At 41.4% G+C, this 72089-nt stretch overlaps 1 protein-coding gene across 1 annotated transcript; it reads right to left on the bottom strand.

Moving 5' to 3' along the window:
• Positions 1 to 22361: 22361 nt before the first annotated feature.
• LOC148034248 (dolichyl-diphosphooligosaccharide--protein glycosyltransferase subunit 1B-like) lies at positions 22362 to 26320 on the bottom strand. The gene is made up of 10 exons (XM_087679214.1): positions 26098 to 26320; positions 25399 to 25443; positions 24664 to 25298; positions 24433 to 24580; positions 24133 to 24312; positions 23878 to 23946; positions 23664 to 23753; positions 23399 to 23557; positions 23074 to 23298; positions 22362 to 22991 (listed from the first exon to the last, which is right to left on the bottom strand). The coding sequence occupies exons 1-10, from the start codon at positions 26200 to 26202 to the stop codon at positions 22800 to 22802; spliced, it is 1848 nt and encodes a 615-aa protein (XP_087535340.1). The 5' UTR covers positions 26203 to 26320; the 3' UTR covers positions 22362 to 22799.
• Positions 26321 to 72089: the final 45769 nt, after the last annotated feature.

The raw sequence follows: 72089 nt of genomic DNA, 5'->3' as shown, positions 1-72089 counted from the left end.
ACAAGCTTCCTCTATCTCTTCTCCTATTATCTCCCTCTCCTCTCATCTCTCTCTCTCATATTCTAATATGGTGTCTAGTACATATATTCTCTCTTGTAAATTTGTGTCTTGGTTCTCTTGATTCTCTTTGAGAAAAAGGATGTCCTAGCCCATCCTCCCTTTGGCTAGGTGGTGCCCCTCTTTAGTTCTCTTAGTGAGGATTGGAGGTTGGATGGGTAAGAGACAACCCGTTCATCATTTCAGCCCTCAATATGTAAAACTTAGTCGGGGGGATAGGGCCAAGTTAGATGAGAAAAAGATTGAAATGGGCAAGATTCCATTGGGCCGATCAGTCACACCGTAGCATAGTAGTCATAAGTAAAATACATAATTGTAGCAATGGATTATCTCACGAAATGGATTGAAGCTTAGGCCACTAGAAAGAATGAAGCTAGAACCATGGCTAAGTTCCTTTGGGAGCAGGTGATCTCACAATTTGGCTGGCCCATCAAGCTAGTTAGTGACCAAGGCACACACTTTATTAATGAAGTGATTGTCCATTTGCTAGCCACCTTCTTGATCATCCATTGGAAATCCTCACCATATTACCCCCAGGCGAATGGTCAGGCATAGAATCTACGAATAAGATCTCAGTACATGTCCTGACTAAGATAGTCTCCACTTCGTGTAGTGGCTGGGGCAATAGCTATGGGCCTATAGGATAGCTTACAAGATGCTTGCCGGGTAGACACCATTCAAGCTCACTATGGGACCAAAGTAATCCTGATAGTGCAGTTCTCCATTCCGAGCTTGTGAGTGGCAATACAAGAGAGATGGCATGGAAAGGAAGCATGGACAGAACCCCGGCTAGAGTTAGAACACCTATGCAAGAGTTGGTTCAACAAGCATGTAAAACAACGTGACTATGAGCAAGGCAACATATGCTCCTATACTCTGTGAAGGGCCATTAGTAAAAGATGAAGTTCAAGGGATTAGGACGTTTCAAGGTTTGCAACATTAGTCAAATCAACAACGTAGAGCTCAAGACTCTAGAGGGGGGAGAGCATAGGCTTCTTTAATGGCAGTATCTTCAAGAAGTACTGCCCTCCAATGCACCCACTACATGAGCCTCCAATGTGGACCTGCCTGTAAACATAAGAGTCACTGTTATGAGAAAGTATATAGGTGCTTTAGCATACTTGTGCATAGAAATCACTGGCCACAAGACATATACCTTTGATGCACTCATTGACGAGGGGGTTGATTGTAATATCCTGGCACATGATCATTGGACTCTCATTGTCCACAAGACATATACCTTTGATGCACTCATTGACGATGATTGTAATGTCCTGACACATGATCATTGGACTCTCATTGAAACCTACTAATGTTGAGATGACAAGCTCAATAATGTCTACACTTAGCACGTCGGTGGTCATTATGACTCTCACATGGCCACTGACTCATTACTTATTATATTTAGGTTGTTACACCTATTTATAGCTGGCATAGTTATAGCACCAGTCGACTAGTGTAGTCGGTTATGCATTGTTTGACTTAGTAGGCTACTTTCCTTTATGTTGTATCTTATATATACTTTGTGTACATTGTAAAGTGTGTGGAAGAAGAAGAAGAAACCAGCAAGAAAACGTTTTGGCCTCCATCTCTCTTCTTTCTCTTGAGTGAGCTTCTCCTTGTACATTCTGTGCGTGTTCGACGCAGCATCTTGAGCAAGTCTCCCCACCACACGATTCTTGATATGGTATCAGAGCCGTGCCACTGAGAGAGGCTGATTTCCGAAGTGAAGGAGAAGAAGCAAGGTTCGAGCAAGCAAGCCACGGGTAAGAAGCTCTCCCATCCTTCCACTCTTTCTCTTGAATAGTGCCTGTGGAGGCACCGGAAGCAGGGCAGAGCAAAAATCTCAGATTGCAGTGAGATTTGGTGTGCGCGAAGAGTGCTGTGTATTCTACAGATTTACCCTTTAGGGCTTTCCTATAGTTATTTTGGGCATCTGAGGCCGTTTGAGGCCCCGTTTTAGAGCCGCAAGGTTGCAGAAAGCAGTTTCAAGGTACATTGTGATTTCGGCTGTTTTGACCGAAAGTGGGTGCACAGGTTACAGATTGCGAATCTGTAATTCTTGAGGTGTTTATAAGAAGTAAACATAAGGTTTATCTGCAAACAGGTTGCAGATTGCATGTATTATTGAGCAGACAGTGAAAAAGGGTGTCTGGTGTATTGTTGTGCACTACAGGTCGAGGGTTGCAGAAGATTTGCTTGCTGTTTCGTATTAGTTTTGTGATAATGGCAGAGAACAATGAAGCCCCATCATTGAGAAGCTCGACAAGAACAACTACCCTTCATGAAAGTTCCGTGTCACGAACTTCCTTATTGGAAAAGGCCTCTACGAGTTTGTTTCAGGTGAAGAAAAGGAGCCGGAGGTGAGTGATCCTCCAACTACAGAAGAGACAAAGGCACGAAAGGAATGGAATGCAAAAGACAAGAAGGTCATGTATTGGATGTCTACAGTAATTGACAATAATATGCTGGGACGTATTAGAAATGCAAAGAATTCATATGTAGCTTGGACCATACTTAAAAGTATGTTTTCCGTAAATACAAAGGCACGAAAGATTCAACTCAAGCAAGAGTTGAATACATTGAAGAAAGGGAAGGTGTCTATCAATGAGTATGCACTGAAGGTAAGGAGCATTGCAGATGCATTGGCAGCGATTGATGCAATGCCCGATGATGATGATTTGGTGTCCTCTATCTTGGGTGGACTTAACAATGAAAAGGCTAGGAAGTCTTTTGTAACTTCCATATATGTTAGAAAGCCATTTCTAGATTTCGATGAGTTGGTCTCCCTTATGATCACTAAAGAGATCAACAAGCAGAGTGAGAAATCTGAAAGAAGTGGTGAACAGGTCCAAGATTTCTACTCCAGTTCAGAAAGGGGACGTGGCAGGTTCTCTTCAAGAGGCCGTGGTACAGGATGTGGTAATGACAACCAGCAAAACAAATTAAATCAGCAATTTGGCGATATGCAGGTTTCAGGAGGTCGTGGTAACTTTAGAGGTAGGGGGAGCTTTAGAGGAAGAGGTGGATGGTAGAACAGAGGTTCTAACAACTCTGGTATTGTGTGTCACTACTGTGGCAAAACAGGTCATATTGCAGCCCAATGTTATGCTAAGAAAGATGATATTCACAGTGGTAAGTTGCAGCAAGGAAACTATGCATCGTCTTCACGACAGAATGAAGATAAAAATGAACGTCTGTTTGTTATGCAGCATATGCTGAATGCTGTTACAGGAAAGGGAACACATAATGATGTTGGTATGTTGATTCAGGTGCATCCAATCATATGACCAGCCATGCAGAATGGTTTGGAGAGATGCAGGATTTGCAAAATGCAGGTTATGTGCAGATGGGTGATGATTCATGCCACCCAATTTCACACATTGGAAAATTTCTCTTGTCCTTGCATGATGGTAAGACAAAGAGTCTTTCAAATTTATTATATGTGCCATCTATTACAAAGAACTTGGTATCAATTGGTCAGATGGTAGAACAAGGGCTGCAAGTCAAATTTAATGCAAAGGGCTACTTTGTAGAAGACTTCAATGACAAGTGTAGGTTAGTTGCAAAGGGAAGTAGAGTTGGACATATGTTTACCCTGGATGCTAGAATTTCTACTATGAATGCTGCTATGTATGCTAAAGGAAAAGGTGTTGTTGCAGATATTGAAGTTTGGCACAAATGCATTAAACATGCAAATGTACAAAGGCTGAAATCGATGCTGTCCAAAGGGTTGGTTACAGGTTTGCCTACATTTAGAGTTGCAGAATTTCACAAGGCATGCAAAGCATATCAGTTTGGTAAGCAGGCAAGACAACCCTTTTCACATGATAGAGATGTAAGCAGAAATATCCTTGATGTTATGCATACAGACATTTGGAGGCCTACACAAAATGTATCTCTTGGAGGTAGCTCATACTTTGTCACATTCATTGATGATTGTTTTAGAAAGCTGTGGGTATATTTTATGAAGGAAAAGAGTGAAGCGTTTGAGCACTTTAGAACTTTCAAGGCTGCAGTTGAAAGAGAAACATGCTTGAAAGTAAAGTGCTTGAGGTCAGATGGAGGGGGAGAGTACCTCTCGAATGAGTTCAATGATTTTCTGAGGTCTCATGGGATAAACAGACAGTTCACATGCAGGTATACCCCACAGCAAAATGGGGTTGCAAAAAGAAAAAATAGGCATATTGCAGAAGTTGCACGTGCCTTGATGGCTGAAAAGAATACGCCTAAGCATTTTTTGTCTGAGGCTATTCATACTGCTATTTATATTATGAACAGAACTCCCACAGCTACAGTTCACGGTATGACTCCTGAAGAATGCTTTACTGGCAAGAAGCTTGATGTATCGCACTTGAAGGTATTTGGCTGCGTTGCATACGAAAGAAGCTTGATCCAAAGGCAGAAAAATGTGTTTTTATTGGATACTCTTTAGAGTAGAAAGGGTATCATTGTTATAACCCTGTCACATGTAAGTTCAGAGTGAGCAGGGATGTCATCTTTGATGAAATGAGCAGTTGGTATGCATCTAGTGGTGATGCATTGGATGATGATGATGATCATGACACTCATGTGCATGCTGAAAAGCAAGAATCACGGACTCTTAGTGGACCAGAGACATCATCTAGTAGTCCTTGTTCTGGGAGACTAAGGAGTAGCTCTACATCTTCAGGTGCATCTAGTAGCACTACAGCTAAAGACAAAGGAAAGAATAAGGTGTCAGATGGCATTGATGCAGTTCTTGATGGAGACTTCAGTGGCTCAGAGAGCTTGGATAATGAGCTTGGCATTCCTTCAGTGAGGACTCCAAGTGTGCAGAGAGCATGCGTCAATGCAAAGACTCCATTGAGTGATCCAATGGTACAGAGGTCTAGCAAAGTGAGATACCTTGTTAATAGATTTGGTTTTGAATGTTATATAGCTCATCATTATGCTTATATGGTGAAACTAGTTGAGGATGTTGAGCCCACTTGTTTTGAGGATGATGTTGGTCATACTCATTAGGATGCAGCAATAGATGAGGAGATGGCTGCAGTAGAGGCCAATAAGACTTGGAATCTAGTATTATTGCCGAATGGCAAGAAAGCTATTGGATGTAAGTGGGTTTATAAGATTAAGCATAATGCAGATGGTTCTATTAGTAGGTACAAAGCTAGGCTGGTTGCAAAAGGCTATGCCCAGACATATGGCATAGATTATGATGAAACCTTCAGTCCAGTTGCAAGGATGTCAACTGTCAGATGTGTGATTGCTTTGGCAGCAGCCAAAGGTTGGAGGTTGCAGCAAATGGATGTGAAGAATGCCTTCTTGCATGGTGATTTGCAGGAAGAAGTATATATGGATCAGCCCCCAGCAGGTTATGAAGATTTAGAGCATCCCACGTATGTGTGTAGGTTGAAGAAGGCGCTCTATGGGCTCAAGGAAGAATGTAGAGCGTGGTCTGACAAGATCAGAGAGTATCTTGTCAATATTGGCTTTTATGTTTCTGATGCTGATCACTTACTTTATGTGAGAAAGGGAGATTGCCTCATAGCTGGCATTACCTGTGGGCATCAAGAGAGAAGCCATTGGTCCTCCAGGAAACATAAAGGGGACATTCCACATTGCAGCCACATTAATCCAGAGGATTCCTCCTCCAACTCTTTCCATTCTTCCTGCTACACCTCCATCCAAGCCATATTGTCTTTGGGACAGCCATATACCATCATCACATCTGATCACCTCAATGCCAAGGAAGTAGCTTAGCTCACCTAAATCCTTCATCTCAAACTTCTTCTTCAAAAAATCCTTGACTTCAACAATCCCACTATCACTATCACCTGTAATAATCAAGTCATCCACATAGATGACTGGAAATGTTAGAGAAGTATGGGATGAGAGCATGCAAGCATGTTGTTAACACACCATTGGACCAAAACATAACGATGGTTAATGATGGATAGTATGTTGAAAATATTACTATGTTTAGGAAGATGGTTGGTAGCTTGATCTACTTAACCACAACAAGACCATGCTTGAGCTATTCAAAGTGAGTGATAAGCCGATTCATGCAAAGGCCATGCAAGTCACACTTGGATGCAGTAAGAAAAGTGTTGATGTATGTGAAGAAGATAGTGAATTATGGCTTTTTTTATTTAAAAAAATCAAGGCTACATTGTTTGGATACACGGATGCTAACTAGACAAAGAAGTCTTATGAGTAGAAGATCCACAAGTGGTTATGCTTTTTCATTTAGTTCAACCATGGTGAGTTGGAGCAACAAGAAGGATTCCACATTAGCTTTGTCAAGCACTAAAGTTGAATATAATGAAATATCACTCGCAGCTTGTGAGCAAACATAGTTGAGACTAACTCTATGTGACATGGGGTTTGAGATAGATGGTGGAGTTTAGCATGTATTGTGATAACATCAGTAGCATTATACTTGCAAAGAACCCAAACTACCGTGCGAGAACAAGACATATTGAAGTGTACTATCATTTCATTAGTGAGAAAGTCATGGATGGGGAGATAGACTTAGTATATGTCAAAGCCAATGACCAAGTCATTGATATCTTTACCAAAGCATTATGTAAAGATAAGTTTGAGTATTTTAGAAGTGCACTTGGAGTATTATGTTTGCAAGCTCATTCTGAGCTTGAGGGGGGTGTTGAGAAATAAGTCTTAGGTTAAGTTATATACTATGCTTGTAAGAAATAAAGGGAGGCTATATGTAAAGTGTCCTAAAAGTCAAAGTGTATCTATTCACTTTTAGAGATACTCATTATAGTGTGTGCAATGGAGAATAAAGACAAGAGCAGAATGAAGAAGAAGATAGATTGAGCCTCCATATCTTGTGTCATCTCCCTTCCAATGTGCATCTAATTTGAGTCCTTTTAACATCTTCATTGAATATTTTGCAACAGAGTGACGTATATAAACATTCAATTAATAAAGACACAGTGATAGAAAGTAGTGCGCTTGAGATCCTATATGTTATGAAATATATTTATAACAGTATTATTTTCTAGTTATTGTGAATTGTATTTATTTTTTGTAAGATCCATGATTTATCACATAAGTGCACACATGTGATACTAGTGGTGGCATTATGCTTGGTAGATAGACGAAAGGATACTAAGGTGATATTTGTCCCATCCCACCAACCGGTAGCGGGTGGACCTCCCTCCCTCTCCCTCTCCCTCTCCCTCTCTAGCCAGATAAATGTAGATGTAGATGCACACTAATAATAAGATTGCCCTCTCCAACCTCCCCAATATCCTCGCACTGAGCCATCAGCCCAGGCGCCGTCAAAGTTATTGGAGAGTCGTCCTGGTATCCTAGCGATACCCAGGCTCACGATGGTAGCATGCCAATTGACCTCTACCCACCAACCCATGGCTTTTCAATATATATTGCCTTTAGTAATTTTGAGTCCTTTTTTTTTAAGCAGTAATAAAAGCAGCTTCAACCGTCATTGAGGGTTGTGGGGCTTGTTCACTTTTTCACTACATTCTTCATTTTCAAAATGAACAAGTTTAAGTCATAAAGCTTAAGCTATGGCAATTATATAAAGCTTTGTTAAGACGAGCTTGATTAAAAGGCTTTGAGGCCATGTTTTTTCTTTCAAGAGGGGGAGAGAATAAGGCCCTCTCCAATTAAACAAGAGAGCGTGGCTCAAATCGAAGTGAACTGCCTAGTCACTATCTATGAGTCCCAATGGCCACCACCTTCATCATGCCTCTCAGTCAAATCACCTTTGGTTCTATTATTAAGCTCGCCTAATTAAAATATTTCTTACTCGATAGTTCCTTTGTGTGTTGGACCGCTTATTCACTCTAGCCCAAGTTTTAGAGCACCTCCACCGCGTTGTTTTCAACATCTCGACTTACTTTTACAATATACTGCCTAGCTTTTATTCACGGCTATGGCTACTAATGTTCTAATCATTTTTAAACAAAGGTGATTGAAAAGACTAAGCAATCATCATATGTGACTTTTTCCTGTATGAAAAGTTCTCTTTAAGCATTCTAAAGTTAGCATATTGCATGACAATAGTTTCTTTTCTAGAAGTGTGTGTGTTAGATCTACTCCTAGGATAACCTTAGGATCTAGCTCACTTGGACTAAAATCTTTATTTAAACCTCATGGAATGTTTTGTATAAGCTTAGGGTTTAGAAATTATATGGATATATTGTTGTCTTATTTTCTTTTCTTTAGTTAGGATATGTAGTTTGTTGTTGCATTCAATATTCTTCTCTATGTTTATGTTACTTTGAATAGCGTGAGTTTTTCTTACTTAATCTTTATGATGTAACATAAAACAATTTATACAAGAGTACGTGAAGTTGTGTTTGTTTGAGTGATTGACTTTTTGAGTTGTGATCATATCTAAAATCAATCCACATGTCTAGATTACTAAGTGTCTACATGTATAGATAAATATTTAGCTACACCACATATCTATTGAGGTTCTCATAGATGACCTATTGAGAAAGCTCATGGTAAGAACTTTGCTAGTTGTTGTTGTCCCAATAATTGATACTCTATCCATTATTCATGCCAAAATTCTACAAGAGATCACTGTTGAAATTCAATGATTCCTAGTCACTTGAATATCTAGAAATAGTTCGAGACTATATTCCACTTATAGAAGTACTACAATGAAGATAGTTGCATTGTGATTGAAAGGAGGAGACTACAAAACATTGAAAGGCATCCAAAGTTCAAATTAGCTCCAAAATTTATATTTAGATTGAGAATTCCTCCTCATTAGTAAATTCACAATTCTTTTCATATTAGTTTGTTGAAACCCTTTCAGGGAACACCTTCAATTACTCATGTAACTGTTGATGACCCTCCTTTGTTAGAGGAAGATACCCAAATTCTAACACCTTCAATTACTCCTATTGTTGACGACTCTCCTTTGTTAGAGGAAGATACTCAAATTTTAGTTCATGAAGTAATCATTAACCATGATCAAACCACTACTAGAACAAAAAATTAGTACCATAGATATCTAGTTAAGTACAAAAATCATTCTATGGAAGAATCTCAATGGATTCAAAAATCAGCACTAACTCCGACATATGACAATCCAATAAATACGTACCACTCACAATCACATTAAATATCCCACAAGCACAAATTTGCTACAAGAGAAAGTGTTTCATGTAAAATCCATGGAACTTCATAGTGCAAATTCATCGCAAGAGGTAGCACTAGTTGGAACTTTACAGTGTAGATTCGTTGTAGGAGGAGGTAGCACTAGTATATTGTGCAAATTCACCGCAGAAGGCAACGCTTGCATATCTTTGCATATTTTTATTTATCTTATCAACTTAATTTTTTAACCCCTAAGAAATGTTATGGAAATATATTCATCACAATATTATTTTATATGTATTGTGGAATTTATTTATTTTTCGTATGATCCATAAGTAATCACATGAGTGCATACACGTGATGTTGGTCGCATTATGCTTGGCAAATAAACAAAAAGATACTAATGTGTTTTGTGTTGTGGTGAGCAAATAATTAGATTGAGCTATGCATAATTATTATTTTGGAGCGTGTATCTTAATGCATGGAATTTACGTGCTTCATAGTGTAGAATTTATGCACTTCACATCGTGGAATTCACCTATTAGCACAAAGACTTTGCATGTGCACATGCACAATAGATTTATTTCAATGCATTTATTAGAAGACAAAATATTATTTTTGGTTGTAAAGCTATTCAAAATAGGGTGTGTTTGATTTAGTTGCACAAAAGCAAGTCATGTAGAGAGAGAAAAGCAAAAACTCAAAAAGGATGCTCTCAATGCATTTTGAGCACAAAAACCTAATTGAATATTATAAATACATGCATGGGGGGAGATTGTACACAATCTTGTATTGTGTATGCTTTCTTTATTTATGTTCTCTTCTTGCAATTCATGTCTCTTTGCATTTTGACTAATAATTGGGTATTATATGGGAAGGTTCTTAACACAAGATCCTAAGCCCAAGGCTAGTGATGTCCCTACTAACTCAACCCACCAATTACATTAAGATAAGCATCCCAAACCCTAGAATTGTTCAAAGGATGTTGCTCAAACTCACCTCCAAATCAGTGCCACAAAACCTAATCCACCTGTTCATATGAAATATTTGCTACTCTGTCAATCTTTGAGCAGCATGGCTACTCATTTGGCCAAAAAGAAAAAACCTCTCAAGTAGAATGGCTACTCCAATTTGACTCCATATTTACTATATATGCCAAGTTATTTGCAATGATTGATTTAGGCCTTGTTGATAATGACGTGATTCAATTCACTTCCAATCAGCATCCCACTTGGGAATAGATTGAATGCCTCTACCGCAATAGCCTCTTGGTTCAAGCTGACTATGCTACCCACAGAAGCAATTACAATCATGCCGACTTATCCCTTCTTATGCTTCTGTAACCAAAATTAAAGACTAGTTAGTACTTGATGAGCTTAATAAAAATTTAAAAAGTGATTTTCTCATTGACTTGATCTTGCTCGCCATGGTAGTCATTTTATGACGATGGCTAAGCAACGATGTATAGTCAGTACTCATGACAATGACTAAGCAATGATGTACAATCAGTCTATCATCCTTGCTTAGAATTTGGACATTTGATTACTAGTCTTTGTGGATGAGCTACCAAACCAACTAACTTGGATACTTTTGTTGAATTGGAGTCAACCTTCAATTTTACGACTAACGGATTCCCAAAAATAATAAATCATTTACTCTTGTACATAAATAACTTTATTTAACCTTATACATAGCTTAGTCTTTAGCTCAATGTGTTGCACTAACAAGAGCCAAAGCCCCTCCAAATTGTGGAACAATGCTACATCTTATGTGAGGACAAGATCGAAGGTACAAGCTCTAAACTTTTGTTCTAAGGTTTTATGGTAAAACACATCAAAGTTGCCATCTCCTCTTTCTATCTTTTGACTTTGACTTCTCACTGCGTGGTACTCTCAAAGTTTCACCAAGTAAATGCAAGATAGTAGTAGTTGACAAAGTAATGCAATGAAAATTCAAGGTTGGAAGATAGTATCATCGGCAACCATAGAAACTTTTCTTGAATATCCTAAGCTTCAAAACATCAAAGACAACAACAAGATCATCTTGAAGCCTCAATGAAGAGATAGAACTTCGAAGAACCATCATCATGATACCCATATTTCTTTGATGAAGACATACCTTAATTGCAACATTCTTTGGACATCTAATTCTATAGGAGGCACCAGTCGTCTCTACCATCTGCAAGAACACCATCTTTATCAGTACCAATTCTCAGCAGCAACATTCATTTCTCTCCATTAGGACCATTACTTCTTTACAGGTACTTCATCGACCATCCTAGCATTCCACATCTACCTTTGATGTAAGTGCCATGGGATTGACACTCGTCTAGGGCGAGAAAATAATGTTATTGGTATTTGACCAAGCCAAAAGCAAAGAAGATCAAAGCAAAGCCAAAGTGCAAGTACTAGAAATATTTTTTGAAATGGAATTACTTTTTGAAGCTTTAGAGTTTCATTTTTGGCACTTTTATTATTCACAATACTTCATGGAGCTTCCAAATATCATTTTTGGCATATATATCATTCATGGTACTTTATGGACACATAATATCCATGGTTATATTATTTTGTGAGAGTCGAGCTCACTACACTATGAACATTGTAGTAATTTCTATAGTTTAATTTGTCGCACCCACAACTATAATAATTGTGATTTTTGCACACATGGATTTGTAATTGCAATAGTGTAGGCTATGTCTAATTAGATTAAGGTTGAAGCTGTTAGAATATCAAGCTCATTTAGTGTGTGTTGACCGACATGAGCTGGACACAGCTAGTCTAGCCATAGTAGTTAGATACATTAAATAAGTCGGTGCCTTTGGTGTGAATGGTCTTATGACCGTAGGTTGTATCTTTCACTATTGAGTGTGGTATAAATAATAGAGTGTGTGAGAGGAAGCTAGTTGCTTCACTCTATCTGTCATCTATCTGCCTCTTTGAATCTGAACATGGTATCAGAGCCTCATCCATGAGGCTGTGGGAGAATGGGCATGACAACTTGCAGTGCAAAGGAGATGGAAGTAAGGAATCAGGAAAAATCGTGGACTGCCTCCTGAAACCTGTGTTTGAAAATCGTGGACTGCCTCCTGAAATCTGTGTCCTGAAATCGTGGACTGCAACCTGTGTCTGAAAATCGTGGACTGCCTCCTGAATGGACAGCAACCTGTATCTAAAAATCTGCGCCTGCTGATCTGAATGGATAGCAACCTGTATCTGAAAATCTGCGCTTGCTGATCTGAGTGAATAGCAACCTGTCAATCTTCAGTGGGGCACCTGGACAAGGTTCATAGAGCATGTATGCTCACTATTGAAGGTATTTGAAGTGTGCAAGGAGTAAATGCTTGTGTGGGAGCTCTGTTATGAGCTAGAGTGACAGACACAGACCTGTAATCATTTCTGAACTGCTATAAACATGAATGGACAGCATGCATTTAGTCATTACTGACACACAGGAGCCTTGTACTACACTCAGAAAGCATCTTTGGAGCACAAGAATGTGTCAAAGCATGTATACATTGGATCAAATGTCTTGGAGCTGAGATCTCTTGCTCAGAATACTCAGATCTAAAAAATCTGAAAACTGTCATACATAGTTAATGACAGAATACTCAGATCTGAAAATCTGAAAACTGTCATACACAGTCAATGACAGAATACTCAGATCTGAAAATCTGAAAACTGTCATACACAGTCAATGACAGAATACTCAGATCTGAAAATCAATGATAGGCTGAAAACTGTCATACACAGTCAATGACAGAATACTTAGATCTGAAAATCAATGACAAGCTGAAAACTGTCATACACAGTCAATGACAAGTACTGTGCATTACTGAAGCAATACAGGTCATCTTGGGGGTTCCATCATCTATATGAACTGGCCTATACATGCTAATGCATGGAGAATTGAAGCAAGCAATGAGCATCATTGAAAACTGAATTTTGAAGCTGAAGTAAATGCAGTTACACTGTCCTGGCTAATTACAATTTTGGAGCTGCTTGGAGCTTGGTATGCTGAATTCTGGTTGACTGCAACCTGAAACTGAATTTGTTGACACACTCAGTTTTGGACTTGAAATTGCTGCTGGTTACTCACAGTTTACAGTTTTCAGACTGCATGTATGTACCCTGGCAGTGAGGTTACATAAGCTTAAGCTGAAGCAAACACATAGCTTATGTATTGACAGTTATATCTACAGTTGAGACCACTTGTTTGTGGGTTGTTTTGGGGTGTCAGTGGGCTGAAATACTCTGGTTTTTTTACTGCAATTAATTGCAGAAAACTGTCATAAACAGTTCCGGGCTGAAGTTGAACTGTTAAGAAAATCTTGGTTTGCAGGTAGTCAGGCAAGGTCTGCAACATGGCAAATGCTGATAGAACTGATAATGTAACCCAGATTGTGGGAGAAAAGCTTGATAGCAACAACTATGCAATATGGAAGTTCCGCATGGAGAACTTTCTGATAGGCAAAGGATACTGGGACTTAGTGACAGGTGTTGAGGCTGAACCTGAAGTTCCAGATAGGAATCCTACAGCTGATCAAAGACGAGCACATCGAGCTTGGACGGAAAGAGCTCGCAGAGTTTTACATTGGCTGTCATTATGTATATCGGATGCTATGGTGATGCAGATCATGAACTGTAAATCCCCAGCAGATGCATGGAACATATTGGTCAGGTACTATGGCACAACTACAAGTGCCAGGAAGATACAACTGAAGGAAAAATTCAACAACATAGAGAGGAAGAACATATCCATACAGGACTATGTCACGGAGATTAAAACCTTAGCAGATCAGCTCGCATCTGTTGGCTCACAGGTAGAAGATGAGGATATGGTTGCAGTGACCTTAAATGGCTTGGGTCCGGAGTATAAGTCTTTTGACACTTCAGTATCTGTGCGGGCTGAGATGCCTGACTTTAATGAGCTGGTTGCATTATTGATTCATGAAGAGGTGAAGCTTGGCTTAGCTACAGGGTCAAGCAGCTCTAAGAATAAGGATGCAGTTTTTTATTCGAATCAGCGTGGTCGTGGTAGCCGTGGTAGAGGCTATGGATCTGGCAGGGGAGGCCAGCAGAATGCATCCTATAGTAATAGCAATCAGCAATCATCAAATGCAAGAGGTAGTGGCAGCTTTCGAGGTAGGGGGAGATCGAACTCCCGTGGCAGAGGCTCATGGCAGCAGCAGCGTCAGTCAGACAATCCAAATAAGGACAAGGATTGTCACTACTGCGGAAAGTATGGGCATATTGCAAAGGATTGGTGGAAGAAGCAGGGAAATCAGAAGGGCAAGCAGCATGGACATTATGCTACGTCCAGTCAGGCAGATGACTCTGGTGATAGACTGTTTGCCATGCAATATGTCAAAGATAAGGCTGCTCAAAAATCATCTGATGATGTAGTGTGGTACATTGACTCGGGGGCGTCGAATCACATGACCCCTCATGGTGATTGGTTCACGGATATGGTGGCTGAAAAGCATGGCTATGTATGCACAGGTGATGACACGCAACATAGCATTGAGCATAAAGGCAAAGTGCCTCTGGTTGTACATGATGGCAGGAAGAAGAATCTTCATGATGTTTTGCATGTTCCTTCGATTACGAAGAACCTATTGTCTGTGGGTCAAATAACAGAGCAGAACTTGCAGGTTCGCTTCAATAAGCATGGCTGCTTTATTGAAGAGTTTGGCAATGGATGCAAGCTGATCGCGAAAGGCCACAGAAATGGAAGAATGTTCACTCTTGATGCTACACTGCCAGAGCTGAATTCCGCTATGTTTGCTCAGGGTTCTGGCACTATCAGGGACTTAGAGATTTGGCACAAGAGAGTGGGGCATGTCAATTTGCAGAGGCTGCAGACCATGCAGAAGAAGCAGCTGGTAACAGGGCTACCTAGATTCCAATATTCAGATATTGGTCATGTCTGCGAGGCTTGCCAGTTTGGTAAGCAGTCACGATTGCCATTTGTCAGGCATGTAAGACAGAGTACACGACCACTGCAGTTAGTGCACTCTGATGTTTGGGGACCAGCTCATAATGCATCTATGGGCGGTTCCAGATACTATGTATCCTTCATTGATGACTACAGTCGATATACCTGGCTTTACATATTGAAAACAAAAGATGAGGTCTTTGCTGTTTTTCAGAAATTTAAGGCACAGGTTGAGAAGGAATTTGAGTGTTACATCTCTTGCTTGAGATCTGATAGCGGTGGGGAGTATGTCTCCAATGAATTTGCTGATTTTTTGGCTGAAAATGGCATTCGTAGGCAGCTAACCTGCAGCTACACTCCGCAGCAAAACGGAGTAGCTGAAAGGAAGAACAGGGTTCTAATGGAAGCTGCCAGGGCCATGATGAATGAGAAGCATATGCCGCTTTACTATTGGGCAGAGGCTGTTGTGACAGCCGCATATATTCTGAACAGGACTCCCACTGCAGGCATTCATGACATGACACCGTTTGAGAGGCTCTATGGCTATAAGCCGGATGTAAGACACATGAAGGTCTTTGGCTGTCTTGCTTATGTGCACATTCCAGATGAGAAGAGGAAAAAGCTGGATCCCAAAGCGCATAAGAGTGTGTTCATTGGATACTCGCAGGAGAAGAAGGCATACAAATGTTATGATCCCTCTACCAGGGAGACTTTGGTAAGCAGGGATGTCATCTTTGATGAGCTGGGCTCTTGGTATGTCTCACCAGTTGCAGTGCTATCCAATCTGTCTTCCACTCATGTCTCTACAGTTGATATGCAGCAGAGCACTGCTATGACAGGCCCTATCAGTCAGACAGTATCCCCATGGACAGGGAGATTGAGGAGCTCACCGTCCACTGACACGGGTATGTCAGTGAGGGGGAGACATGATGTCTTGGACAGCAAAGGAAAAGAGAAAGTTAGTGAGGATGGTATGATGAGACCTGGCAGAATGACTTCGGGCTATGAGTCTAGTGATACTTTAGACAGCGAACTTGGTATTCCGACTGTCTATACGCCTGGCACGAGGCAGAACAGGTACATTCCACCTCATGAGAGAGGTGAATCGAGTAGTGCATCACAGCCTAGACGATCGCAGAGGGTCAGATACCCTGTTGACAGGTTGACGTACTCTGGTTATTCTGCAAAGCATTATGCATACATGACAAAATTGATGGAGATCAAAGAACCAGGTACTTATGCTGAAGCTGCAAAGGATGAAAACTGGTGCATGGCTATGGACGAAGAGATGAAAGCCTTGGCTGAAAATCAGACTTGGGATTTGGTACCACTGCCTGAAGGGAAAAAGCCTGTTGGCTGCAAATGGGTGTATAAAATCAAATGTAAGTCTGATGGCAGTGTAGAAAGGTACAAAGCAAGGCTGGTCGCTAAAGGATATGCTCAGCAGTATGGCTTGGATTATGATGAAACATTCAGCCCGGTTGCAAAAATGGCAACCATACGAACTGTTATTGCCTTGGCTGCTGCAAAAGGCTGGAAATTGCAGCAGATGGATGTTAAGAATGCATTCCTCAATGGTGATTTAACAGAGGATGTATACATGGTTCAGCCGGAAGGGTATGAGCACCCTGATTTTCAGCATTATGTGTGCAGGCTGAAAAAGGCACTGTATGGGCTGAAGCAGGCTCCGAGAGCCTGGCATGTTAGGATCAGCAGTTACTTGCAGAGTCTTGGATTTGTTGTTGGCAGGGCTGATCACAGCCTGTTTACAAAGAAGACTGACAGTGGCTTGGTAGTGCTGGTCATATATGTTGATGACTTGATAATCACTGGAAATGATGACATGGGAATTCAGCATGCTATGAAGATGCTGAAATCTGAATTTGACATGAAAGATCTGGGAGATCTGAAGTATTTCTTGGGTATTGAGGTCGTACCAGCTGAAAATGGCTTATGGCTGATGCAGAAGCACTATGCCATGGAAATGCTTAAGAAGTATGGCATGGCTGAATGCAAACCACTGGATACACCTCTAGACCAGAATGTAAAGCTAGACATGAACACTGGGGCTGAAGTAGAAGATGTGACTATGTACAGGCAGATGGTCGGCAGTCTAATTTACTTGACCATCACTAGGCCTGACTTGAGCTATGCAGTAGGGCTGATAAGCCAGTTTATGCAAAAGCCGAGAAAGCCGCACTTGGATGCAGTTAGACGCATCATGAGGTATGTTAAGTCCACTGTAGACTATGGGCTGTTCTATGTCAGAGATAAGCCCTTGATACTGATTGGATACACAGATGCAGATTGGGCAGGATGCTCAACTGACAGACGATCTACGAGTGGCTATGCCTTTGGCTTTGGTAGCGGCATGATCAGTTGGAGCAGCAAGAAGCAGCCTACGGTTGCTTTATCTAGTACTGAGGCAGAGTACAGGGGGGCTGCATTGGCAGCATGTGAGATTGCTTGGCTGCTCAAGCTTATGGCTGACTTGGATATTCAGGTTGATGCTCCAGTGAAACTGTTATGTGATAATCTGAGTAGTGTACTCCTGGCCATGAATCCAGTTTACCATGCTAGGACAAAACACATAGAGGTACACTACCACTTTATTCGTGAGATGGTTCTTGTAGGAAAGGTTGATCTTATGCATGTGAGGACTGATGAGCAGGTAGCAGATATCTTTACCAAGTCTCTGGGTAAAGATAAGTTCTGTGGTTTTAGACAGCTACTTGGAGTACATATGCTGTCTTGAGCTTGAGGGGGAGTGTTAGAATATCAAGCTCATTTAGTGTGTGTTGACCGACATGAGCTGGACACAGCTAGTCTAGCCATAGTAGTTAGATACATTAAATAAGTCGGTGCCTTTGGTGTGAATGGTCTTATGACCGTAGGTTGTATCTTTCACTATTGAGTGTGGTATAAATAATAGAGTGTGTGAGAGGAAGCTAGTTGCTTCACTCTATCTGTCATCTATCTGCCTCTTTGAATCTGAACAGAAGCATCATCAAGGAATGACTGGCCTAGATCCCATAAAGTGGGTATGACACCCAAGAGAGGGTACAAACCCTAAAACACAAATGGACAGCCACCTTAGAGAATGGGCCTAACCCTAACCCTAATTTTCCATTCTCTCAACTTGCTTACATTGTTGAGAGTGAAGGAGAGAGAGTGTGAGAGTTGCATTGAGTAAGGGATTGAGGTAAAGTGAAGCTCTACATCTTCTTCTTGCTTTTCTTATTTTTCTTCCCATCCATGGTAAGAGGATTGAGTGTGGAGTTGTGTGTGAGGTTGTGAATTATGAGAGTGTGAGGGATAACACAAGATGAAGCTCTTCTCCATCTTATTCTCTCATCGTCGGTATACTTGGAGGTGGATATGCGAAGGCAACGACATTGAATTATGTTACGTGGGTCATGGAGCCATCATCAAGCTTTCGAACTACAATGGGGGAAGGTAAGTAAGCTTGTGAGTTCACTACACCTCAAAGTTAGCATTGTGTTCTTGCTTTCTGGATTGGAGAGAAGAATACATGTTTAGTTAGAGCAGAGTATTGAGAAGACAAGGTGAGAGATTATTCCCAAAGCCAGTTGTGGCTTCTGAAATAAAAAAAGGCCATTTGACTCTTGTGCATTTATCCCAACAAAGCTTAATCCAAAGGTTAAGAGAGAGGTTTTAATCAAAACAATAGCTTGTAGCTTTCTTTAACAACCAAAACATGGAGAAAAACATATTGAATAGCCTATCTCTTGAGAATGCATCAAAGTAGGTCATTTTTATCCAGAAAAGTGGACCCCACTTTTCTACTTAACCCAACCCCTTCCTAAATATGTAACAATGTTTCCCTATGTTGAAGCAACCCCCATGCTTGCATACATTAATACGGGTATCAAAATATATTGCCGAGTAATCCAAAAATAATTAAACTACCTTGAATCCAACCACTATTGGTTACCCTAACACCTTGAAATTGCACTACAATAGCCCTCAAAGTGAGCCTTAATGGGTCCCTTAATCGAACAACCTATTTGCGTTAAATGGAGATCTTGATGATGGGATTTGTAGCTCTTTCCAATCCGAACAACAAGCATGAATGTTACAATGAAGTTTTGACTCCTTGAACTCAATAAATCTTAACTTCTCACACCCCTTACTCCAAACAAAGCTTCCACATATGCTGCTTTGATACCAATTGACAGGAAGTGATGGTGGGATTCAAAGTCAATGCAATGTGCAATGTGTGTGTGTGTGTGTGTGTGTGTGTGTGTGTGTGTGTGTGTGTGTGTGTGTGTGTGTGTGTGTGTGTGTGTGTGTGTGTGTGTGTGTGTGTGTGTGTGTGTGTGTGTGTGAGCACAACACACCTTTTTGTGGGTATTAAATTACCCTTAGTCTTCATTATCTTCATGTATATATATAACTATATAGTGTGTACTTATACAAGGGGTGCTCACCCTGCACGTAGTGATTGGCCTTGACCCCAATAATGGGGTTAGCCTACACTCCATGTATATTGTCCATACTTCAAGTACATATGCACTAGAGGTGATCAATTTATATTGAGATCTACAACTTTTAATTCTCAATATACTAATCAAAGTGATTTGTCACCCTCCACAGGTCTCACAACACCTTTCAAAAAGTGATCTAGACATCTCAAATGGGGGTTGAATGCAAGGGTTGAATGCGATATGTGTGGAGTGTATGCAATGATAGAGATATGTGGATGTACTAGAGGTGATTCAAATGTTGTATTCATCCACTACCTTAATTGAGAAAGTCCACTAGATGCAGATTTTTAGTCAAGGTGATAGATTGATCACCTTAAGTGGTTTTCCTAGAGTAGTTTTAATGCAACCTAAGCAAGGTGAAGGTCAACTCGAGTAGGGCTAGGTTGTCAATGAGAGTTGAATATGAATCTCCGCCTTTCAAACAAAAGCAAACACTTTTCAAATGCTTGTGAGAAGGCAATCATAATAGTGAGACCGCCTTCATCAAGGTGGCGATCATCTTGAGTGCTCTGCGTTCACATTGATCAAGGTGATCCAATCAAGGTGATGGATCGCCTTGATTGATATGGAACCATTCAAGGTGATGATCACCTTGATCAAGGTGTCAAATTCTAGTCAAGGTAATGGGTTATGATCACCTTTAGTAGTTGGAATGTAATCAATGTGGTGAGATGTCATGGAAAGGACAAGTTCCAATCAAGATGATGACCACCATGAGTGGTTTTGAGTTAGTAGAGGTAGTGAATCACATTGACCAAGGGCATTTGAAGTCAATAAAGGTGACCTAGTCCAAGTGATGATCACCTTGAGTGGAAGTAATGCAATGTAGTCAAAGTGACACCTAGTCTAGATGGATGCAATTAAGGTAAAGGATGATCACCTTGAGAGAAAGAGATGCACTCTAGAGTGATGCCTAGTCTAAATGGATGTAGGCAAAGGATTACCTTGAGTAGAGATAGTATTAGTTTACCTCGAAGAAAATTAGATATTGCCAAGATGGTATGCAATCGAGGTGATGTTCACCTTGATCAAGGTGATAACCTCCTTAATTAGGGTGATGAGTGATGGAGGTGAAAGTCACTCAATGTGATGACCACCTTGAGTGGAGGTGATGGATGATATACCATTAGTTAAAAGTCAAGGTGATGGCTAACTTGAGTGTAATGTGCCAAGTTGAAGGATCACCTTGAGTATATTTACAAAATTAGTAGAGGTGAATTACCTTGATCAAGGTGATCAAATTCAGCACAACAGTGAAGGACCACCTTGAGTGGTTCTATGTCTATTGAAGTAAAGGTGTGGAAAAATACAATGTGCTAACAATCAATGTGATGCAATGGAGGTGATGTATATCACTCAATGTGAAGAGTCAATCAAGGTGATATCACTTGCAATGATGGTTGTTGTTAGCTTATTCATGGTGATTAGATACTTGTCAATACCTCCAAAAGCACCCAAGCAACAGGCAATCACATTGTACCACATGCAAACACAAAGCGTCACCATTTTTCTACCACTTTTCAACTCAAGAAGCACGATAAAATAGTATGGAGAACTACAAAATTGCTCAAGACATATTCATGCTCCTAAGCTTACACTAGATTGAAAATGAGAATTTTTCATGAATTTCATTGTTTTTCGAAAGAGGATAAAAGGAAGAGAGATCCTATTTTAACTTATTGCCTACTCCATGTCCATCTAACTAGTTTTATTCCACTTGGCCTTTCTACTTGAACCATGTGTGTTTTGATAAGAGAGTTTATTTGAAGGACAAGAGGCTTAATCCTTTTGACAAACTCAATCTCTAAATCCGCCACAATGGATCATTCTAAAATAGCCATGTATATTTCAAATTAGCCATGCCTTCTTTAATAGGACAACAAATGGCGCCATCCTTTTGAGCACTCACACACTTCATCTCCTACATATGGTGAGAGTTGAGCAACCACTCGAGAAACGATTCCATCCTCCATCCTAACAATGAAACCAAAACTGCTGGGCTTTCTTCTAACGATGGGATTTATGTGCGGGACTCTTTATTTTTTCAAGAGCTTTTATTCTTTTGCTCTTACAATAAGCATCATAAAAGGTTCCTAAGCATAGACTCGACCTCAATAGAGTGACCTATCATGTAGCAAGGACAATGGGTGTAGAAGCCAAACATTCTGCCTTTGAGCTTCCTTATTTGTCATCTCTACCTTCACCATATAAAACACCATGGTTATATGGCTTCTTGCTTGATATGATTGAGCTCTAAACCATTCTCCATTACATTTAACTATTAACTTAGTAAGAACTTGACCAAATTGTACATTGTCCGACAAAGATCAGTAAAGCTCTTGGTTTAGAGCTTGACCAAATTTACATTTGTTTCTTTGGATTCAGATTTCAAAAAGAGCTCGAATATCTTGGTGTTACGCCCACCAGATAAGAATTTACACAAATTACAGATTTTAACACGTTATACTCTAAATACATAGGCTCTACAGTATACTTCAAAATCCTGTGCACATGCTTTGTCCAATTCCACCTATGCCATGCAGATAACCAGTGACACTCCTAACCAAAGAATAATGCATGCAGTACTGCACAACTAGACCTTTACAGAGTTGGCACCATAAAAATACCAGACCACACTAGGACCTGCAAGCAAAGGCGCCTAATAAAAACCTAAGGTGTGTTTTCATTGGTTCAAATAGCACATTCTTTTGTCCAGCGCAAGCTATGAAATGTGGATAACCAATGATGCTCCTAACCAAATCACGGTCCACATGCTTTTCTCTATAATAATCTGAAATAATTTAGCTCTGATACTGTCACCAAACAAGGTACATCGCTTCCAACAGAGTACTACAGTTTCTGCTCCAAATAATCTTAAAGAATTAAAAGTTTGATCATCCTTCTGCGCAACATGAAGTAAGCATGCCGCATGACTCACAAATTAAGGTGAAATGCCTCTTTCATCATAAGGCAGCTATGTTGAGCTTTCAATCTGCCTGAATACGCCAAAACAGCAGCATAAACTATCTTAAATCCGGAGGTTACTACAAAACCTCAGAAGTTTGCAGAAAAAAGGTTGCATACTTGGCTTTCCCTTGTGATTAAAAGTTGGATGCTAGCAAGCTAGGACTAAATTGCAAAATTAAGTGAAGCTTTCTTTTCTGAAAGTTCTTTCACAAGCCATCACTATAACAAACTTCGTTTCAATGGCAACTAGAGGTCATCGAGACTCTGCAATAAATCATCCACTTCCTGCTTCAGTTGTGAGATTTTCTGTTGGTAAGGGGCAACACGATTGTCAATTTCTTTACTGGACAGTTTTCGTTCATATGACTCCAAAGTGACAGAGTGCTTCTGCAGTAACTTTTCTTGCTTCTCCTTCTCCTTCACAATCAACAACTCCACCTGTGACAACAGTAGTGTTTGAGCAGCATGGCAAGAAGGGTTATATTGACATCCAGGAAAAGGATAAAGTGAAATTTCATACCTTTGGAGAGATGCTCGAAGCACGTGGAGATGACTGCAAATTCTCTGCAATGGCTTTTAAATCCTTAGATGTGTCTTTCAGCACACCATCTGCAGATTTACGAGCTGCCTTACAGCTCTGAATATCTCCTGTTCTTGCCAGGTCTCGCAATGAGGCTTCTAGCTTTTCACTTACATTTACCCGTAGATTCAGCAGGTTTTGCAATTTCTGGACTGCATCCACTAGCTGCAACATTTTTAAATGCTTCTTAGCTCCACCAAACTTTATCTACGGTAAGTTGGAGATGAAGAAGATGCCTAGCAGAACAGAAGTGCAAATATGTTACCTCTTCACGCTGTAAGCGAGCTTGATAGGAAGCAGATGACTTGGAGATGGAAAAATCAAAGCGAACATATGCTATGCAGGCAACAAAGAAAAGGAAAAAGCCTGTGACCAGCATCAACGGCTCAACCAGCATGGCAATACTGTTGAATTTATAGTACACCTGTATGAAGAGGCCCAATGTCTCTTATTTTATATCAGTAAGTGGTGCAACTCCTATAGACATCTTAAGCAGTCAAATTTTTCATTTAAAAAGGTGAGACAAAAACCTCAAAGAACACATTGTGCTCCTGCACCACGTTCTTCTTTGTCAACACCAAGACTGTCCTTCCAATGCTGTCCAGGTAGCTGTACTTCACCTGTCAGATTAGAATGCTTAAACACAGTTCTCCAAATTTCTTCCTTCAGTTGCATGCAAGCACAACTGATACAAAGAGTTACAGGAAATTTCAGCAATTTGAAAGCTTCAAGCAGTAGCATTACCTCTTGCGACTCTTCTACAGTAAAAGGGACTTGAGCAGATGGAACTGTTGACCCTTCAGGCAGCACCACCTACATAAAAGAGAGAATCCATAAAATACTACTCCTGTATACAGGAAAATTGAAGATGAACAGAAACCATAAGCTGCTGATCCATTGCTCATATACATGCATGCAGGTAATGTTTGGTTCAACGGCAACTGGGATATTTCACGCTCTAGCTATGAAATTCACTTTTTAGGCATTCCGTGACTGCACCTTTACAATCATCTTATTGACAACAACATCGTGAAGGGGACACCCAAAAGGAAACTTCAGGTATCTTCTACCATCCGAAGCCTGAAATACGAAATCCTGGAGGGGTACTCCATATCCAATTGTAAAGGTGACGTGCCATCCTCCAAACAAAGGATATCGAGGCTCAAACTCCAGATCTGTCTGTACATGATCCAAAACAAGATTTTTCATTATACAAGACTTTTAGACCTTCGAAGATATACATGTCTAACGCTAATGTTGCAGAAAGCCGAACTTATCAACATTGATGTACAGGCTCACCTTGTCTTTATCAGTGCGCAAATGGGACGTTGAAACATTTCCAATTGCATCCCTGTAATACACAGAATGTGCACCAGGAGGCAGCCTTGCCAACAGCTGGCGCAAAGATGCCACTCCACTCACTTGTGGTCTGGCTTGATAATCAAGCCTTCATGAAAGAAATCATTTTTAAATTAGTATCATCAACCCTTTCCAAGATAAATGCAGGGGAAACACTTGCTGAGCACACACCTTGAGAAACTACCCGTATGACGAGCTCCACCATGCAGCAGGTGGTAATTTTCTGTGACATATATGTTGCCCCAATGGGAGATTTCAATCTCCCGCTCCAACTCCTCCACGACCACAAAGGGCCTGTTGAGCTCATAATGGACCGTTATAGGTTTTGACGAGAATGGAGGAGTGTTCTCATAAGGACCATATCTTAGCTCTCCATTTGCTAATTTTACTGGTTCAACTTTCATGTAAGCTTCGACACGTGGACTTGGGAATTTCAGAAGCAATGTCTGCACTTTGATGGGATAAGGTGACAAAGTGTAAGCACTGTCATGGTAAAGTACAAGCTGTGCATCTGATTGCGAGATTTCTGCTGGAAAAGGTTTCAAAGCATGGGTCAAAACTGTGTACACGTCTACTGTCGCTGATTCACCTGGCTTCAAGTCCTTCTTCAGTAAGATAGAAAATAGGACTGCATCATCTGCCAAAGTATCAGTTTCACTGAGGTTCACCACCAGACTGGTTGGGGCAGCCTTATTCTTGCCTTTTCCTTCAGATGAAGTAGCCCCAATAAATGCTAAACTTTTTGCCAGACCAGAAGGCAGTGCAAACAGCACCTCGGACACAGTTGCTGAGCCTTTGTTCTCAAACTGGATCAAAACAGGTCAAACGATGTTTGTATAAAGCACCTCGCAACAACTCTTGCCAAGAAGATCCAGTAAAACACAAACTCACAAACTCTTCCAGTACCTTCAATGAGGTAATACTTCTGATGTTGTGTGAGGTCAGATCAACCTGCATACAACCACAAGAAGAACCTAACAATCACAATCATGAAACATTGGTGGTACAAAATGAATAGACAACTGGGGGATTATATGTTTCTTTTTGAAAGACAACCGCAAAGAACAGGGGTATGAAACAAAGTTGACGCTACACAATGCAAAATCGCCTTCATGCTATTCAATGCCACACACACCCACACACAACGCTGTAGCATCAAGATTTGGCTACAAACAAGATCCGATGAATTGCCCTTTGCTAAGCTGTCTAAAAATGGAGGCGCCTCGATAACAATGGAGACTTAAGGACAACACAGCAGTGAAACCTCCACCATGTCCAGGACAGAAGCCTTGAATTTAGAAGATCCTGATCCAAATAGTAAGAAGTCCAGTTTTGAAGTTTGCCACACAACTAATGTCCATAGATCCTGCTCCCAACATTCTTGACCGAGCAAAAGAAAAACAATCCCAACAGCCATTTGATGGATTCATTCTTACTTCATAGAGACAACCTTTTCCTGCTCAAAATGTGCCAAAGACAAGCAAAATTTTCGAATTTCCATGAATCGTAGTCATCGACAAGTCAATGAGAGCACGGAATTCATTACTGGCGTTGATCCTTGAAAAAATACAGCACCGCACAGAGAAAGAGAGAGAGAGAGAGAACCTTCCGATCTACTTTAGAAAGAACAAGGCCTGAATCCGCATATGTGGACGAGCAGGAGACGGATAGGATGACGACGAAGAGAGCAAGCAAGTGCAGGTGCTCCATGGCTCTGTGTGTGTGTGTGCGCGCGCGTGTTTGTTTTCTAGTCCTTCCGGAAGGAAAACCCTCCGGCCGTGTCTCTGACTTTGGGCTGGAGCTACTACCAGATTTGCATAGGAACCCACCCTTCTTAGAGACCATTGCATTTTTTGGCCAACCCATGTCATAGTGAAGAATTTAGGCTACTATTTTTCCATTGCACATAAATTAAGAAAATGAGAATTAAAATATTTAAGTACTTAGCTTAAATTAATCGTGACTTTCCGTATTATAATGCTTGACATTGGTGGTCATACCAAACCTCAAGTCGTTAGCATAGTAGCACAACTGTGGCCTCTTGCAGTACATTAACCCTTTAGTCTCATAGCCTTGATTGTGTTACATATCAAATGTCTAGTACTTCCTCTCTCTTCTTGCCGATGTACGTTTATACTTACCCCATGCAAGCAAGAAAGCAAGGTCATACTTCAGATCAATCATGTCGATGGCAACCCCAGTGTTTACATCACAAGGGATCTAATTAGCATAAGGATGGACCACGTCCATCTAGTGTTGGTTCTATACAATGGCTTACCATTTAAATAGCCTAGATCGGCAAGATCTCATTAGCATCATACCAATTAGAGTTGCCTATTTCCACAAACACCATGAAAAAAAAAAAAGCTATTTGCAATTACGAAAGATTCTTTCAAGTTGTTGCATAAGGGGTATGATACAAAGCAAGGCAGTGTGGCGTGCAGTTATCAATTTACGAGCAACATCCATCCTTGGTGGTAATAATGCAATGTGGTTATGGTAGCATCAAATGTATTTCAAGCACTTGTAATATATGGCCTAGGTCCCACGATACTGTTAACCCCAAAGATGAAAAAACCCATAATTTTTTGAAAATAAATTGTTGTAAAATTGAGTTGGATTCAGAGTCAAGCTCCCTCCTATGCAAATTGTATATAATCTCAAGTAGCACCATGTGGTCACAACTTGTATTAATCAATTTTTTGTATCGAGAATAAGGTTTAAGTGCCTTAAATAGGAGACAAGTTCAATCATTCGATTGCAAAAAGGGGTTGGATGCCCAAGGGAATGGAGAAAACCTAGCCTTAGAATTCATGTATAACAGAGATGAAAACTAATAAAATAAGCTATTCATATGTGTGCAAACTTTGCCTTCTTGCTACTCTATTATCTTGAGAGTGAGAGTGAAGGAGAGAAAGTGTGAGAGTATGTGTGTGGAGCGAGGGACATGGCAATGAGAGGCTCCTTGCATCCTTTCCCCTTCTTCTTCGTCCCATCTCTTTGGTGAGTCAAAATAAGAGCAAGAGCATATGAGTTGAGAATATGAGAGGGCAAGGAATGTGATTCATGAAGCTTTCTTCTTCTCTTCATCTGCTTGAGCTTGTCATTGGTATCTCCTCTCATTCATGGGCAACAATGAAAGCAAGATTGAGAGCGAAGAAACGTGCATGTGGATTGAGGATGTGACTTGTCAATGTAATGATTACAACATGGTGAATATTGTTAAGTGTGTTCTCTCATTGTATCTAGTCGTAGTTTCATGTGACACATGGGTAGGCTAGGTGAGAGACAACCATGCACATCGCAGGCCAAAAGCATTGGATAGTTTCATCATGACCAATTCATACCATCTTTATGTTTCACCTTCTACTTGGCTAGCATCCCCTATCAAGCTAGCATCGATCTTTTTTTGCAACCCTCATATGCAGCTTTTCACTAGCCATGTACCTACTAATGGTTTGTTGTGTATCTTTCATGCAAGTCTATTTTTACTTTTTCTTGGGCCAACTGGAGAGAGGCCTTTGTCAGTTTTTGACTGATTTCGAGCAATTGTTTGCGTAGCTTGTCCATCTCTTCCTCCTTGACTTTGAGTGCTACATCCCTCTCTCGAAGCTTGTAGTCTTTTCTTAAAGCCCAAAATCATTTGCCTCAATGAGGTTGGGGTTTTTAAATTCTTCTCTTTGCCTCTTCTATTTCTCCTAGGTGTTGTGTTCTCTTATGTGATATTGGTGGTTGGGTTTGGGGCTTATATATGGATGGCATGATTTCTTGTAGAGGGACACCCACACTAGTGACTATGACATAAGTCAGTGCACTATCATATTTGATTATACTATTGCATACCTCTGTGAGGCTTAACTTTAGTGTTGGGTCCTTCAAGAGAACCTTGTGTGCCTTTCCCAACAATTTTGTCATGTACTCCAACCAAAGGGCATTCACTTGATTGACTATGTTTCTTATTATGATGTCCTCTACTAGTCATTTTGGGACTTTAGCTAGGATGGTGGTAGCCTTGTTGTAGATAAAGTGATAGTGGAATATATGTGCTATGACTTAGAGTTCTTCATTAGTGACGGCCTTCAATAGCACTCCTTCACTGTTTATTACTAAATCATCCCATCTCTGTTCTATGTGAAGTGTTTTCTATATTCTATTGGGTTTACTTATTCCAACATTTATTCCAAGTGTTTCTCCTACCAATTTTGGCCCGAGTGCAAAATTTGCTATCCTCTCTACAAACCAATTATCATACCTTAAGGTGTAGGAAAATCTACTAGATCCAATGTTTGGGTGATATTTTTTAATGAAAGCTAAGTATGTCATGAAGTGAATATTGGTTATAGTGGCTTGGATGTAGTTAGCTAAGCCATATTTGGCTACAAGCTCTCTGGTGGTCTGGTTGTTGAGATAACAAGCTCAACATGTGCAGACATTGATGATGGACCACTTGGTTAGATGGGTCAGCACGTCAATGTTCATTATGATCCTCACATGGCCATTGGCTTATCATTTGTTATATTTGGTTTGTTGCACCTACCTATAGATGGCATAGTTATAGCACCAGTCGACTAGTATAGTCAGTTATGCACTGTTTGACTTAGTAGGCCACTTTCCTTTTGTTGGGGGTAAAGGCGCCTCCACCTAGCCGCTCGTGTATTACTACACTGACAGTCACACCGTCACTTTATTCTTTATTCTTTTAGTGATAGTTTGAATAAAGGAAGGCCCGATCACACATTGTGACTGTTGGAGTTTCCATTTCTTGTCTCTCTCTTTCTTGTTCTTGCTCTCCCGCCATAGCTCTCGAGTGCAAGCTTCAATCCTTCTCACCTTTCAACTGGTATAAGAGCACGTCTTCCCGACTCTTGAGCTTGGCTCGTGGCATTCTCAGCTTCCCATCGACTCCCCACTCGCATTGGGTCTCCTTCCCGGCAGCCATAGCTCATCCTCTTGAGCTCCCATCACTCCCCGGCTTCCCGAGCTTCTTCCCAGCCTATTGACGTACCATCAAGGCATTGGCATTGAGGTATTGCTTCATTATTTCAGAGATTTATCTTAGTCCATAGGTCTAGGTAAACAGGGTTTTCACAGGTTGTGGGCAGCCATAACTCACACCTCTTGGAGCTTCCTTCACCTAGATCTTGATTTCAGCCTATCAAGGCTTGATGAGGCTTGGTGTAGGTCTTCTTTGGCCCCCATTTGTGCTCCCTTTGGGCCTCATTGTTGACACGTGGGACAACAAAACCCCTCGGCCAGCTCAAGTTTTTTTTCGTGCATATTTCAAAATCTGGCCCAAAAATCACTCTTTTTGTCATATCTCGGGCATTCGGAACCCGATTCAGGCAAGGTAAGAGTCTAAGTTGGGATTTTGCACGTTTTGGATGTGATGGTGATGTCAGATTTGCTTGTTTGGGCATGACTACATAACCGGTTTGATGCCTATTGCATCCCGATTGATTGGGGGATTGAAGCTACATGTAATGCTATGATTTTGGCCTGATTGTGGGGCTCGAAATACACAGTTTATAACAGTAAATGCATGTTGAATACTCTTGGACTGAAGCTATCTTTCATGCTTTGACATATGCCTATTGGTTCCGGGTGTATGTCTTGGGTTATGCTATGATGTATTGATCATCAAGGGACGACTTCGAGCTTGTCATTGGATTCGGATGCTTTTGGAGGCTTGAGCTTATTTCAGCCCACACTTATTGACATCGGTCTATGCTTAACAATGGTTAGTGCTTTGACAGTTACATGCTCTTTGGATACATGCTTACCCGATGCCTACGGCTTGATGCATTTGTCTTGGCACAGTGTACCATGTACTTGTTGAGCTTCAGTGCTCTCTGAAGACTTGGCTTGGATTCTCCTTTGTTATTCCAGAATTTTGTATTGGATGTCACTTTGGTTGTTAGAGATATTTATTGGGATGTATGTCTTGCTCATGGATGCTACCTACAATTGCTTTGTAGTCGTCATGCTCTTGGGATGCTATTGAGGCATTGTCTTGGTTACCTGTCTCTGGTACTTTGACTTGGTTTGCTTGAGCTGTTGAGCTCGTTTATCCGCCTTTTGAGCCATTGGGAACATCTTGTATGCTTGACCGACATTGAGCAGGAGGTTTATGCTATTTGAGCATTTTGCAAATACTTGAGACTTTGGGATCTCTTACACTGAAATGTTGCATGGTTCATGCACTAATATCTTGGAGTTGCTTTTGACCTGAGCTTGGGCTTTGCACTCTTGTGAGCATACACCTACTAGTGTCAGGTCTTGCCAGTGTTATGTATACTTTGCCCTATTGTCCAGGGGGTATGCCTACTCACTGACGGATGCTTTGGTGACATGTTTGGGTGTTTGCTCAGGGTCTCGATGACTGTTTGGTGTTGATTTATGCTCGTTTATGGCTGGTCATGTCTTGGTTGTCATTTATTGACTTGGTGTAGTGATTTGGTTAGCAATTGCCTCTCACAGTACCTTGCTGTCATTTATTACAGCAACCATATAGCTCCAGACTGATATGGCTTTTTCATGTTGAAATATTCTGAAATGATGTACTTTCACTAGTACTTGGTGGGCAGCATCTTTGGTTACACTTTTCTTGCCATTTTCTCTCGATTTTGGTGTTTTTTTTGTCATTTTCTACAGTAAACATCAAGCAATTTTGAGCTGTCTACAGTCTTCCAGCCTGCATTATGGCAAGTTCGTCCATTGATCATGCTATTTTCAACATCACTAAGCTTGATGGTATGAATTACTCTTATTGGAAGAGCCAGATTTGGCAGGTGTTGGTACAGAAATCACAGATCAAACCATTGAGGTTGAGTGGGCATCCGCTTGCAACTATGCCAGATGAGGAATGGCTCGAGCTTGATGAGTTATGCAAGTCCACTATTGTATTATCTCTCATAGAACAGGTTCATTACAATGTATTTGAGGAAGAACAGAGTGCATGGCAGTTGTGGGATAAAATCAAGAATCTCTATGACAAGAAAAGTCCAACGAGTCAGATGTATTGACTGAAGCAGCTTATGGATCTGCGCATGAAGGAGAATGTGACCATGTCCGCTCCCTTGAGCCAGTTTCATGCTATACTCAAGAACTTGACTTCGTAGGACATCACTTTTGCAGAGGATGTCACTCCTCTTTTCTTGCTTGGTACTCTTAATGAGTCATGGGATGTATTTCGCACTGCATTATGTGCCTCTACTGCTACCTTGAATTTATCTGATGTTGAGAGTGCTCTTCTGCAGGAAGAGGTTAACCATAAGAATTTGGATGCCTCTCGTGTGTCGCATGCTATGACAATTAGAGGTAGGAATGATGGATATGGAAAGCATAGCAGTGGCTGTGGCTGTGGATGGGATTCTCAGAAATCTCAGTCCAAGTCTTGTGGGAAGTCACGTAGCAAATCCCGTGGCAGGAATGCAGATGTTACTTGTTACCATTGTGGGAAAAAGGGCCATATTAGGCCACAATGCCATGAACTGCGCAATGAAAGGCGCAAAGATAAGGGGAAAGACAAAGTGCAGGATAAGTCTTCTGATCGCAGCATAGTGCTTGCAAAGTCCAGTGTTAAAATTGAAGAGATCAATGTTATGCAGCCTAAGGATGTTGATGATGATTATATCATTGCAGCTTCTTCTAGTGCTTCGCAGATGATAGAGATACACTTTATGTATACATAGTGTTGGCTCTTGGACTTAGGTGCGTCCTTTCATGTGACACCTTGCCGAGAGTGGTTTTATTCATACCTTATTATTTTGGGTTCTGTGCGCTTGGGTGATGATAGCTCTCTTGATATTGTGGGCATTGGTGATGTTAGACTGCAGTTTCCTTCTGGCAATAGTTTTGTTATGCAGGATGTACGTCATATACCTGCTTTGACACACAGTCTCATGTCAGCTGGACAGCTTAATGACACAGGTTATCATGTATCTTTTAGAGACTCTGCATGGAAGTTCACTCATGGCAGACTTGTGATTGCGAGAGGTGTTAAGGCTGGCAGCCTCTATCCCTTGATTGTATCCGCTTCTTCCCTTGATCATGTTTTGTCTGTGGGTTCTATTCCACATGTATCTCTTTGGCATGCCCGTTTGGGCCATATGTCTTTGAAGGGAATGAAAATGCTTTCTGGTTTGCAGTACTTACCGCCCCTTGATTATGCATGTTTTGATTCATGTGAGCATTGTCTTTATGGCAGGTAGACTAGGTCTACACATAAGAAGTTTGGTAGGCCACGCATGAGTGAGCCCTTGGCATTGGTACATTCGGATGTCTGTGGGCCCATGCCTTGTCAGTCTATGGGTGGTGCAAAGTATTTTGTTACTTTCATAGATGATTTTTCACAGAAAGTTTGGGCTTATCCCATTAAGCTGAAATCCGATGTCTTGGCTGTGTTTCAGAGATGGCTTGCATTGGTTGAGAACCAGTCTAGGTATAGGCTAAAATGCCTAAGGACAGATAATGGGGGTGAGTATGTCTCACATGCTTTTGAGCAGTTATGTGATGGTTTGGATGAGCGGATGAATTGAACCATCCAGGAGCGTGTATGCAGTATGCTTAGCCATGCAGGCCTACCGCAGAGCTTTTGGGTTGAGGCAGTTATATGGCTGTGCATTTCATAAATAGATCACCTTCTAGTGGTTTGGATTTCTAGGTTGCAGAGGAGGTATGGACTGGAAAACCTCCCTCTTATGCGCATCTTCGTGTCTTTGGATGTGAGGCATTTTGCCATGTGCCCAGGGATAAGAGAAGTAAGCTGGATCCTAAGAGTGTCAAATGCATTTTCCTTGGTTATGGGGATGCAGGCGAGATGGGTTACCGTCTCTGGGATCCGCAGGCGCAGAAAGTCATCCGCAGTCATGATGTAGTCTTCCATGAAGACAAGATGCATTGGCAGCCTGAGAGAGTTGTTGAGATCCGCAGGTTCATATTTCAGGAGGAGCCGAGAGCTCCCACACAGCCAGTTGGACAGCCTATAGCTGTAGCAGATGCTCATGGTCAGGGTGTTGGACAGGCAACTGGGTAGGCAGCAGTCTACTAGAGACATATGTCCACTTGATAGATTTTAGCCCTCGATGCATTATGTCTTGGTTACAGATACAGGAGAGCCTTTCACTTATGATGAGGCTATGCGCAGGGGTGACAATCACTCCTAGGAGAGGGCTATGCAATCTGAGATAGACTCCTTATATAAGAATGACACTTGGGATTTGGTTTCCTTGCTTACGAGCAAGAAGGCTTTGCCATGCAAGTGGGTGTACAAGCTGAAAAGTACCCCTGGACACCCCAAGCTGGCATACAAGGCTAGATTAGTAGCAAAGGGTTTTAAGCAAGAGCATGGTGTGGACTTTGATGAGTTATTTTCTCCTGTGGTTAAGATGACCACCCTGCGCTTAGTCTTGGCTTTGGTTGCTCAACTTGACTTGGATTTATACCAAATGGATGTCAAGACGGCTTTCTTACATGGGGACTTGCATGATGAGATTTATATGGAGCAGCCTAAGGGCTTTGCAGAACTTGGCATGGAGCATCTAGTGTGCAAATTGAAGAAAAGTCTTTATGGCTTGAAGCAGGCACCTAGGGAGTGGTATCATAAGTTTGATGCCTTTATGCAGTCACAGGGCTACAATAGAAGTGCTATGGATCCATGTCTTTACACGAAGAAAGCCCGTGATGGTTCTTTATTGATTTTGGTACTATATGTGGATGATATGTTGATAGCAAGGAAAACTCATGATGAGCTAGATGCTCTTAAGGCTCAGCTCAAGAAGAGCTTTGAGATGGAAGATCTGGGATAGGCTGCTCACATACTTGGTATGCGCATTAGACGCGACAGGCATCAGGGACTCCTCTACTTGTCACAGAGGGAGTACATTCATAAAGTCCTTGAGTGCTTCCACATGTAGAATGTAAAGCCTATTGGCTGTCCATTGCCTTCTTATGTGAAGGTATCACAGGCTGATTGTCCGCAGACAGATGAGCAGAGGGCCGAGATGGCCAAGATTCCCTATGCATCCGCAGTGGGTAGTCTTATGTATGCCATGATCGCCACTCGTCCAGATATTACCTTTGCAGTTGGTGTTGTGGCACGCTATATAGCTACACCTGGCAAGAAGCATTGGGATTCCGTGAAGGGTATCATGAGGTACCTGAAGGGCATTGCAGATATGTACATATGCTATGGTAGCCAGGATATAGGAGTCGTGGGGTACACCAACTTTGATTATGTAGGACATGCAGATAGTAGGAAGTCCACTTCCGGTTATGTATTCACCTTTGCTAGAGGTACTGTTTCTTGGATGTCCAGGGTGCAGAAATGCACGGCCCTTTCTACTACAGAGACCGAGTATGTTGTAGCCACTGAGGCTTGCAAGGAGGCTATTTGGTTGGGTCATTTGGTTTTGGTATTGATCCTACCCCTACACTGCATTCGGATTCTATGAGTGCTATTCAGTTAGCGAAGAATCTGGTCTTCCATGCGAAGACGAAACACATTGAGCTGAGGTATCACTTCATACGTGGGGTCGTTGAGGACAAGTCTGTTGATCTTGTTAAGATCTTGACTGACCAGAATCCTGCAGATCTGCTCACAAAAAGCCTCTCTATAGAGCGCTTTGCCTTCCTCAGGAGTTTGATGGGCGTGGGATGAGATGACGTCTTTCCTTATCCTGTTGTACATGTGTACATGTTGTACTGTCTTTTTTCTTTTTCCTTTCACTCCTCACTAGGGAAAATTCGCCTTTAAGTGGGAGGTTGTTGGGGATAAAGGCACCTCCGCCTAGCCGCCCGTGTATTACTACACTGACAGTCACCGCCACTGCACACAGCAGGTGGCGGGTGTCCGTCACCGTCACTTTATTCTTTATTCTTTTAGTGATAGTTTGAATAAAGGAAGGCTCGATCACACATTGTGAGTATTGAAGTTCCCATTTCTTGTCTCTCTCTTTCTTGCTCTTGCTCTCTCGCCATAGCTCTCGAGTGCAAGCTTCGATCCTTCTCACCTTTCACCTTTATATTATATATTATCTATACTTTGTGTACATTGTATTGTGGGTGAAAGAAGGAGATAAAGAACTAATAAGAAAATGGTTTGGTCTTCATCTCTCTTCTTGTATTCTTGAGTGAACTTCCTCTTGTGTGTATGGTGTGTATTTGGTGCAACAACTCAAGCAAGTTTATCCACCACGCGATTTCTGACATGGTATCAAAGCAGCACCACTGAGAGAGATTGGTTTTGAAGGCTAAAGTGAAGGAAAGAAGCAAGGATTCAAGCAAGTAAGCAACAAGTAAGAAGCTCTCCCATTCTTCCACTCTTTCTCTTCAATAGTGCCTGTGGAGGCACCAAAAGCAGGGCAAAGTGAAAATCTTAGATTATTGTGAGATTTGGTATGTGAGCAAAGCATTGTATATTTTGCAATGTTCTTTAGGGCTTACCCGTAGCTTTTTTGGCTACTTGAGGCCGTCTCAAGGCCTATTATTAACCCATAAGGTTGTGGACATCAATTTCAGGATGTACTATGATTTTGATTGTGTCAATTGAAAGTGGGTGCATAGGTTACAGATTTTGAATCAATAATTTTTTAGGTGTTTGCCTAGAAGCAAACACAAGTTTTATCTACTAACATGTTGCAGATTATACATACTATTGAGTAGTCAATAAAAAAGACTACTTGGTGTGCTATTGTACACTTGTTGTGAAAGGTTGCAGAAGACTTACTTATTTTATATCAATTTTGTGATAATATTAGAGAACAGTGAAAATCCCATCATTGAGAAGCTGAATAAGAACAAGTACCCATCATGAAGTTTCATGTGACAAACTTCCTTGTTGAAAAAGGCCTATATGAGTTTGTTTCAGGTGAAGAAAATGAGCTAGAGCTAAGTAATCCTATAACTATAGAAGAATTAAAGGCATAGAAAGAATAGAATGCAAAAGACAAAAAGGTAATATATTGGCTATCTACAGGCATTGATAACACTATGCTTGGGCATATTAGAAATGTAGAAACTTCACATGCAACTTGGACAATCTTCGAGAATATATTTTCAGTAAACACAAAGGGACGGAAGATTCAACTCAAGCAAGAGTTGAATACTTTGAAGAAAGGGAAGATGCCTGTAAATGAGTATGTGAGAAGCATTGCAGATGCCTTAGCGACTATTGATGCAATGCCTAATGATGATGATTTGATTTCATCTATTGGGTGGCCTCAATAATGAGAAGGCTCGAAAATTGTTTGTTACTTCTGTGTATGTACGGAAGCCGTTTTCAGTTTTTGATGAATTGGTCTCTCTCATGATTATTGAAGAGATCAACATGCAAGGTGAATCATCTGAAAGAAGTGATGAACAAGTCCAAGCATTTTACTCAAGTTCAGGAAAGGGACATGACAAATCCTCTTCAAGAGTTCATGGTATGGGACGTGCTGGTGATAACCAACAAAATAGGTTAAATTAGCAATTCAATGAAATGCAGGTTTCAAGAGACCATGGAAACTTTAGGGGTTGGGGGAGCTCTAGAGGAAGAGGTGGATGGCAGAATAGAGGTTTTAACAATTCTAGTATTGTTTGTCATTATTGTGGCAAAATAGATCATATTGCAGCCTAGTGTTATGTTAAGAATGATAATATTCATAGTGGCAAATTGTAGCAAGGAAACTATGCATCATCTTTGGGATAGAATGAAGACAAAAATGAGCATCTATTTGTTATGCAATATATGATAAATGCCGTTATAGGAAAGGGGACACATGATGATATATGGTATGTTGATGCATGTGCATCTAATCATATGACTAGCCATGCTCAATGGTTTAGAGAGATGCAAGATTTACAAAATCTAGGTTATGTGTAGACAAGTGATGATTCGTGCCACTTAATTTCACACATTGAAAATTTTACTTTGTCCTTGCATAATGGTCAGACAAAGAGTGTGTTAGACGTATTATATGCACAATCTATCACAAATAATTTAGTGTCTGTTGGCTAGATATGGTAGAGTAAGGGCCATAGTTTAGATTTAATGCAAAAGGTTGTTTTATAAAAGATTCTAATGATAAGTGTAGATTGGTAAAAAAGGAAGCAGAGTTGGCCACATGTTCACTTTAGATGCTAGAATTGCTGCTACGTATGCTAAAGAAAAAGGAGTGGTTACAAATATTGAAATATGGCACAAATTTATTGGACATGCAAATGTGCAAAGGCCGAAATCAATGCAGTCCAAAGGGTTGGTTACAGGCTTGCCTGCTTTTAGAGTTGTAGAATTTTATAAAGTGTGTGAAGCATTTTGCTTTGGTAAATGAGCAAGGCAACCTTTTTGCAAGATAGAGATGTGAGCAAGAATATACTTGATGTTGCACATATAGATGTTTGGGGGCCTACACGAAATATATCTCTTGGTGGTAGCAAATATTTTGCCATGTTTATTGATGATCATTCAAGATAGCTATCGGTGTATTTTATGAAGGGCAAAAGTGATGTGTTTGAGCACTTCAAAACTTTCAAGGGTACTATTGAAACAAAAACATACTTAAAAATTAAGTACTTGAGGTCATATGAAGGGGAAGAGTACCTCTCTAATGAGTTAAGTGACTTTTAAAGGTTTCATGGAATAAAGAGATAGTTTACTTGCAGGTATACTCCACAACAAAATAAGGTTAGAGAAAGGAAAAATATGCATATTGTAAAAGTTTCATAAGTATTGATGGCTGAAAAGAATTTTCCCAAATATTTTTGGCTTGAAGCTATTCATACTATTGTCTATATTATGAACTCCCACAATTGTTCATGGAATGACCCTCGAAGAATGCTTTACAAGCAAGAAACCCGATGTTTCACACTTGAAAGTGTTTGATTGTATTACATATGTTCATGTGCAAGATGAGTTACAAAGAAAGCTTGATCCAAAGATTGAAAAATGAATTTTCATTGAATACTCTTTAGAGCAGAAAGGGTATTGCTATTATAACTCTATCCTAGGTGAGTTTAGGAGCATGGATGTTACTTTTTATGAGATAAGCAATTGATATGGATCTAGGAGTGATGCATTGGATAATGATAATGATCATGATAGTTATGTGTAGGAATAAAGGCAAGAATCACATAACCTTAGTGGACCAAAAACATCATTTGGTATTACATCTACAATTAGTCCTTAGTCTGGGAGACTAAGGAGTAGTCCCACATCTTTAGGTGCATCTACAAGTATTGCAAGCAAATACAAAGGGAAGAAGAATGTGTCAGATGGTAGTAAGGCATGTCCTAGTCATTTGGGGTTTGATGGAGATTCTGATGGTTCAAAGAGTTTGAATAATGAGCTTGGTATTCATTTAGTCATGATACTAGGTGTACAAAGAGCACATGGTAATGTAAAGGCTTCATTGAGTGATCCAGTTATATGTAGGTCTAGCAAGGTTAGATACCCTATTAAAAGATTTGATTTTGAAGGTTATGTAGCTCACCATTATGCTTACATGGTAAAGATGGTTGGGGATGTTGATGCCACTAGTTTTGAGGATGCTATTGGTCATGATCATTGGGATGCAATAATGGATGAGAAGATGGTTGCATTAGAGGCCAATAAGACTTGGGATCTAGTACCATTGCCTAAGGGCAAGAAAGCTATTGGTTGTAAGTGGGTCTACAAAATCAAGCATTATATAGATGGTTATGTTAGCAAGTATAAGATTAGGCTAGTTGCAAAAGACTATGTTCAAACTTATGGCATATATTATGAAGAGATATTCACTCCACTTGCTAGGATAACAATTGTTAGATGTGTGATTGCTTTGGAAATAGCCAAAGTTTGGAGTTTGCAACAAATGGATGTAAAGAATGCCTTCTTGCATGGTGAATTTCAAGAAGAGATGTATGTGGAGTAACTACTAGGTTATGAGGATTTAGAGCATCCCACATATGTGTGTAAGTTAAAGAAGACATTCTATGGGCTGAAGCAAGCACTTAGAGCATGGTCTGACAATATCAAAGAGTATCTTGTCAACATTAGCTTTTATGTTTTTAATGCTAATCACTCACTTTATGTAAGAAAGGGAGATGCAAGTTTGGTCATCATAGTCATCTATGTGGATGGTTTGATTATTAAAGGTAACAGTGACAGTGGGATTGTTGAAGTTAAGGAATTTTTGAAGAAGAAGTTTGAGATGAAGGATTTGGGTGAGTTGAGGTACTTTCTTGGTATTGAGGTGATGATGGCATATGGCTGTCCCAAAGGCAATATGGCTTGGATATGTTATCCAAGTATGGTATGATAGCGTGTAAACCTCTTTTAGTGCCATTGGAGCAAAATGTGAAGTTGAGTGTTGATGTTGGGGATGAGATATAAGACCCTACTATGTTTAAGAAAATAGTAGAAAGTTTGATTTACACGACTATCACAAGGCTAGACTTGAGCTATACTATTGGTCTTATTAGTCAGTTTATGTAGATGCCTAGAAAGCCTCACTTGGATGCAGTTAGACACATATTGAGGTATGTGAAGTCCACTTTGTATTATGGACTTTTTTATGAGGTAGGTAAGGATATACAGATCTTTGGATACACTGATGCAGATTGGGCCGGTAGCATGTCTGACAAAAGATCTACCAATGGATTCGTGTTTTTCCTTGGTAGTGCAACAGTTACATGGAGTAGAAAAAAACAATCTATAGTTGCTTTATTGAGTACATAAGCTGAGTATAGCGATGTTGCTGTGGCAACATGTGACATGGTATGGCTGCAAAAGTTATTGGGTGATTTGGATGTGCATGAAGATGATCCAATTGTCATTTATTGTGACAGCATGAGTAGCATACAGTTAGGTATAGGAACCCAATGTTTTATGCTAGGACAAAACACATCAAGGTGCATTATCACTTTGCGAGAGAGAAGGTACTTGTAAGAGAGATTGACTTGATATATGCCAACACATAGGATTAGATAGTTGACATTTTTGCAAAAACATTGGGTGCAAAGATGCTTCAAAAATTTGAAGCTACTTGGAGTTCAAGAGATGTACTTGAGCTTGAGGGGGAGTGTTGAGACAACAAGCTCAACATGTGTGGATATTGATGATGGACCACATGGTTAAATGGGTCTATATGTCTACACTTAGCACATTGGCGGCCATTATGATCTTCAAATGGCCATTGACTTATCACTTGTTATATTTGGTTTGTTGCAACTACGTACTACAACTAGCATAGTTATAGCATCAGTCAATTAATATAGTCAGCTATGCACTATTTGACTTAGTAGGCAACTTTCCTTTATGTTGTATCTTATCTATACTTTGTGTATTGTGGGTGAAAGAAAAAGAAAATAAAACTAGCATGAAAATGTTTTATCCTCTATCTCTCTTCTTGTGTTCTTGAGTGAACTTCCTCTTGTATATATGGTGTTTGTTTGGCATAGTAGCTCAAGGAGAGCTCAAGCAAGTCCTCCCGCCACACAATTCTTGACACTGGTATGTGTTTACAGAGCCTTTCAAAATTTTCAGAACTCAAATCATAAAAGTTCTACTCCCCACACACTTACTTGCTAATCTATATATCAAATCTACCCTTTATTGTCTGGTGAATACTAGCTTGTTCTGAGAGGGTCTCTAATGAGTGTTGGGTGAGATATGGGTAATACTATAGAGGAATAACAACTAGTTGAGCTACCATCAGCAAAAAAGAGTAATGATCATTAGAATTATCTATCTGTTAAAAATATAATATAACTCACTTGCCATTTCTTTACCTACTTAACATTTTCACCATAAAAAGTGACTGTGGGTAGGTCAAGGTCTCCTCAATGGTCATTTTTCCTTGTAAGGAATAGTTGGAAGATTAGGAGAATAGCGTGAAGCTCTCTCCCCCATGTAGAAAAGAATACAAGCTTCTGAGCTTGTAGACTTGTATGTAATATGTGCAAAATTTGTTAGTTTTTAAAGTTAAAGGTTAGAATCTTATTGATACTTACATCAACGATGGTCTTATTTATCTATAATAGGGGTTTTAGGGACCCACTAGTTGCATAAATTTGGATTATACAAAATCTAAGAAAGAGATAGAGATAGAGAGTACACAAGAGATAAGAGGAGTTTAGAAAATTTCTTTTGCTCCAAACAATTGATACAGAGATGGCTCTGTCCACCTGTGCACTTCCACAGTGAAGCTTAGATGGCGATCTAGACAGAAGATAGGTGAAGAGCTTAAGGCTAGCTGTAACAACTCTGACTGGGTGAAAGATAGATGATCGATGGCTGTGAAGGGGTTTAGCTTTTATAGCCCGTGAAGGCAGTTAGGTCGGCCTGACCGATCTACCATATAAGCCTCCACTAGCCGGCTAGGGAATATTCCCTTTATCATCGGGCCGGGGGCACTGCCCCTGGACCCTCGCCAGGGGGCCACTGGTCCCCCCTAGGATCCCCCAACCAGGGGCCGTAGAAGCGGCCCTTGGACCCCAAAATAGGGGCCTCTTTTAACTCCCTTACCTTGCAACTCGATGCAATGTGCCTAGAGTTGCTACTAGCTTAACTACTTTGTCCAACCCAAAGATTAGACCCACAATGGTCACCTTTTTGCCATCCGATCACATAGACCTCATCTGATATATAAGTCAGGACTCAACCAATGTCCGGGCTCACATTTAGCTTCTCCTCATAATGGGGGCCTTACAACTTTGAGCACCATGGATCATTGGTGTCACCTTATGAGGGTGGGTCATTGAGCATATTTAACACCCCCCCTCAATGTCCACCCATAGGTGAACTATCTCCTCGGCCCAATGCCAAGACGAGTCTCTGAAGATGAACTTGAAGCAGATCCTTTGTAAGTGCTTTGGTGAAGATATCTGCTCCATTCTCCTCTGTTGGATAGTAGACCAATTCCACTATCCCATCCTCCATCAAATCATGCACATAGTGATACTAGATCTCTATATGTTTGGTGCGTGCATGAAACACTGGATTTTTGGCAATGGCCATGCAACTCTAATTGTCACATCTCAACACAGTTGGTTCTTCATCTTGCACTCCCATATGCCATAAGATCCTTCTCAACCATACTGCTTCACATGCAGCAAAACAAGCTGCCTTGTACTCTGCTTCGGTAGAAGACAAAGCCACTATTGGCTGCTTCTTACTAATCCAAGAGAAAATTTATGAACCCAAAGAGAAACAATAACCAAAAACTGACTTCGTGGAATCACTGTCTCCTGCCCAATCTGAGTCACAATTCCCCACAAGAGAAGTTCCGGAACTGTATGTGATACCATAGTCGAGAGTTTCCTTCAAGTATTTGAGCACCCGCATCCCAGCCTTCCAATGACTCTCATGAGGTTTGTTTGAGAACCTGCTCAAAACACCAATATCAAAATTGATATCTGGTCTGGTATTACATGACTAGATCAGACTGCCAACCATCCTCTTGTACCTCCCAATGTCCAGTGCTGATGTATCCTCAATGGATAACTTTGCATTCATCTCCATAGGTGTAGCTATCTCCTTGAACTTGGTCATGCCAAATGCCTTCAAGATCTCCCATGCATACTTCTTCTGAGAGATGAAGATCTTTCCTGGCTCTTGCCAGTCTTCAATTCCCAAACAATAGTGCAACAAGCCCAAGTTTGTCATTTCAGACTCAGAACTCAAAGCCTTTCGAGTTTGGTTGATCATATCTTCATACTCACCTGTAATAAGAAGGTTGCCCACATATATGACAATCACTATAGACTTTTCACTATCCCTGTAAACATACAAGTTAGCATCTGAGGCACATCTTTTGAAGTTTAAGTTTAAAAAGAACTTATCTATCTGCTGGTACCATGCTCTGGGGGCTTGTTTCAACCCATACAATGCCTTCTTTAGCTTACACACTTTGTTCTCAGAATGGGGGGCCTCAAACCCTGGTGGCTGGGCAATGTACACCTCCTCCTTGAGGTCACCATTTAAGAACGATGACTTAACATCCATTTGGTAAACTGGCCACTGCTTGTGGGCGGCAACTACAAGTATTGTGCGAATAGTGGTCATTCTGGCAGTTGGGGCAAATGACTCTTGAAAATCAAACCCTTCAACCTGTGAAAATCCCTGTGCAACTAGTCTAGCTTTGTACTTTTCTAAGGTACCATCAGCCTTGTACTTTACCTTCCATATCCATTTGGTGCCAATAACCTTCCGCTTTGCTGGCCGATCCGCTAGCTCCCAAGTGTCATTCTTCATTATGCTATCATACTCGGCTTGCATAGTTGATTTCCATGCTGGATCTGCAAGTGCTTCTTCTAAGTCTGTTGGCTCCTTTACTTCGCTCATAATCTCAGCCATCAAGGCCATATTGACTATGTGAGCAGAAGCCCTCCTTTGCTCCTCTATTCTCTGAGACCTCCTTGGTTCGTCTACCTTCTCCTCAACAGATGTGGGCATAGGATGATTGTGGTCATAGAGCTGCTTCACCCAACGTGGCAATGGCTTTTCTGGTGGGGTGATGTCAGGTTGGTGAACTTTTTCCTCATCATCTGAAGATGATGCTTCCTCCTCCTTAAGGATAGGGACAGCTCTCGGGACAGGTTCATAGTGGACTACTTCTTCGCTTGATGATAAAGTGGAAGAACTTGCCTTCTTCTCCTCCATTATATGTAGCTGCTCTTTGAACACCACATCACGGCTCGCGATGATCTTCTTTGCCTCTTGGTCATATAATTTGTAAGCCTTTTGCTCATCACTATAACCTAAGAAGATACATTTTCTGCTTTTTGGTTGTAACTTGTTTCTCTTCTCATATGGAATATGTGCATAACATTCACATCCAAAAATTCTGACGTGTGAGATAGATGGTTTCTTACCAGTGTAAGCATCATGAGGTGTTTTTCCCTTGAGAGCCTTTGTGTAGCTCCGATTTAAAATGTAGACTGCAGTATTAACAGCTTCAGCCCAAAAATGGTTAGGCAATCCCTTTCCCTTTAGCATGCATCTTGCCATCTCCACAATGGTGCAATTCTTACATTCCACAACGCCGTTCTACTGAGGTGTGTGAGGCATTGTCAATTGACGCTTGATCCCTTTGCTCTTGCAAAAGTCTTCAAACTCCTTTGAGTTGAACTCACACCACCATCTGTTCTAAATTTCTTCACACTTTTCCATGTTTCATTCTCAACAAGTGTTAGCCATTCTTTAAACTTACCAAAAGCTTGAGCCTTATCACGAAGGAAGTACACCCACATCTTCCTACTGTAGTCGTCAACAATCAACATAAAAGAAGAAGATCCCCCCAAGGCTCGTGTAGGCATCTTTTCGCACAAGTCAACATGCACCAACTCTAGAGAAGCATGTGCTCTATTCTTGCTTTCTTGTGGAAATGCCTTTCTTTGTTGCTTGCCCATCATACAAGCTTCACATGGTTCCTTCAATTCCGTCATTGAAGGTAGGTGAGCAACCATACCTTGCTTGTGCATCTCCCTCAACACTGCAAATCCGATGTGCCCAAACCTTTCATGCCAAAGCTTACTTGTGCCCACTCCAACGGTGGCTGTAAGAGCACTTAGCTCATATAGGTTGTTCCTTCTTTCTCCTTTCCCAACAACTTTGCCATCACTATCAAGAATTTCTGCACCTGTCTTCTTGAACCTCACTTCATAACCAAGATCAGTTATGGCAGCAACTGATAATAGATTTCTCCTAATTTCGGGAATATACAACACATTTGAAACCTTTTTGACATCACCATTTGCAGTAACAAATGAAATAGTACATGTGTCTGTAGTAGGGCATTTTGCATCATTTCCAACCATCACAATGAAGGATTCTTGTAGAGGCTGCATAGAACTGTATAGACCTTTCTTGTTGGTCATGTGATGGGAGGCCCCACTATCCAACACCCATGAGTCAGTGGTACATTCTTCTTGCACCGAGGAGAACACCTCCTTAATGGTCGCCATGAATAACTCCAACTCTGCTTCAGCCGTATTGGCTGTATTTTTCCCTTTACTTTTAAGGGTACCATTCTTTTCATCTGCCTTCTTGACACGAAAATCTGGGATTGCATGTCCTTTCTTCTTGCAATAAAAGCACTCTCCTTGAACCTTCTTGTTACCGCCCTTCTTCTTTTTGTCACCATCATTTTTGGTGGAGGAACCACCTTTGCCTTTTGCATTGGCAGAGAATGCAGCATCTCCATTGTTGCTTCCTTCTTGGGCTTTCAGCCTCAACTCCTCCTTACTAGTCCATTAAACTTTTGTGGACAAATCCGAAGACACCTCCTCGCTAGCTCTTCGCTAGTCTTTTGTATCCCAGCACCAGCCATCTGGTCGCGTAGATTCTTAATCCGAGTGATGAACGCTTTAGCTGTCTCTCCTTCAGCAAACTTCTCCACTACTAGTTGATTCTCCAAGTTTTGAATCCTTGTTTAGTTTTGCATTTCATACTGACTCCTCAGTACATTCCAAGCCTTTGATGCTTTGGTTGTATGCTGAATCAAATTTAGAACACTGTCAGAATAACTTGTAACTAAGGCACACAATGCATATGCATTCCTTCGTTTCCAAGCTCGTAGAAGATTTGCATTCGGAGGAATCATCACACTAGGGGGTAGGCTGTGGTTCTACATCAATCCCTAGCACAGTCTCCAAAAGCTCATAAGAATCAAGGATAGTTGTAATTTTGAACTTCCACAAGGTATAGTTTGTACCATCTAACTTTCCTTCGCCGAAGGTTGGTGGACGAATCCTCAGTGTTTGAATAGCTGGTACAGCAACACTACCTCTTGCATCTCTTCCTGATGTGCTAGAACCACTTCCGGAAGATGACATTGTTCCTCTTTGTTGTTGAAGCCTTTGCCTCTTGCGTACTCTTCGATCCCTAGAGCCCCCTGGGCTATGATACCATGTAAAAATTACATGGTGCAGCGAATAGAATCTGAGAAAGAGATAAAGATAGAGAGTACACAACATATAAGAGGAGAATTAGAAAATTTCTTTTGCTCCAAACAAATGATACAGAGATGGCTCTATCCACCCGTGCGCTTCCATAGTGAAGCTTAGATGGCAATCTAGACAGAAGATAGGTGAAGAGCTTAAGGCTAGTTGGAACAACTCCAACTGGGTGAAAGATAGATGATTGATGGTTGTGAAGGGGTTTAGCTTTTATAGCCTGTGAAGGTGGTTAGGTCGGCCTGACTGACCTACCATATGAGTCTCCACCGACCAGGGAATATTTCGAGGAATATTCCCTTTACTGTCGGGCTGAGGGCACTGCCCCAGCCAGGGGCCACTTCTGTGCCCCCCGGACCCCAAAATAGGGGCCCCTTTCAACTCCCTTACCCCACAACTCGATGCAATGTGCCTCAAAGTTGCTACCAGCTTAACTACTCTGTCCAACCCAAAGATTAGACCCACAATGGTCACCTTTTTGCCATTCGGTCACATAGACCTCATCTGATATACAAGTTAGGACACTCAACCGATGTCCGGGCTCACATTTGGCTTCTCCTCATAATGGGGGTCTTACAACTTTGAGCACCATGGATCATTGGTGGCACCTTATGAGGGTGAGGCATTGAGCATATCTAACATGCCTTTGTGAAAATGTTAGTTATCTGATCCTATGCACTGACATATACCAAGTCAATCTCTCCTGCAAGTACCTTCTCTCTCACAAAGTGGTAGTGCACCTCAATGTCTTTTGTCCTAGCATGGAACATTAGATTCCTAGCTAACTGTATGCTACTCATGTTGTCACAATGAATGACAACTGGACCATCTCCTTGCACTTCCAAATCACCTAATAACTTTTGTAGCCATACCACCTCACATGTTACCATAGCAACACCTCTATACTCAGCCTCCAGACTTGATAAAGCAACTGTAGGTTGCTTTTTGCTGCTCTATGTAACTGCTGCACTACTAAGGGAAAACATGAATCTACTAGTAGATCTTCTGTTTGCCCAATCTGCATCTGTGTATCCAAGGACCTGTACATCCTTACGTGCCTCATAAAAAAGTCCATAATGTAAAGTGGACTTCACATATCTCAATATACGTCTAACTACATCCAAATGAGGCTTTCTAGGCATCTGCATAAACTAACTGACAAGGCCAATAGCATAGCTCAAGTCTGTCCTTGTGATAGTCATGTAAATCAAAATTCCTACTATCCTCCTGAACATAGTAGGGTCTTCTATCTCATCCCCAATGTCGGCACTCAACTTCACATTTTGCTCCAATGGTACTGAAAGAGGCTTACATGCTATCATACCATACTTGGATAACATATCCAAGCCATACTGCCTTTGAGATAGCCATATACCATCATCACATTTGATCACCTCAATACCAAGAAAGTATCTCAGCTCACCCAAATCCTTCATCACAAACTTCTTCTTCAAGAAGTCCTTAACTTCAACAATTCCACTGTCACTGTCACCTGTAATAATCAAGTCATCCACATAAATGACTATGATGACCAAATCTGCATCTCCCCTTCTCACATAAAGTGAGTGATCAACATCAGAAATACAAAATCCAATATTGACAAGATACTCTCCAATCTTGTTAGATCATACTCTAGGTGCTTGCTTCAGCCCATAGAGCGCCTTCTTTAACCTACACACATATGTGGAATGCTCTAAATCCTCGTAACCTGCTGGCTACTCCATTTACACTTCTTCTCGCAATTCACCATGCAAGAAGGCATTTTTAACATCCATTTGCTGCAAACTCCAAGCTTTGGCTACTGCCAAGGCAATCACACATCTAATAGTTGCCATCCTAGCAACTGGATTGAATGTCTCTTCATAATCTATGCCATATGTTTGAGCATAGCCTTTTGCAACAGGCCTAGCCTTATATCTGCTAACTAAACCATCTACATTATGCTTGATTTTGTAAACCCACTTACAGCCAATAGATTTCTTACCCTTAGGTAAGGGTACCAAATCCCAAGTCTTATTGGCTTCTAATGCAGCCATCTCCTCATCCATTGCTGCATCCCAATGAGCATGACCAATAACATCCTCAAAATAAGTGGGCTCAATATCTTCAACTAGTTTTACCATATAAGCATAATGGTGAGTTGCATAACCTTCAAATCCAAATCTTTTAATAGGATATATGACCCTGTTAGATCTGCGTACCACCGGATCACTCAATGGAACCTTTACATTACTATGAGCTCTCTGTACACCTGGTGTCCTGACTAAAGGAATACCAAGCTCATCATCCAAACTCTCCAAACCACTAGAATCTCCATCAAATCCCAAATTATTGGTAGATGCATCATTACCATCCAGCACTTTCTTCTTTCCTTTGTCCTTCCCTGCAACACTTATAGATCCACCCGAGGATGTGGGGCTACTCCTTAGTCTCCCAGACCAAGGGCTCACTGTAGGTATAGTACCAGATGATGTTTCTGGTCCACTAAGACTCCGTGATTCTTATATTTCTTTCTGCACATAGCTGTCTTGATCATTATCATCATCTAATACATCACCATCAGGTGCATACTAGCTGTCCATCTCATCAAAGATAACATCCCTGCTCACTCTGAACTCACATGTGATATGGTTATAACAGCAATACCCTTTCTCCTCTAAAGAGTATCCAATAAAAATACATTTTTTTGCCTTTGGATCAAGTTTTTTCTGTAGCTCATCTGGCACATGAACATATGCAACACATCCAAATACCTTCAAGTGTGATACATCAGGCTTCTTGCTAGTAAAGAATTCTTCAGGAGTTATCCCATGAACTGCAGCTGTGGGAGTTCTGTTCATAATGTAGACAACAGTATGGATAGCCTCAGACCAAAAATGTTTGGACATATTATTTTCAGCCATTAATGCCTTGTGACTTCTGCAATATGCCTATTTTTTCTTTTTGCAACCCCATTTTTCTGTGGGGTATACCTGCAAGTAAATTGCCTCTTTATCCCATGAGTTCTCAAGAAGCCATTAAACTCATTAGAGAGGTACTCTCCCTCTCCATCTGATCTCAAGCACTTCACTTTTAAGCATGTTTCTGTTTCAACAATTGCCTTAAAATATTTGAAGTGCTCAAACACATCACTCTTTTCCTTCATGAACTATACCCATAACTTCCTTCAACAGTCATTAATAAATGTGACAAAGTATTTGTTGCCACCAAGAGATACATTCTATGTAGACCCCCAAACATCTGTATGCACTACATCAAGTATTTTTCTACTCACTTCTCTGTCATGCGAGAAGGGTTGTCTTGCATGCTTACTAAACTTGCACGCTTCACAAACTTTATGCAATTTTGCAACTCTAAAAGAAGGCAACCTTGTAACCAATCCTTTAGACTGCATTAATTTTAGCCTTTGCACATTTGCATGTCCAATACGTTTATGCTATATTTCAATATCTGCAAAACTACTCCTTTTTCTTTAGCATACATAGCAGCATCCGTATAGGAATTCCAACATCTAAAGTGTGGCCAACTCTACTTCCTTTTGCGACCAACCTGCACTTATCATTAAAGTCTTCTATAAAATAACCTTTTGCATTGAATTGGATCTGCACCCCTACTCTACCATTTGGCCAACAGACACTAGATTCTTTGTGATTGATGGTATATGTAATATATCTGTTAGACTCTTTGTCTGGCCATCATACAAGGACAAGGGAACCTTTTCAATGTGTGAAATTGGGTGGCATGAATCATCACCCATCATCACCCGTCTGCACATAACCTAGATTTTGTAAGTCCTGCATCTCTCCAAACCATTCAACATGATTGGTCATATGATTAGATGCACTTGAATCGACATACCATACATCATCATGTGTCCCCTTTCCTGTAACTGCATTTGTCATATGCTGCATAACAAACAAATGCTCATTTTTGTCTTCATTTTGTCGTGAAGATGATGCATAGTTTCCTTGCTGCAATTTACCACTACGAATATCATCCTTCTTAGCATAACAATGGGCTGCAATATGACTTGTTTTGCCACAATAATGGCAAACAATAGTAGAATTTTCAGAACCTCTATTCTGCCATCTATCTCTTCCTCTAGAGCTCCCCTGCCTTTAAAGTTACCTCGGCCTCCTGAAACCTGCATTTCACCAAATTGCTGATTGAACCTATTTTGTTGGTTATCGCCAACATGTCCCATACCACGGCCTCTCAAAGAGGATCTACCACGTCCCCTTCCTAAACTTGAGTAAAATGCTTGAACCTGTTCACCATTTTTTTCAGATGAGTCACCCTGCATATTGATCTCTTCGGTTATCATGAGAGAGATCAGCTCATCAAAATCTAGAAATGGCTTCTGTACGTATACTGAAGTAACAAATGATTTTCATGCCTTCTCATTATTAAGGCCACTCAAAGTGGATGAAACTAAATCATCATCATCAGGCATTGCATCAATTGCTGCTAAAGCATCTGCAATGCTCCTCACCTTCAACACATACTCATTGACATACATTTTCCCTTTCTTCAAGGCATTCAACTCTTGCTTGAGTTGAATCTTTCGTGCCTTTGTATTTACTGAAAACATGTTCTCAAAAATTGTCCAAGCTACATGTGAAGTTTCTGCATTCCTGATATGTCCTAACATCGTATTATCAATGACTGTAGATAACCAGTACATTACCTTTTTGTCTTTCGGATTTCATTCTTTCCATGCTTTTAATTCATCTGCAGTCACAGGGATATCTAGCTCTAGCTCCTTTTCTTCACCTGAAACAAACTCATAAAGCCCCTTTCCAATGAGGAAGTTCGTCACACGGAATGTCCATGAAGGGTAGTTGTTCTTGTTGAGCCAATAATGGTATTTCCACTGTTCTTTGCCATTATCACAAACAAGGATACAACACAGCAAGCTAGTCTTCTGCAATCTTTCACAACATGTGCATAGCAATACACCAAGCAACCTTTTTCACTGATTGCTCAATAGTACATGTAATCTGCAACCTGTTTGCAAATAAACCTTATGTTTGCTTCTTGCAAACACCTTAAAAATTACATATTCAAAATCTGTAACATGTGCACCCACTTTCGGTCAATACAATCGAAATCACAGTGTACCCTGAAACTACTGTCGGCAACCTTGCGGTTCTAAAACGGGGCTTGAAACGGCCTCAGATACCCAAAATAACTACTCTACTCACACACCAAATCTCACAGCAATCTGAGATTTTTGCTCTACCCTGCTTCTGGTGCCTCCACATGCACTATCCAAGAGAGAGAGAGTGGAAGAATGGGAGAGCTTCTAACCGGTTGCTTGCTTGCTCGAACCTTACTTCTTCTCCTTCACTTTATCCTTCAAAATTAGCCTCTCTCAGTGGCGCGGCTCTGATACTATGCCAAGAATCGTGTGGTGGGGGACTTGCTTGAGCTGTTGCGCTAAACACACATTGTATACACAAGAGGAAGTTCACTCAAGAACATAAGAAGAGAGATGGAGGCCAAAATGTTTTCTTGCTGATTTTTTCTTCTTCTTCCACACACTATACAATATACACAAAGTATAGATAAGATACAACATAAAGGAAAGTGGCCTTCTAAGTCAAACAGTGTATAATCGACTACACTAATCGACTGGCATTATATCTTTGCCAGCTGTAGATAGGTGTAACAAACTAAATATAATAAGTGATAAGTCAGTGGCTATGTGAGTATCATAATGACCACCAATGTGCTAAGTGTAGATGTCCGAACTCATCTAGCCAGGCGGTCCATCATCAATGTCTGCATGTGTAGAGCTTGCCATCTCAACAAGAGGCACATGAGTCTACATACTATACATCATTCCTTGATGAACTATCATAAGTCATAATATTCATAAAGTATTACATAACAAATAACTATTCACTTTTGTCATCATTATTTCTATTCTGTTGGATGCATAATTGCCTTGCTACTTTTTTCCATTTCTAATTTCAGCCTTCTTTTTTAAGAAATTTTTAAAAATGTGACATTTCTGACTACAATGCTAGCACTCCCTACTATCACCAAAATCCTGTTGCCTATTAGAATTTGCAACTTGACTCTTTGACTCCCCCTTCCTTGGGACTAGCCTTTATTTTGTTGTGCATAATTACTTTGATCACGATCACCACCTTGGCCTCTGCTGTGACCTCTATCTCTGCTAGTAGAGTAAAATACATGTTCAAACTTGTTCTTGCTTTGAGAAGAAGAAGAATCCAAGCCAAGGTTCTTCTCAAGTGTCGGTATAGAAATCAAGTTTGTAAAATAGATGACCTGAAGCTCTTTTATTCATCTCCAAGTCCATCTAATCACACACGCACAATATCATCATCATCAACTACCATATTGATAGATCCAAGAGATTTCATAATACTCTTGATCTTGAAGGCGTAATCATTAATGGATAGGTTTTCTCTTTTCACTTGGTTCTTGAGCTGTAGCTTTCTAGCCTTTGTGTTTACTTTTGAACAACCCTGCCACATTCATCCATGCAATTGTAGGGGAATCAGATTCCTATAAATAGCCCACCATACTACCTGTGACACTAACAAATAGCCAATACATGACTTCACTTTGTGTCTGCTCCCAATATTTCTTAGCCTTTACCTATTCTGTAATAACATTTTGCACATGAACTTTGGGTGTCATTGCCATGTCTCCTTCAATATAATTCCAAACACCTTTTCTCTTCAAGAAAATTTTCATCCTAAACTCTCATGTAGGATAATTGTTCTTCTCAAACACTGATAGATAGGTTAAAGTTATCCAACATTTTAACAAAACAAATATCTTACAAAAAACTACAATATGCAAGCAAGCTAATACAAGGTGTACCACAACTAAACACCTAGCCTTTTTCACTGATTGCACAACAATAACTGCAATTTGCACTTTGTATATAGATGCCTTCTATGTTGCAAGCCTAACAAACACTTGAAACATTATAGATTCAAAATCTATAAGCTGTGGACTTGTAAATGGCCAATACAGCCAAAATTGTAGTATACTCAAAAACTATTATTGGGACCACTTGCAGGTCCAGAACCAAGGCTGAAATGACCTCAAATGCCAAAAATCACACTGAGAAGGGTCTAAAGGGCTTATATGGAGCATATACATTGTTCTTCTTGCTTAGCAAGTTTCATTGCAATCAGAGACAATCACCATGCCAATATCAAGAGCCTTCTATAGCTATAACCCCATGTAAATCGAGGAAGGTGGAAGAGCTTCTTACCCATTGCTTGCTTGCTTGCTTTCATGCTTCAATGCCTTTACCTTAGACTTTCATCAAGCTCCACATAGCTATGGAATATTTTGATACCATAAAAATAGACAAGAGGGGAGATGTTGCCAAATGGGAAGATAAGATGTTTCAAGAGGGCATTCATAAATAACAAAAACAACACTAGTGCTCTATTTTTTTCATCTCTATTCATGCTAAATCTAAGGAAATGGATCCCAAAACATTTGAGGATACTTCTTATGCTAGTTGATTTTCACATGTGCTACTAAGCAAAGGACATTCAAAGCTTCTCTCTCTATCTCTCTCTCTCTCTCTCTCTCTCTCTCTCTCTCTCTCTCTCTCTCTCTCTCTCTCTCTCTCTCTCTCTCTCTCTCTCTCTCTCTCTCTCTCTCTCTCTCTCTCTCTCTCTCTTAGAGGATCATAGTTTTGAAAAAAATTGTAATAATTGGCAAAGTGAATAGGCCCATTAGTTGCCCTAACATAATTGTTTATCCTAGTTTAGCCTGTAACTCCCTAATTTTAGATACCTATTGATAATGTTTTGCACATTGGTAAGTTGGGAAAACCTCAAAGCTCCAAAACTTTATAGTTAGTCTCTAGATGAAACTTTTTGCATTGTTTCATAGTGAACACACTTCTATCCTCATAGGGAGAATCCTTGATATCCAACCAATGTGCACATTTGAAATTGTGTACATGCCATTTACTCATACAAAAAAATGAGACTACATCTTGAGAAATTTTCACAAACAATTTCAATAAAATAAAATAAAATACAAGCCATACATTTGTATGCTATCAAAAATGCCAAAATTGATGGCCCTATTTTCCCCTAGAAACAATGAAGTCTAGTAAACTTCCTAGCTTGCAAGTGGAACAAGTACCTTTGCCTAGGAAGGATGTAAGTGCAACACATGAAAAATGAGAAAAAGAAAAAAAGAACAATTATATACAAAGAAAACCCTAAGATAACTAGACTAAGGGTGAAGAAGAGGGAGGGTGCATAGCCATCATGTGTAAAAGTTGGTGTTACACTTCAATTAAGCAAATGTATCGAGGTCAAATGGTTGCATAGCCAAGCCTTACAAATAAGTGGTAATGTTTGTGAGCAAATAGGGGCCAACAAGGTGACTAACCAAGTGAAGTTCCTCCTTTGTAAGAATGTTGTTGAATGGATGGTGTTGTAGATTGGATTGCACTTCTAATTCACAAGTGAGAATGATGGCATGGAGTGATAAGTAGGCTCAGTATACTAAAGGGTGTTAATGGCACACTACTACTTAGTAGTGTAGTTATTCTCATCATCCACAAAGGGCAACCCAGTGGTAGTAAGAATATGTATCTAGTCTTGATGATCATCAAGAAAAGGGATGCATTTCATGAGTAGGCCATAGTTTCATGTGGTTTTAGTATCACACTCAAGCAAGGTAGAGATGGCATCTAGGTTGAATGATGAGGTCTTCAATGTGTCCATCTCAATCCTAGCTATGTTCATGCACTTGCCAAAGAATATAAGGTGGTTTTCCCAATCATTGATTGCTCTTGTATTTCTCATCTAGGGTCGACCAAGTAGGATATCATAGTCTACTCTATTCATGACAATGAAGTTCTTTGTTCCATTGGCTAATGAAGTTCATTGAGAATTGGATTCCTTGCAATTTTAATAGGCCAATCCTTTAATGTACTAAATGGATTGACCTTTGTTCCATTGGTCAATGTAACATTGAATTCTACAATTTCCATTGGTGGATTACGCCAAGCCTACAGAACTGCATAGCTAAGAATGCTAACTCTTGCCCCCATGTCAACAATCCCTTTCTAGATTGGGTTTCCTGACGCATCAAATGGGAAGGATTGGGTTATATCTATCCCTTCCCAAAAGGCATTTACTCATAAAATCCCTAACATAGGGTTTAGGGTTAGGTAGGATACATACATGTCATCAATGTCTTGCAAATTTGGTATTTTTGGCTACATTGGTTCATCTATCCACTTTTTTTAATGCTTCCAAAAGCATAAGGCTTGCTTCAATAGTTGTCCTAGTGGCAAGCATATTGAGGTTGAGGTTAATGTGGCAAGTAGCCTCATACTTGGTCTTCCCTTCTCATACCCTTTGAATGACAAATCCATATGGAGAGACATCTTGCATTCATCAGTGCTGGCCCTAACATCTTGATAGATAAATCCATCTCTGTGTTGAAGAGCTAGCACCATTAACATTGGGGGAGGTCCAATGTGCATATCCAAGAATTATCTTGTGTTGGATAAATTATTTCTTAGAATCAAGAAAGAGTTTAGAAATTCCTTTCAATGTGATAAGCAGTATGACAAATACTTATGTATAAGTGGTTTTCTAAGCACTAAGCCTTCAATAATAGGTTTTGCTTGATTTAAGTCATGGTTTTTTATATTGAGTCTTAGGCTCTGCTGATAAGACACATCTCATTGTTTTATTTCATTCTCAATGAGATGAAACTTCAATTTCAAGCATTGAAGGGCTTCCTTCTTTGAATGGTCCAATTATAATTACGCAATCTTTTTGTTTCAATTATATCAAGGTTTATTTTTCTATCCAAGAATGAAAATCTTGATCGAGAAACTTTGCTAAAGAATTTTCTAGCAAAATGGTTCTTGTTTTCCTAAGCCTCGCTAGCTTGATAGGTCAATCACTCCCTCCTAGTTAATCTTATGATATTTAGAATAATACCTAACTATCATCCCTAGTTATCTTATCTTCATTGAGTTCTTTATCACATAAAGATTTCCTTCAAAAAAGAAGGAAGTTCTTTATCACATAAATATTTCCTTCAAAAAAGAAGGAAATTAATTGATTTATGATGAATTTTTTAAATCAATCATTTCCTTATCATAATATAAATATCCAATTGTTTATAAATTCTACCATCATGGGAAGTATTACCCCTATTGGGATTTCCTCCTATGCACCTATGTTGTTCATCCATCTACTTGATTCTCTAGGTGTCCACAAGGTTCTTAGGGCATCAAGTAATTGTGTTCTAAATTGTTCTCTACTTGAGGTATATTTTTGAGAGCTTAGATATTAGTCATATGCCCTTTGCCAGTTTGATTCCTTTTTTGTCTTATATTCATGAGTATTACTATCTAGCTATCTACATCACCAACCTCAAATAACCATTTAATGAATAGGTCTCTGAGAGTGGAGGAGTTTCCCATAGATCTCAAAACCTTATTCCTTCTTCTCACTTTTCATAAGGTTCTTATCCTTGCACAATTTGTCAAAATATTCTAGAAAGCTATAAGGATTATCACTAGATCCATACCTCTTTAGAAATATGGCAATTAGAGGGATTCTCAATCTCTCTTTGTTGGTTGGGTGAATGCCTTTAGGCCACTTAGTAGATTAATTGACAATGAGTTGGCTTGCATGATAGTGGAGTTACTAAGTGACTTATATTACACAAGATTTGGAATTGAATCTTCTAGTGGTCTAATGACTTTGACGGTACCCAAGAGTCATCTTATATTGTCCATTGTTGTCATACACAAGTATCCAATATAGTTCTTCTATAGCTCTCGACTAAGCTAATTCCTTTTATCAAACCTATCCTTATTTCACAACCTATCTTCTTTCAATCTTCTCATAAAAGCTCTATCCCTCAACAAGATGGATAATGGAAAAGCATGTGATACTTTGCTGTTGAATGTGGAGATGTTGAAATGGACAACAAAGGAGACGAGGTTGTTTATGTTGCATGTAATACATCATGCCATTGCATATGGTTTTCCCCAAGAATGGTAGGAGAATTGGATACAACCATTGTATAAGGGAGGAGATTGCAATTTGCTCACAAAGTACCGCACGATTATGGTCAGTTCAGCCATGGCAAACCTATTCAGCACTATCCTGGAAATGCAATTGAGTAAATGGGGAAAAAGTAATAACAAACAAGCTTATGGACAAGTAGGTTTTTGCCCTGGTCATAAAACCATAGACCATTTGGTTACTTTACGTGTGCTTATGGATGAGAGTCGGCTTGAGGGAGCAACCTTATATTGTTGTTTTATGGATTTTAAGAAGGCTTTTGACATCGTACCAAGGGTTGGCTTATGGCAAAGAATGCAAGAATTAGTGTTAACCCCAACACGAAGAAAGCAAAAGGAAATAAAAAAGACGCAGGGCAAAGGTGGAAAAAAGGTAGCCCGACTGAAGAAAGAATAGGAGAAAATGCCAAAAGCGCAAGGGCAACCTTAAAAGTCCAAGGCAAATGCAAAAGGGGAAAGGCGCATTTTAAAATAAAAAGGCGCACCCTGAAATCTTGTAAAAGAGCACCGGGCTCTCACCCGTGCAATTTGTAAATGTAGACGGGCAGTGGAAAGGAATCTAGGAAGATAGAAGGACAATGGGAAAAAGGGCCTAGGCTACAGCCGGCCATGTAAAAAAGAGGAAAAGGGGATGACTGCCCAAAAGGGATTTAGGGTTTTGTATATAAAGTTGAAAAGTGAATGAGAAGCTCATTCTTGTGTGTGGCAAAAGCTTCTTCTTCTTCCTCTCTTGTTTCTTGCCTTCTTGCTTGTGCTTGAGAGAGGGATTGAGAGAGTGTGAGGGAGTGAGGGAGTGAGGGAGTGATTGTGTGAGAGTGAGGGATCTTGGAGAAGAAGCTCTCCATCTTCTCTCTTCATCTTCCCCTCCTCTCTTCTCTTCTCTTGTCTCACGTGTGGCTATGGAGGATGAAGCTTATGGGAGAGGGATTGAGGTTGCTTGAGCTTGCCTCAAGGATCGTGGAGCTACCGGTGTGCAAGGAAGAGGAGGGTACTCAATCGAGCATCAAGGTAGGCTCACTACACCCGTAAAGTAGGCATTGCACATCGGCTATGTGAGAGGTAGCCATGGCTGCTCGGTTCGAAACACTTAAGCAATAAGTGGTCCGTAGGTATCGGGGTGGAGCTTGTAGCTCCCCCTCATTTTGGTTCCGTTGCCGGGACAAATGGAATCGAGCCTTGAGCGCCACGCGCATCAAATAGAGCATAGAAGTAGGGTTTGTAGCCCGAACCGGTGCTCGAGATAGCTAGGAGATTTAGGAGGTTTTAATCCGTGAAACAAGTAAGTGTGTTGGTTTGTTGGAAGCATTAGTGTAGGACTACCATTCTGTATCTCTGTTTTGCATTTTGGCTGCACTAGATTAAGTTAGATTAGGTTAAGAAAAGAGAAAACAGAGGTTTTGGCTGCTGCTAGAAACAGGGAAACAGGGGACCAGATTCAAATTTCTGGGTAAAACGGGGAAAAGGAAACTGGCTTCAAGGTTTTGTAGTGCTAGGAAAGGACCTTAAGAGGCTTGGGAGGCCAGGACAAGCCTCATTTCACTAGTTAGCTTTGTGAGAGAGAGAGAGAGAGCTTCTGGTTACCAGGAAGAGGGAGCGCTATCACGATTCTGGGTGCCATCGATTTGTGCTGCTCCAGGTGAGTCTGGTGCTTCTTAGTAGTGCCCTAATCATATCTGGAAAGTCTCTTGTGATTGTGTGTAGCAGGAATCAAGTGGGATCGAAACGCATCGAAATCGCGCCTGTCGCCAGACGCAGTCGGACCAGGTCTCAGTGGTCCGATTCCTAGAATCGGACCACCCGAGTCCTGGAGTCGGACCGTCCGATTCCAAGAATCGGACATTTCGACTACTAGAGTCGGACTAGCCCTGTCCGATTCTCAGAATCGGACAGTCCGATCGGACGTGCCACGTGGCACTCGAACCGCCCATCATAGTTGGACCGTCTGACTGAGGGAGTCGGACCACGCTGTCCGACTGCGGAAAGCAACAATATAGAGGATTGGACGCTGCCAGAGCTGCTTGGAATTATTGACAACCTCGTGGAGTTGGAAGCAGAAACAATGTCGGGATCAAGAGGCGAACGAGGAGAGGATCAATTAGACTTAGGAGAATTGCCAACCTCAGTCCAGGAACTCGTCCACAACTACGATCAACTCACTAGGACCGTGATCTAGGGCAGACCTGTAGAGGAAGTGGTAGCAAACCTAGAAGAAGAGAGAAGAGCAATCAAGAGAGCGCTAGAAGGCATAATTGCCTACAACCATGAGCAAAGTACTAGAAGGCTACAACAAGACGTAGATATGTACGAGGCTAGACGAGTGCTAGACCTAGCTAGAGCAGCCAAATCTGGACCAAATGTAGAGAGGGAACGGGTAGCAGAGGCTGACATGACATTGAGCGAACTGGTAGCAAAGCAACTCTTGGACAATACGTCCGTTGAACAAACCACTATTGCCCTAGCCACCGCGCTACTATCGGGATTGGGAGTCATGCAAGGGGCTAAAGGGCAGGCTAGAATCACCATCGTAGCAAAACAACTAGCTAGATACAAACCTACCAGTGACCCATACAGCTTCATGGAGCAGTTCGAGCAAGTATGTGAGGCAAATGGTCTTACTGACCCTGCGTAGCGAGCTCAAGCTTTCGGCCTGTGCTTAGGCGATAAGGGGAGGACCTGGTATTCTAGTCTAGATGATGCAGAACGTACGAACTTTGTTCGCCTTAAGGGCATCTTCATCAAGAGGTTTTCAGAGGCAGGGTATTCGGATAACCTCATCGTTAGGTTTATGAATATCAGTCAAAGGGAGAAGGAAGACGTTAGGGATTACGTCACTCAGGTGCGTAGCCTCTACAAGAGAATCCCTGCCAATGAGCGACCTACCGAGAGGGCAGTGTCTACAGTGTTCATGAACGGGATTCGAAGTGAGGAGCTCTACAAGGCTTTGGCCAGTAACTCCACCTTGCAACAAGACGTGCTAGCTAGAGTTTTCAAGGAGGCAATATGCGTAGATGATCAACTCAAGGAACACAGCATGAGGACTACCAACCGAGAGAGTGCAAGCTAGAGGGACCCTGAGAGATCAACTACTTCGAGGGAAAAAGCAACTACTAGTGTGTAGGATAAGGGAAAGAGTGTAGACCACGACCAGGGGATGGCAGAAATGAGAATGGAGATTGCACAGTTGCAAGAGCTGGTAAGGAAGCCTGTGAGATCACATGTACAATGTATATACTGCGGCGGCAATCACCTCCTAGTTGAGTGCCAAGATCCTAGATCTCGGCCGTGCTCAAATTGCGGTAGATTCAGGCATGATGCAGTGCATTGCAAAATGCCGAGAAGATTCCCATACGCGCAGCAGTACAACTCTCCATACCTAGGTAATAGGCCACCCAATTTCTTTGGGAGGGGAGCCCAATTAGCTCTCCCAGCACCGACTAACTCAAGACTTGCCGTATCTAGGCTGGAGATGAACCCAATTGGTATACCCAGACCACCAGGGCCTTTTGTAACCCACCCATCTAGTGATGCTCCTGTTCACTTTGTGGAGGAGCCTAATGAGGAAGAAACATATGTCAACCCGTACATATCCTATGACGAGGAGGGCAACCCAGTCGTGATGGACTATCGGTCGGTGCCGGTGATGGCTTTAGGAAGAGGAAGAGGCAAGGGCTTTGGAGGGCCAAGCCAAGATCCAGTCACATGATGCACTTGCGGCCACCTAGGCCACATTTCATCACGCTGCCCAGAACGAGAACAAGCTAACAAGGACAAAGCGGATCTCCGATGCACAGAGTGTGGAATCACACATCTGTTTCCTGACTGTCCTAGGCGGAAGCCATCAACCAGCTCTGCCAACATGCCATCGGTGCCTTTGGGGCTTTTTGGAGTGGAAACCTTTGACAGTGAGGATACACCCATCCCACTACATGTTATGATGCGAGCTCAAACAAAACAGGCAAGCATCTCTTTGCCAGGGCCAAGTAACCTTGACGCAACCTCAATAGGAAAGAAAAGGCGGAGGAGACGGAAAAAGAGAACTGATGCAAAGGTAACTCTTAAAATCGAGGAAGCGACTACGTTAGTAACGGGAAAGAGAGTCACAGACGCAGAGGCGGAGACCTCAGCTCCTAAGACAACTGAGCTAGGGAGTGCCAAGGTAGGGGAATATCCCCATCCCAAACGGTAGCTCGAGGCTATAGCTAAGGTCAAGGAGTGGGTCAAGGACGCCCAAAAGCACCTCAAGGATGCTGAACCCATATTAGAAGATCCTATTGACGATTTCTCCAGCGTGAGCACACCAGTCTCACCTTCAAAACCACAAGCTGCGAGCATACCTGCACCACTGGGGGCAACTCAACAGCAAGACGAAGGGGAAACTTGCCAGGGCAGATAGAACGCATGGCCTAGAAATGCTAGCCTCAGGGGAAGACATGTTAGAAATCAAGCTCACCATCAGTGTGTCTTCATCTATGACCGGCATCTATGACAGCTAGTGTGTACAGCTGTCTACATGTGACTACATTAAATAAGTCGGGTTAGTAGTCAGTCAGTGACCTGACTAGAGTTAGTCAGTCCAGTCTACATTTGCACTAGGTCACTTTATCTTGTAGTGGGTGTGTGCTTTTTCAGTAGAGTGTGTGGAAATGAAGGAATGAGCTTGAGAGCCTGAAGGCTCATGGATATGGAGTCTTTCCCTTTCTCTCTCTCTACTCTTTGAACATGGTATCAGAGCTTCATCCATGAGGCTGTGGGAGAATGGGCATGACAACTTGCAGTGCAAAGGAGATGGAAGTAAGGAACGAGGAAGAAGCTGGACACTTGCAAATGAAGCCATAGTCAAAGAAGGAATCAGCGTGGATTGCCTTCTGAAAATCGTGGACTGCCTCCTGAAAATCAGCAACCTGTGTCTGAAAATCGTGGACTGCCTCCTGAAAATCAGCAACCTGTGTCTGAAAATCTGCGCCTGCTGATCTGAATGGACAGCAACCTGTATCTAAAAATCTACGCCTGCTGATCTGAGTGGACAGCAACCTGTCAATCTTCAGTGGGGCACCTGGACAAGGTTCATAGAGCATGTATGCTTACTATTGAAGGTATTTGAATGTGCAAGGAGTAAATGCTTGTGTGGGAGCTCTGTTATGAGCTGGAGTGACAGACACAAACCTGTAATCATTTCTGAACTGATGTAAACATGAATGGACAGCATGCATTCAGTCATTACTGACACACAGGAGCCTTGTACTACACTCAGAAGGCATCTTTGGAGCACAAGAATGTGTCAAAGCATGTATACATTGGATCAAATGTCTTGGAGCTGAGATCTCTTGACAGAATACTCAGATCTGAAAATCAATGACAGGCTGAAAACTGTCATACACAGTCAATGACAGAATACTCAGATCTGAAAATCAATGACAGGCTGAAAACTGTCATACACAGTCAATGACAAGTACTGTGCATTATTGAAGCAATAGAGGTCAGCTTGGGGGTTCCATCATCTATATGAACTGGCCTATACATGTTGAATGCATGGAGAATTGAAGCAAGCAATGAGCATCATTGAAAACTGAATTTTGAAGGTGAAGTAAATGCAGTTACATTGTCCTGGTTAATTACAAACAGCTCATGAGGTTTATGCCATTGGTCAATGAAGACAGGTTGTCTATGCCTACTCAGATGCTCATGTATTGAACTTGCCACTACAAAGTAAATGTATGACATGGTCAAAAGACATTTTGGAGCTGCTTGGAGCTTGGTATGCTGAATTTGTTGACACTTGTATGTGCTGGTTATGCACTGTTCTGTGCCCTTATGATCATGTCTTGACTGCCAAATGTACTAGCAGCTAGCTGGGAGATTTTGGAACATGTATGACATGATTACCACTCAGTTTTGGACTTGAAATTGCTGCTGGTTACTCACAGTTTACAATTTTTAGACTGCATGTATGTACCTTGGCAGTGAGGTTACAGAAGCTTAAGCTGAAGCAAACACATAGCTTATGTATTGATAGTTATATCTACAGTTGAGACCACTTGTTTAAGGGTTGTTTTGGGGTGTCAGTGGCCTGAAATACCCTGGTTTTTTTTCTGCAATTTAGTGCAGAAAACTGTCATAAACTGTTGCGGACTGAACTTAGTCAGTCATACTTATTGGACTGTAGGGAGTCAGGCACTTGATAGACAGTCTATTGCATCATGGCTAATGCACATGGGATTGACAATATCACTCAGATAGTTGGATAATAAGAACGTTACATTATGGAAATTCGGAATGAAAAACTTTCTGGTTGGTAGAGGTTATTGGGATTTATGTACAGGAGATGAAGTTGCTCCTGAGTTGCCTGCACACAATCCAACAAATGAACAGAAAAGAGCCTACAGGCTATGGAATGAAAGAGCATGCAAGGTGCTGCATTGGTTTTCCTTATGTATATCTGATGCTATGGTAATTCAAATCACTGGATGTGAGACTCCGAAGGATGCTTGGGACATACTGATGAAAAATTATGGAACCATGACACATGTAAGAAAGATCCAGTTGAAACAGCAGTTCAACAACATGTCAAGGAATGGCAAGAGCATCCAGACGTATACCACGGAGATTAAGACCATAGCTGATCAACTTGCTACTATTGGCTCAAGTGTATTAGAAGATGATATGATTGCTGTTGCTTTGAATGGCTTAGGCAAAGAGTACAAAGCTTTTGACACTTCCATTTCTGTCAGAGAAGAGCCCCCTAGCTGGGAAGAGCTAGTTGCTTTGTTGTTGCATGAGGAAGTCAAACTTGGTTTGAATACAGGTTCTAGTACATCTTAGAGTAGAGACACTATGTTGTACTCTAGCCAGCGTGGCAGAGGATCTAGAGGTCGTGGTTCATTTCGAGGTCGTGGTGACACTCGTAATACTTATGGACAGCAGCAGTAGCAGAGTAATTGGAATGGTGCAAATACACAAGGCCAGCGTGGATCTGGTGGGTTTAGATGCAGGGGGAGATCACCTCAAGGTAGAGGTGGTGGTTCTGGTTCATGGCAGTCGTCTGATCAGTCCAACAGGGACAAGGACTGCCATTATTGTGGCCGGTATGGGCATATTGCAAAGGATTGTTACAAGAAGCAAGGAGATATGAAGGCAAAGGGCAGACAACATGGGCACTTTGCATCTTCCAGTGGTGCTCATGATGAGTCAGTTGATAGACTCTTTGCCATGCAGCATGTGTCGAAGTCTGCGTCAAGGCAGAACAGAGATGACAGGTGGTACATTGACTCTGGAGCGTCAAACCACATGACCCCGCATGGAGAGTGGTTTGATGAGATGGTTGCAGGTACACATGGTCATGTATGTACTGGGGATAACACCCAACATGAGATAAAGCATAAAGGGATTGTTCCTCTTATGATGCCTGTTGGCAAGAAGAAAAGTGTGCATGATGTATTACATGTACCAACCATAACAAAGAATCTATTGTCTGTGGGTCAAATGGCAGAACAGAATCTGCAAGTGAGGTTCAACAAAGATGGGTGTTTCATTGAGGAGTATGGAAATGGCTGCAAGTTAATTGCCAAGGGCAGAAGGGATGGCAGGATGTTTACATTGGATGCGACCATTCCGGGACTCAAGACAGCCATGTTTGCTCATGATGAGAGTGCCATTCGGGATGTAGAGATTTGGCACAAGCGGATTGGACATGTCAATGTACAAAAGCTGAAATCTATGCAGCATAAAGAAGTAGTACTTGGATTACCCAAATTCAAGTATAATGATTTTGGTCATGTATGCCCTGCATGTCAGTTTGGGAAGCAAGCATGGTTTGCTTTCATGAGATATGTAAAAAACAGCACTAGGCCTTTACAGTTGGTGCACTCTGATGTCTGGGGTCCTTCACATAATGCTTCTTTTGGCGGTGCACGGTATTATGTCTCATTTATTGATGATTTCAGTAGGTACACTTGGCTTTATATCTTGAAACATAAGGATGATGTGTTTGATGCATTCAAAGACTTCAAGAAACATGCTGAAAATGAATTGGGTTGTTACATATCATGTTTGAGATCAGATGGAGGAGGTGAATATGTCTCAAACTACTTTGACAGGTATCTTGCTAAACATGGGATCAGAAGACAGCTCACATGCAGTTATACACCGCAGCAAAACGGTGTTGCAGAGAGGAAAAATAGGGTTTTGATGGAGTCAGCTAGAGCTATGCTGAATGAAAAATGTCTGCCAAATGGTTATTGGGCTGAAGCAGTGGTGACTGCTGTATATGTGCTGAATCGAACCCCTACAGCAGGGATTCATGATGTCACTCCGTATGAACGGCTGTATGGTCATAAACCTGATATTTCACACTTGAAGGTATTTAGCAGCATTGCATATGTGCATATACCGGATGAGAAGAGGAAGAAATTGGATCCTAAGGCAGTGAAAAGTGTGTTTATTGGATATGCACAGGAACGGAAAGCTTATAAGTGTTATGTACCTTCTACGCATGAGACACTCATAAGCAGAGATGTGGTATTTGATGAGTTAGCATCTTGGTATGGGAATCCTGTATTGCAGTGCCTACTGATGGCTCACCCAGTATGAGTCATGCTGAAAATACTCCTGCAGAGAGTACTTCCATGACTGGTCAGACAGGTGATGTATCATCTACAGTGAGTCCTTGGACAGGACGATTACGGAGTCGCACTACTGCATCCATTGACACGGATATGTCAGTGAGGGGGAGAACAGATAAGGGAAAAGAAAAGGTTTTTGAAGATGTAACAGGTCCACTCACTGCAGGTTATGATTCATCTAGCAGTGACAGCTTAGATAGTGAATTGGGGATTCCGTCTGTTATGACGTCAGGTGCTAGACAGAGCCGTTATGTGCCGCCTCATGAGAGGCAAGCTCACAGTGAGCCATAGCTCAGGAGATCAGAGAGGGTCAGACGACCTGTTGACATGTATACTTACACTGGATATTCAGCCCGTCATTATGCTTATATGACGAAAGTAACAGGTTTTAGAGAACCAAGTAAGTTTGATGAGGCAGTTTCAGATGAGAATTGGCGTGCTGCTATGGATGAGGAATATTTAGCTTTGGCTGAAAATTGTACATGGGATTTGGTACAGTTGCCTGAGGGCAAAACACCTATTGGATGCAAGTGGGTGTATAAGGTAAAATGTAAATCAGATGGATCATTGGAAAGATATAAGGCCAGGCTGGTTGCAAAAGGGTATGCGTAGCAGTATGGTCTTGATTATGAGGAGACTTTCAGCCCTATAGCAAAGATGGCTACAGTTAGAACTGTGATTGCTTTGGCAGCAGCTAGAGGCTGGAAACTATGGCAGATGGATGTAAAGAATGCATTTCTCAATGGAGAATTACAGAAAGAGGTTTACATGGAATAGCCTGAAGGCTATGTACATCCAGAATTTCCAGCACATGTATGTCGACTGAAAAAGGCATTATATGGGTTGAAACAGGCACCCAAAGCATGGAATGCTTGCATCAGCAGTTATTTACAGCAACATGGTTTCCAATTGGGAGATGCTGATCATAGTCTGTTTGTGAAAAAGACAGATAATGGCTATGTTTTCCTAGTTGTCTATGTTGATGACTTAATCATTACAGGAGATGATGAAAATGGGATTGTTGAAATAAAGACATGTTTACAGACTGAATTTAAGGTCAAGGACCTTGGAGAGTTGAAATATTTTTTGGGAATTGAGGTTGTCTCTACACCTCGAGGCATATGGCTGCTACAGAAGTAGTATGCTCATGACATGTTACAGAAATATGGTATGGCTGATTGCAAGCCTATGGATACGCCTTTGGAGCAGAATGTCAAGCTGCAGATTGATGTTGGGACAGAGATTGAGAATGTTACTATGTACAGACAGATGGTAGGCAGCTTGATCTATCTCACGAACATTAGACCTGGCTTGAGTTATGCTGTGGGGCTGATCAGTCAGTTCATGCAGAAGCCTCGCAAACCACACTTGGATGCAGTCAGAAGAATTCTGAGATATGTAAAGGGTACCACAGATCATGGGCTGTTTTATGCATATGGGAAAACCTTTGACTTGATGGGGTACACTGATGCTGATTGGGCTGGTTGCACATATGACAGGAGGTCAACCAGTGGCTATGCATTTGGATTGGGTAGTAGCATGATCAGTTGGCAGAGTAAGAAACAGCCTACAGTTGCATTGTCTAGTACGGAAGCAGAGTATCGTGGTGCGGCCTTAGCCGCCTGTGAAGCTAAGTGGTTACAGAAGTTACTGAATGACTTGGGAGTACACTTGGACAGCAAAGTCAAGCTGTACTGTGACAATTTGAGCAGTGTTATGTTAGCAAGCGGTCCTGTTTATCATGCAAGATCAAAACACATTGAGATTCACTACCATTTCATCAGGGAAATGGTTTTAGCAGATCAGATTGACTTGGAGCATGTGAAGACTGAAGACCAGGTAGCAGACATCTTTACCAAATCATTTGGTAAAGATAAGTTCATTCACTTTAGACAGCTACTTGGAGTGATGCAGATGATTTGAGTTTTGTTTTTGAGCTTGAGGGGGAGTGTTAGAAATCAAGCTCACTGTCAGTGTGTCTTCATCTATGACCGACATCTATGACAGCTAGTGTGTACAGCTGTCTACATGTGACTACATTAAATAAGTCGGGTTAGTAGTCAGTCAGTGACCTGACTAGAGTTAGTTAGTCCAGTCTACATTTACACTAGGTCACTTTATCTTGTAGTGGGTGTGTGCTTTTTCAGTAGAGTGTGTGGAAATGAAGGAATGAGATTGAGAGCCTGAAGGCTCATGGATATGGAGTCTTTCCCTTTCTCTCTCTCTACTCTTTGAACAAGACAAGAGCCCAGTAGCCTCCTCACAACCTTGTTGTCTACTCCCGTAACTCTAAGCTTGGAAGACCTGCTTAGGCAGAATCATTCCTTATGCCAGGAATTAAAAGACTTGATGGAGGGACACACAGGACTTGCAGGTGCTGATCCACAAGATCATGATGCGGTTACACAGATCCCAAGTCTAACTCTACACTCAACTCCTAAGTCTTTGCACATCAATGCTTTTTGGGAAGGCACTGAAATGCATGCAGTTTTACCCGTCCTAGCCTTAGGAGATATGATGCAAAAAGGAATTGTAGACACAGGCGCAGGTGTTAGTGTACTAAGCCATGCAGTCTTAGAGGCATGGGGAAACCCTCCTGTAGAGAATTCCAGGTTTAACGTCACGTTAGCAAATGGAATGAAGATAAAGACCATTCGGGGTCTTAAAGAATTGGCCAGTAAAGATTGCCAGTGTGCAGTTTTTCGTAAACTTCATTGTCATGAAGGGAGTGGATTACGACATACTATTAGGCCAACCTTGGATGAGGAGCGTGCCATTGAGGACTGGGGCAATGGTTTGATTTTCCTAGGGAACAGAACTAGTGCAGTAAGGGTAGAGATGGACACTTGGAAGACGACCCCTGTTGACCTAGATGCCATCTCAGCTATGCTGAAAGGCAATACTCAAACGACCAAACCCTATGGATCACTCATTAAATATATTCCTTGCCCTGAGGATGAGAGGGATTGGATGCACGTTTTGGCAACCATTGACCTACCATTCTCGGATGAGGAAGAACTATATCGGCAGACTGCTAAAGCCACAACCATGCCAATTGAGGAGCCAATTGTGCCACTCTGCATGATGGCAGGAAGCTCACTCAACCCAGGCAAACCAGCCTTGTTCCATATCCCCAACAACAAACTAGAGCTTCAAGAAATCGTAGAGTATCTGACCAATAAACTGGAAGGCAACTTGGCTGCTAACTTAAAACCTCTACGTGATCTATTAGCTAAGCCAGAATGGAAATGGACCAAGGTCCACGAACTAAATTTGTTATATAACTGGGCATTAGTTACTGATGACAAGGAGACTGGAGAGGAAAGCTTAGGTGATGATGAGCAGTCAAAAGGACAGGACTCTGATGACGAAGAGTATGAGGACTATCGCTCTACAGGAGAGGAGAGTGAAGAAGAGATAGATACAATAGAGTACAACACGGAAGGAAAAGCGATAGAACAAATCAGGGCAGACTTGAGGCCTAGGAGAGGAAGGACCAGTCAGAACGAAAAAGGAGTCTTTCGAATGGAGTGTGACAGATTTTGGCTAGAACACATAGGAGCCGTGGATTACGAGCAAGCCGGAGTGGCACGACCATGGGTAATCCCAATGCTCAAGACGGATGTACCTACTGAACTACGACCCCCTGGGGAAACACCTTCCTCAAGTGCGGGATGCGATCTTAACTCAGAGTAAGAAGTCAGCACTGAGAGTGATCCCGAGATACCACAACCTTCTAAAGTCAAATGCACCAAGGGAGACTTGCTAGTCCACCTAAGGCGCAGGAGGCTAAAGGAGGAGGCCAGGAAGCAAGCAAAGAACTCAGAAGCAGAAAGGCAAAAGAAACCGCAGGATCTACCCAAACGGTTTACAAAATTTAAAAAGGGTGACAGAGTGGTGATTCTGCTAGGTGCTAAAAGACAAGGCCAAACTAGTGAACCGATCAAAACCCGCCAAAGTCAAGGAAGTTAACTTGGCTGGGGAAGGTGAAAAGCCAAGGCCTGTATGCATTGCAGATGACTTGACGGAGGATGAGGAGACCAAACTTGTTGCACTCTTGCAAGAGTACATTGACGTATTTGCCTGGACATTGGATGAACTTAAGGGAGTCGACCCTAGGGTTGTGACTCATAATATCCCAATGGTCCCTGATGCAATGCCAAAAAAACAACGACCTTACCCCATGAATCCCAAACGCGCCCATGCAGTAAAAGAGGAGATTGATAAACTCATGAGGGCAGGATTCATATATGAGATCGAGCACACGGACTGGGTATCACCTATCGTGATTATCATGAAGAAAAATGGAAAAATCCGAGTGTGCGTGAACTACAAGAAAGTGAATGCCGCTACAAAGAGGGATAACTATCCTTTACCTTACACCGAGCACATGCTTGAGAGGGTAGCAGGTAAAGAAGCCTACAATTTTCTGGATGGTTTCTCGGGCTATAATCAAGTGCAAGTGCACCCCAACGACAGGCACAAGACTGCCTTTGCCACGGAATGGGGTGTATTCGCCTACATTGTCATGCCTTTTGGGCTGATGAACGCACCTGTGACTTTTCAACGCCTAATGTGTAGTATATTTAAGGACATGCTTAGGCGCAAACTGGAAGTGTTTGTAGACGACTTATGCGTACACTCTAGTTGGTCCGAACACTTAGAGAAATTGAGAGCTGTCTTTGAAAGGTGTAGGTTGTACCACCTCTCGTTGAACCCCTTAAAGTGCCAATTCTGGGTAAAACACGGATGCATCTTAGGGCACGTAGTGTCAAGGAACGGCATTGCCACTGACTTTTCTAAAGTCAGAGTCATTGTTGACTTACCGCCACCCGATAAAACTACAAGGGAGTTCAGTGCTTCTTAGGACACATTGGATATTATCGACGCTTTGTACTAAATTACACACTAATTGCTAGACCATTGTACAAGCTGTTGATAGTGTTCGAGTGGACTGAGGAATGCCAGCGCACATATGAGGAGTTGAAAAAGGCTCTTACTACTGGACCAATCTCACGAGCCCCAGACTGAAACATAACGTTTCATGTACACATAGACACCTCTAAGTTTGCTATTGGAGCCGTGCTATGCCAGCCTGGTGAACATAACTTAGATTACCCGATGAGTTTTGCCAGCAGGCAGCTCACAGAGACCGAGATGAACTATTCCACGACAGAAAGGGAGGGGTTGGCCATGGTATTTGCGGTAAAGAAATTTAGGCATTACCTGTTGGCCACTCCCTTTGTCTTCTTTGTTGACCATCAAGCCTTGCTATATCTTGTGAACAAGCCTTGCGCTACGGGACGCATAGCTAGATGGTTACTCCTTCTACTGGAGTTTGACTTCTCTGTGGTTGTACGCAAAGGAAAGCAGCATTACATGGCTGACCACATGTCCCGCATACCCACAGGAGAAGCCGCTGGACAAGGCATACCTGACGATTTACCAGATCCTCATCTCTTTAACTTGTCTAACGAGAGAGAATTGTTTAAAGCTGATCTGATGCTGTACTGGGCCGATGACATAGTGCAAGTGCTAGAGAGCGGACTACCTGAGAGACCCATTGAGAAGGCCAGGCTGAGAAGACTTATCCTGAAAATTCAGCCATACCAACTGATAGCTGGCCAACTCTACAGGTTGGAACAAGACGGTTTATTGCGCAGATGCGTATGTGAGCACGAGATGCATGATGCATTGAAAGAAGCACATGGCGGAATCGCTGGAGGACACTTTAGCAGGGACACAACATCCCGAAAGGTGCTACAATCCCAACTATGGTGGCCCACCCTTTTCCGCAATGCAGCTAAATTCGTAAAGCACTGTGATGAGTGCCAAAGGACCAAAGTGCCTGTGCAGAAAGACAAGATGGAGTTGACCTCTATCATAGCCTGACAACCCTTTGAAAAATGGGGCATCGATTTTATTGGACCTATCAGTCCTGCGGCACAATATTCCCAAGCTCGCTACATCATAGTGGCAACCGATTATCTAACGAA

This window comes from Lygodium microphyllum, chromosome 6 (genome assembly GCF_053477565.2).
Source record: "Lygodium microphyllum isolate KBCC chromosome 6, Lygodium_microphyllum_v1.1.10, whole genome shotgun sequence".
NCBI classification, from domain to species: Eukaryota; Viridiplantae; Streptophyta; class Polypodiopsida; order Schizaeales; family Lygodiaceae; genus Lygodium; species Lygodium microphyllum.
This window is presented reverse-complemented; position numbering and strand designations above follow the sequence as displayed.

Excerpts from the sequence above, each read along its gene's own strand:
- LOC148034248 (XM_087679214.1), bottom strand. The coding sequence starts at position 26,202 with ATGGAGCACCTGCACTTGCTTGCTCTCTTCGTCGTCATCCTATCCGTC. Across the intron at positions 25,444-26,097 it reads TTTCTAAAGTAGATCGGAAG|GTTGATCTGACCTCACACAA; the intron begins GTTCTCTCTCTC and ends GGTTGTATGCAG. Across the intron at positions 23,947-24,132 it reads TCAATAAGATGATTGTAAAG|GTGGTGCTGCCTGAAGGGTC; the intron begins GTGCAGTCACGG and ends TCTTTTATGTAG.